The sequence below is a fragment of the Anomaloglossus baeobatrachus genome, chromosome 10, assembly GCF_048569485.1.
Source record: "Anomaloglossus baeobatrachus isolate aAnoBae1 chromosome 10, aAnoBae1.hap1, whole genome shotgun sequence".
NCBI classification, from domain to species: domain Eukaryota; kingdom Metazoa; phylum Chordata; class Amphibia; order Anura; family Aromobatidae; genus Anomaloglossus; species Anomaloglossus baeobatrachus.
The window spans coordinates 121,068,599-121,140,687 of NC_134362.1; the positions used below are offsets into that span (position 1 = coordinate 121,068,599).

Below are 72,089 nucleotides of genomic sequence, written 5' to 3' on the forward strand. Positions count from 1 at the left end.
CTCCCAATTTTTGGCTGCCCTGCCAAAGGGCTATACTATAATACACCCACTTCCTGACAATGGACACTTAATGTTTTGAGGCCCTCATGCACGTCTCTATCCAGGGACAACGTGGAGCCTCCCAATTTTTGGCTGCCCTGCCAAAGGGCTATACTACAAAAGACCCACTTCCTTCCAATGGGCACTTCAGGTTTACAGGCCCTCATGCACGTCTCTATCCAGGGACAACGTGGAGCCTCCCAATTTTTGGCTGCCCTGCCTAAGGGCTATACTATAATACACCCACTTCCTGACAATGGACACTTAATGTTTTGAGGCCCTCATGCATGTCTCTATCCAGGGACAACGTGGAGCCTCCCAATTTTTGGCTGCCCTGCCAAAGGGCTATACTACAAAAGACCCACTTCCTTCCAATGGGCACTTCAGGTTTACAGGCCCTCATGCACGTCTCTATCCAGGGACAACGTGGAGCCTCCCAATTTTTGGCTGCCCTGCCAAAGGGCTATACTACAAAAGACCCACTTCCTTCCAATGGGCACTTCAGGTTTACAGGCCCTCATGCACGTCTCTATCCAGGGACAACGTGGAGCCTCCCAATTTTTGGCTGCCCTGCCTAAGGGCTATACTATAATACACCCACTTCCTGACACTGGACACTTAATGTTTTGAGGCCCTCATGCACGTCTCTATCCAGGGACAACGTGGAGCCTCCCAATTTTTGGCTGCCCTGCCTAAGGGCTATACTACAATAGACCCACTTCCTTACAATGGGCACTTCAGGTTTACAGGCCATCATGCACGTCTGTATGCAGGGGCATTGGTGAACCTCACAATTTTGGACTGCCCTGGCAAAGGAAAATACTACAAAGACTCAGTTCCTCAAAATGGGCACATTAGACTCAGAGGCCTTTATGTACGTCTCTTCTCAGGGACATCGGAGTGCCACACAATGTTTTACGTAAAATCTTTCATGTATTGATCTCAAAAAGTAACATACATTAGCTCTATCTCACTATTGGGTATGTGCCCTTAACATTTCCGCTATGAAAAATCATTTTGGTGTCATTTTGGAAGGTTTTCTGGTGAGTCCGTAAAAATGGCGTAAAACGCGGACAAAATTATTAAAAGCTGTGACTTTTGAGTGATAAATGCTTCAAGGGGTCTTCCCCATGCTGTTGCCATGTCATTTGAGCACTCTTCGGAGACTTTTGTGCCATTTTTAGGGTTTCTACATGCTGCCGGTGGTCATTTCACAAAAATACTCGGGTCTCCCATAGGATAACATTGGGCTCGGTGCTCGGGCCGAGTACACGAGTATCTTGGGAGGCTCGGCCCGAGCTTCGAGCACCCGAGCTTTTTAGTACTCGCTCATCACTACTAATAAACCTAAAAAATAAAAATAAATTGAATAAAAATCATGAATGTTGTGTTATAACAGGAAATTCGGTGTAAGAATGAATATCCGGGATGAGAGTTCAGCGAATGAGTTATAGAAATTGTTACAAAAAGGAGTGTGTACGGTTTATGCGTAAATTTTCAGAATGCGTACATGAAAATTATATGTATGTGAGAATGTCCCCCATGCTTTGTAAAAAGTTATTTATGAAAATGTAAATAAAATATATAAAAATGCCTAATTATTTATAATTTATGAGAAAGATATATATGTATGGAAGAATGTTATAAGGTGTCCAAGAACCATAAAGAAAAAGGGTGCATATATAATGTTAGAGGTCTAGAGTTCCACCAGGCTATATCACCCCTAAAGAAATAGAAAGAAGACCTTACTACCTGTGTACCCCAAAAAAAGCTATATTTCTTAGCCAGGATTATGGTGGAGATATGCACAAGTGAAATAAGAATATAAAGTAATACAATAAGATTATAAAACCAATATGTGTGCATTCATGCACCACCCGGTACGCTACCCTTGCCAAATTGCTCACTCTAGATCCCCACACGATCCATGAAGCCGTTCCCCCGGTCACACCGCCTGCTGCCGGTTCCCACTCATCCCTGGGGGAGTTAGGCGAGTGGTATCGAGAGCTACATGTCGGCACTGATGATACCCCCATACACCACAAGGAAGGGGTATACCGGGTGGTACAGGAGTATGAGCGGGTTTTTAGCAAGCACCCTCTAGATTTTGGGCAGATTAAAGGGGTTCAACACCACATCCCTACCGGTACACACTCCCCTATTAAAGAGAGATACAGGCCTATTCCCCCTGCGCACTACCAATGCGCCAAAGACATATTGAGGAACATGAAGGAGGCAGGGGTTATTAGGGACAGCTGTAGTCCCTGGGCCGCTCCGTTGGTGCTGGTTAAGAAGAAGGATGGCACCATGCGGATGTGTGTGGATTACCGGAAGATTAACCAGATAACGCATAAGGATGCTTACCCTCTGCCCCGCATCAAAGAGTCCCTGGCCTCGCTGAGAACCGCTAACTACTTCTCCACCCTTGACCTCACCAGCGGGTACTGGCAGGTGGCCGTGGCACCGGAAGACCGAGAGAAGACTGCCTATGGGACCGTTTTGCTGTACTTGGATGATGTGATTGTGTACTCACAGACGTATGAAGCCCACCTGGAGCACCTAGCCGAGGTGTTCGCGTCCCTTGCCAAGTATGGGATGAAGTTGAAGCCCTCAAAGTGTCATCTGCTTAAACCCAGAGTGCAGTACCTAGGACATGTGGTTGGTGCGGAAGGTGTCGCCCCCAACCCCGAGAAGATCACCGCCATCCAAGACTGGCCGAGACCGACCACAGTGAGGGAAGTGAGGCAGTTTCTGGGCCTGGTGGGATATTACCGTCGCTTCATTAAGGGGTACACAAAGATGGCTGCCCCCATGCAAGACCTCCTCGTAGGACAGACCAAGGGTGGTAGATCCCTAGTAGCCCCATTGGTGTGGGAAGAAAAGCATGAGGAATCCTTCCGCCAGCTGAGAACAGCCCTGACCGGAGAGGAAATCCTAGCGTACCCTGACTACAGCCGCCCATTCATCCTCTACACCGACGCCAGCAATGTGGGCTTGGGGGCTGTTCTATCCCAGGTCTAAGACAGAAGGGAAAAGGTAATAGCTTATGCTAGCCGAAAACTCCGACCGACTGAGAGGAACCCTGAGAACTACATCTCCTTCAAGCTTGAGCTCTTGGCACTGGTGTGGGCTATCACCGAGCGGTTCCGCCATTACCTGGCAGCAGCCAAGTTCACCGCGTACACAGACAATAACCTGCTGACCCATCTAGATACGGCCAAGCTGGGCGCGTTGGAGCAGCGGTGGGTGACCAGGTTAGCCAACTACGATTTCACCATCAAGTACCGGGCCGGCCGTACCAACGTCAATGCCAATGCACTCTCCCGGATGCCCCACCTGTCGGAAGAGGGGCCAGAGGATGATGACCTCGAAGAGATCGAGTTGCCTGCATTTCACCGGCCATTCACTGAGAAGGTGCACGTCTACCAACAACGGGTGAACCTGGATCCGCTGCCCCGACAGGACTGGCAGGAAGCTCAGGACCAGGCACCTGCTGTCCGCCTGGTCAAGACTCTAGTGGAACAGGGTTCTGCTGGGATAGACCCTGCTGCCCCTGCCGAAGCCCAACGTCTGTGGCAAGAACGGACCCGGCTATACCTACACCAGGGGAAGTTGTATCGCGAGCTGATTAATCCAAAGACTCACGAGAAGATCCGCCAGCTGGTGATTCCCCAGGCTAACGTGCCCACCGTCCTGCAAGCATACCATGATGGTGCAGTGCACTTCGGGTGGAAGAAGCTAGAGATGTTGTTAAGAGAGCGGTTCTATTGGAGTGGAATGCGGGAATCTGTGGAGGCCTGGTGCCGAGAATGTGGCCCTTGCGCATTGAGAAGGAAGGACGAGGCCAGCCAGAAGGCACCCCTACACCCGATCATTACACACCAACCGCTGGAGCTGGTTGCCCTTGACCATGTAAAGCTCACCCCCAGCCGAAGTGGGTACACCTACGCTCTGACCATCGTAGACCACTACTCGAGGTTCCTGGTGGTTGTCCCAGTTAAGGACTTAACCGGCCGCACCGCTGCTAAGGCTTTCCAGGCTTATTTCTGTTGACCGCATTGGTACCCGGAGAGGGTGCTTACCGACCAGGGTCCGGCCTTTGAAGCAGAGGTATTCCAGGAATTCTGCCAGTTGTACGGCTGCAAGAAAATCCGGACCACGCCTTACCACGCCCAAACCAATGGCATTTGTGAAAAGATGAACCACTTGGTCCTGGGCCTCCTCAAGACGTTACCACTGGAAGAGCGGAACCTGTGGCTGGAGAAGCTACCTGACCTGGTCGATATGTACAACAACATCCCTTCCAGCTCTACGAAATGCACTCCAGCATACCTGATGAGAGCTCGTCCCGGCCGGCTACCAGTGGATCTGGAAATGGGCTTGGAAGCTTCAGAAGCACTCCTGTCGACAGCTGAATGGGACACTCGGCGGAGGACACAGTACCGACAGGTCCAGGAGTATGTTGAAAAGAACTTGTGCCAGAGTCGGGGACAACAGGAGCAGTGCTTCAACAAGAAGGCGCCTGCCGGTTTCTTCCAACCTGGGGATGTAGTGCTGAAGCGGAAAAGAAGGGCCCACAAGCTGGATGATCAATGGGAAAAAAACCCGTATGTAGTCCAGCCCACAGGATGGGAGAATGGGAAGGCCTACCAGATCAGCCGTGACCAGGGGGGGACTTTGGCCACGGTTTCCCGAGACCACCTGAAGAAGTGCCCACCAGCATTGAGAGTAGCGGATGAGGCTCCAGTTCCCAGTCCAGTGGAGAAGGAAAAAGAGGTAATCCACACCATGATGGGTGATTTTCCAGCAGACTGGCCTACACAGAACGGTGCGGTGATCCTTCCAGTGATACTGTTCCCACAACCCGTGGATGAAGAAATGATGGAAACGGTTAACCGCGAGCCAGTGCCCAGGGAGGTACCTGTACCCAGCTCCCCTACGCCTCCGCCTGCCCCACATGATAGCAGGGAGGAGGAACTGACTGTTCCCTCTGCCCCACTGCCTGTCACCACTGACACCGGACCCCGAAGGTCCACTCGCCCCAACCTAGGTAGACCCCCACTTAGGTACAGGGAAACTACTCTTTAAAAGGGGGGGGCTTTATGTGTTGAGTGTACCAGTTTGAAAGTTTTAAATGATAAGTAAAGATGATCAACCAAAGAAGTTTACCTGATTGAACCGTGATTAAACCGGCCGTTGCCGGCAACTGTTGTCCCCGTAGGGACTGTGCAACCATTGCGTAAGGAACTGCTTACGGACAAGCCTGAGAACTTGCAGGGCAACCACAAACTTAGTGCAATGTAAATAAAAATGTTTGTTGGCTTGACACCGTTACCGCCTCCGGAGAGGCTGATTTGGGAGGATGGGCCTGGAGGAAAGGGATGGCCTAGGCCCGCCACTACCGTAACCGGTGGCGATCCTCCGGGGGTTCAGGGGTCCCCTTGGACGTGGGCCCCCTGAAAGAGACAGAACCCGCTCGGGCAACTTGGTGCTGGACTGGGGTCAAGGGGTGCTGCCCGCTTCTTAGGGGCAGCATCAGGGCCAGGTTGTTTGGGTGGGAGAAGAGCGGAAGCTGTACCGTTGTAAAATGTTTATGATGCTTTTACATGTTTTACCGTTTTATTCTTTTTCAGTTGTGAAAATAAAACCGGTGATGGACGGGCAGCCCGCGGACGGTCTGCATTTTACTATAGGGGAATGTGGCGCCCTGGACAAGCCAGGTCGTCACAGGTACTACACCAACACACTCTACACTCCGGCTAGGCACACCGAAGCTAAACACAAATCCTAGTTGCCTTCCTCCAGGGGCTGATGTCCACACCAGGGGGTGGGCCAGGCGGTTGATCCCACCCACCGAGGAGTTCACAGTCCTGGAGGCGGGAAAAGGAGTCAGATTAGAGATCAGTTTTGGAGTTAGAGAAGTGAAGAGGAGAGGAGACTGACCGTGTCCGGGTGTGTGGCCCGGGCACTCAGCAAGGTTGGCAGACGGTGGTGACCTTCTGCAGGAGAGGCTGATTGGAGTGAACCGTACGGACCGGGGATGGGCGGTGGCCCGCCGGTACCAGATCGGGGAGTGAAGAGAAGCCAGCACCATCCGGCAGGGCCTACGGACCCCGACCAGGCTAGGAGTCGCCGTAAAACCGGTCAAATCCGTTAGCGACAGGAACCTCCAGGGTTTCCCAGCAGTCAAGACCCGATTGAAGGCAACAGCTCACACCGTAGAGGGAAGCACAGTCACCGCCAAGGCTACAGTTCCCAGGGCCAGAGCCTGCGGGCAAAAGGGGCTCCCTCAGCATCCATCCAAGCTGGGGAGCGGGTTACCGGTGGGAAGCCCGCTAGATTTTGGGGGAATAAAAGGGGTCCAACACCACATCCCCACAGGTGCACACCCACCCATCAAAGAGAGCTATAAGCCAATACCACCTTCACATTGCCAGTGTACCAAGGACATGTTGAGCAACATGAAGGCGGCTGGGGTTATCCGTGACAGTTGTAGCCTTTGGGCAGCTCTGTTGATCCTGTTAAAAAAGAAGGACGGCACCACTCCCCGTATTGAGGAATTGCTAGCTGCATTGAGAACTGCAAATTATTTTTCTACCCTTGATCTCACTAGTCACTATTGGCAAGTGTCCGTTGCTGAGGCAGACCGGGAGAAGACCGCCTTCGCCACCCCTATGGGTCTCTGCGAGTTCAAAAGCATGCCCTTCGAGCTGTGCAATGCGCCAGGAACCTTCCAGAGGCTGATGGAATGCTGCTTGGGACAAGATTTTAGGGTGTATAAAAAGGGAGATTAGATCCCGTGATCCCAACGTATTGTTACACCTCTATAAATCACTTGTAAGGCTACATCTGGAATATGGGAACCAGTTTTGGGCTCCACATTTTAAAAAGGACATTCAGAAGTTAGAGTCAGTTCAAAGGTGGGCAACTAGACTACTACAAGGAATGGAAGGCCTCCCATATGATGACAAGTTGAAAAAGTTATTAAGTGAATATTGGCTGCAATGGGGCTTTCTGGCTGGTGCCAGCCTCTCTTCTTAGCACACAGGAACCACAATCCCTACACCATGCTTCAATGGATTCTCTCATCCCAGCCCAGTAAAACTACATATTTTACACAGTCATAAGCAGCCAAAAGGGATCTATTCTATTCAATTGCAAATGATCTAGATAAGACTGAGAATAAGATACTGCACGGGACATAGCAGAGTTGGTCAAGTTGAGTGGAGATGAGTTTGCTATTTGGCACAGCTTTTTGCATCAATAAAGCAAGTAAAAGGTGTGAAAGATAAAAAAAAGGGTGAAAGTGTGAAAAGTGAATTGGCCAAATTGAGGTGCATATAAAGTTTTTGCTTTCTTTCAATTCACTAATGGGGCTCATTTGAATCAGGTGAATTGAGTTCTGCTTTTGGAAACTGGGTTAAGAAGGGGTGCACCGGTCCTGGAGGTACTGCAATACCAGGTCAATGCGTGGAGTGGACAGAGCAAGATTTTTTCCATCTCCTTGTTCTAAAAATCCATTTAATATATGGTCCCCAGAGAGGGGACGTATCAGATATTAAACTGATAAGAACAGATTTAATTTTTTTTTTTTTCTGTTTATCAGTAGGACTTCAAAATAACAAAGGTGATCGCCTCCCGTTGCCTGGGAACCGTCCAGGCACAAGAGGGCTATGTGTCACCAGAAGGCGCACACACTTCCTCAAGGCCGGCAGACGTGCAATCCCAGGCACCTTCCAGTACCGACCAAGGTAGCGTCCTCCGAAACTACACTTGATCTTAGCCAAAAGGCCGAGAAGCTATAACCCGAATTGGTTACGGCCTTGAGTGGCACCCTGGCCTATACCGGACACATCTTAGGGAGAGGGAGACAAACCCACGCCTACAGAAGACATTTTGTCACCCAAGCCAACCCTTGAAAAGGCTGTTTTGCAGAGCAAAAACAAGAAGAATGGTGCTTTTTGCAGCCGCCGCCCACTGCAATGAATCTGAATAACTCCTCCTTTTGGACACAAGCACCTCACCTCCCCCTTGCAGTCTTTCCAATTCATGATACAAAAAGACGGACGGACAGGACAGGACAGGACAGGCTGCCTGACTTTCCGTCACTGCCACCCTTTGCCATCCTTGCCCGTAGAAAGCCCTTTCATCATCCCCAAACCCTAATCTTTTCCATTCCCTTCCCAGATGCGTCTCACTCCCTTTCATTAGGAAGTGAGCGCAGCCTTTTCTCCGTTCTGCACATGCGCGACGTTAAACACAAATGCGCAGGCGTGCGTTCCATTACCCTCACTGCATTCCACTCCCATACAGGAAGTGGGCGCAGCTATTACTACGGTCGCACATAAAAGAACCCACGGCCACCACTGCACATAGCTGACTCCACCACAGGACACCCACTTCTACACCAACGCAGGTAAGACAGGATCGGCACCTCTATGCTCCCGTTACAATCAGGCTCAGTCACCATGTGATAACGCTCTCAACTCTTTAGTTGCAGGCTCCCCTTGCTTCACCTCCACTGGCTGTGCTGCCATTTCCTCTCCCACCTGGAAGGTATACTTTATTCCACTATTTTCCTGTTTCTCTCTTCCCCCTTTTCCCATAACCTACTTTTATCTGCATTTGTGGGGTATCTATATGCTATTTACATCATAGTTTTATTCATTAATATGGAAGGGAAGAGTGCCCATGAGAGTGTTGAACTGCGGAGAGCAAGAGATTAAGCTGCTCCGATTTGCCACCATTGATAAGCTGTTCTCAGTAGATACACATGCTATCCAAACAGCAGCATCCACCATTGCTTCAGCCCACCCATTCAGTGACAGCTCACCAAGTCAGCCATAGGAGTGGTGTAAGGAATTACACGTAGGCACTGACTCCACACCTTCACATCACAAGAAGGGGGTCTACAGGCTAGTGCAAGAATACGAGCAAGTCTTCAGCAAACATCCGCTAGACTTTTGAAGAATAAAAGGGGTCAAACACTACATCCCCACAAGTGCACACCCACCCATCAAAGAGAGATATAAGCCAAAACTACCTGCACATTACCAGTGTACCAAGGACATGTTGAGCAACATGAAGGAGGCTGGGGTTATCCGTGACAGTTGTAGCCTCTGGGCAGCTCCGTTGGTCCTGTTAAAGAAGAAGGACAGCACCACTCCCCTGTATTGAGGAATAGCTAGCTGCATTGAGAACTGCAAATTATTTTTCTACCCTTGATCTCACTAGTCGCTATTGGCAAGTGTCCGTTGCTGAGGCAGACCGGGAGAAGACCGCCTTTGCCACCCCGATGGGTCTCTGCGAGTTCAAAAGCATGCCCTTCGAGCTGTGCAATTTGCCAGGAACCTTCCAGAGGCTGATGGAATGCTGCTTGGGACACCGAAACTTTGAAACGGTACTGCTATACCTTTATGATGTTATTGTTTATTCTAAAGCAAACAAGATTTTAGGGTGTATAAAAAGGGAGATTAGATCCGGTGATCCCAACGTATTGTTACCCCTCTATAAATCACTTGTAAGGCCACATCTGGAATATGGGGTAAAGTCCTGAGCAGGTTGATAACCATTGGTTTGAGCATGGTAGGGTGTAGTGCGCATCTTCCTGCATCGGTAAAAGCTGCAGAAGTCCTTGAAGATTTCCGCTTCAAAGGCTGTGCCTTGATCTGTGAGGACTCTCTCTGAGTAGCCATGAGGTCTGCATAAGTGTGCTTGGAAGACCTTCGCTGCAGTATGGGCCATTAGATCTTTGACTTGTACCACAACCATAAATCTCGAGTAGTTGTCTACCATCGTAAGTGCATACGTGAGCTCGCCTCGATATTCTGCAACAAAACTCCCTTTTTCGATTTCAGTTTCAGCAAACACTCCTCTTCCTGTAGAAAATATTTATCATTACCTAAGACAGTCATTCTAATGCATGACAATATTAAGGCAATTTAGTTAAAACTTGTTTTAACTCACCTTTAAGGGGATTGATGTATTTCATGGTCAATCCAGGTTTGTCAGTGATGGCACTGACATAATGTATGGCGTCTTTTTCGGGCGTTATCCTTTGCCTTTTCATTGTGAAAATCCAGTTGCCTATATCAAAGCAAATTCTACTACTTGTAAAGTATGCAGAAAATGAAATGTAGAACATATAACATCAACTGCTTAGGAACGCATCATAGGTTAGTACTTAAAAGGATATTGTCATGTTTTAGTCATAATGCAAGCTGGACATTTTTCATGTTACCCTGTAATCGCCGGCCTGTTCTAATGCTCACAAGCCAAGATATAGGCTCAGCTGCTAAGGCTTCCCTCTGCCTTCTGAATGAAACTTGAATATGTCTGGGTCACTGTGTATATAGCAGGTGCTCAGAAAAAATAAGAGTCAATTCAATAAAAATAGCTCTGGCACACTATAGTGATCAATAACGTAAGAAAAGAACTCTTGAAATGCTGAAAATTCTTTATTTGTGCAAAAGGATAATTCATCCAACGTTTCGACCTTGTTTTTAGGTCTTTATCAAGGATAAAGTTATCTAAGATCATAAAGGGTTACAAAACCATATAAACACGTAATTAGTACATAGTACAACATAACAGTACAATATATTGCTACTTGAGAGTACAATGGGTCAAATGACCATGATGCACATACAAAAAATTTTTCCAAAGCCATAGTGAAAACATTTGTACTGAGGAAAGAAAATTTCCACATGACCTATCTGGAGAAACATTCTGGATCAAACAACCAAAAATAGTCAAGCAGGTAAATACACACCTATATGGATAACAGGATGATATGTGTTCAATTGTATAGCGTCATTGCCATTAAGGTACAAATGGAAAACTTGCAATCCTATATAGTGAAGGAAATGAACACATATCATATCAAAGAACACAGGAACATGGGTGTGAGAAAAACCTCAATGTTTATACTTTGTTCTTTATAATGGTGTGAACATGTATATGTCTCAGTACCTTATGCACTTGAGAATTCTAGTGAGTAGATCATGAAAGCCTATTTCAGAACTGGAATCAGTAAATAATTGTAGGTGGAATCTAAATGAAAAGATGGTACAAGTGTTATCATGACACGTGGGCTATAACACAATGGACCGTGTGACAAAGAAGAAAGGAGAGAAAGAAGAGGAAGAAAATGCAACTACCTGTAACATTACGTGATAGTCACTGGTAAGTATCACTTGACAATTCAAGTGAAAAAGGATTCCTTTATTAAAGGGTTCTCAGGCGCCTCAGGATCATGAAATACTAGGGTAAATGATATGAGAATGGGTAAGAAGCACCACTAAAGGAAATATGAGATGCAGGACATATATCTATAAACCCCTGAACTACATGATAGAAATAAAAAGAAGAAAAAAGAAAAAAAAGAAGAAAGAAGAAGAACACATAGAATGCGGAAAGAGAATGGGTACAACTACCTGAGTTACTGCAGGGAGGCCCCTGGTTGGTATTCTGAGGGTTAGTGGAATTCCTTCACTGAAGGGTTCTCAGTTGCCTCAGGTTCGTGAAAAATGCTATAGACAAATAATGCCCGGAGAAAAGGGGTTCATATACAGCGAATAATGGTAATACAAGGTACATGTGTCACATGTAATAGTATATATATATATATTGTACTAAGCTCTACACCAGAAATAGAAAGTAGTCCCTCTGCCTTCTGTCTAGGTGCCCTGAGTTATGTCCTGTAAACTGTCACAGGGACCCAGACACACATGTGTAGTAGGGGAATATCCCTGCTGAGATGCCAGTGCTAGAGCACTCGTTTGCTGTGGAGTTGAACGCTATGTGAGCAATTCTTACCTTCAATGAGCAGAAGTCTCTTTTTTCAGATTTCAATATCTCTGTGGGTATCTGGCAGAAATATGGAATACTCTTTACTGCTAAGACCCTGTACACCACTCCCACTAAAGGGGGCTTTACACGCTGCGACATCGCTAATGCGGAGTCGTTGGGGTCACGGAATTTGTGACGCACATCCGGCCGCATTAGCGATGTTGCTGCGTGTGACACCGATGAGCGATTTTGCATCGCTGCAAAAACGTGCAAAATCGCTCATCGGTGACATGGGTCTCCATTCTCGATTATCGTTACTGCAGCAGAAACGATGTAGTTCGTCGCTCCTGCGGCAGCACACATCGCTCCGTGTGACACCGCAGAAACGAGGAACCTCTCCTTACCTGCCTCCCAGCCGCTATGAGGAAGGAAGGAGGTGGGCGGGATGTTCCGGCCACTCATCTCCGCCCCTCCGCTGCTATTGGGCGGTCGCTCAGTGACGTCGCTGTGACGCCGCACGGACCGCCCCCTTAGAAAGGAGGCGGTTCGCCGGTCACAGCGACGTCGCCGGGCAGGTAAGTATGTGTGACGGGTCTGGTCGGTGTTGTGCAGCATGGGCAGCGATTTGCCCGTGTCGCGCAACAGATGGGGGCGGGTATCCACACTAGCGATATCGGGACCGATATCGCAGTGTGTAAAGTAGCCTTTAATAAACTGTGTAAAGGATTTTAAGTAAAAATCCACAATAAACCAGCGCTAGATGGGTTTTTATAATTTTATTAATAGACCACAAATAAAAAAATTTTTGCTATCCTTGTTTCAAGACAGAGTATTTGATAATATACAATACACTGATTATTACTAAAACCAAGGACCACATAAAACAAGGACCACATAAAATAAAAAATGAAAGTAATGAGAATAAAATTCTTTTGTATAACCAATTAACTTCGAGGTGATACAATATTCACATTGATTTAGTTTTACCAGTCTAATGTAATGCCCCGGCCGGTGGCATATATTTTGTTTGGTTAATAATTTAGACTTATACAATGAAAGATGTACTATACCACCCCTGGCTAACTTACAAGTTTTAAGTTGTACAATATAAGTTTGCGACGTTATATTCATATATAGGAAGGCAAACAATATTGGCAATTTAGTGGCACCCACCATACGTAATCTTACAGCACCTAATAAGGGAGGATTATTTGGCCTGAAAGGTTTTTTTCCATGCAAAAGCTGTATAGTATGTAAGAATACAAAAAATATTTCACGGAAATCCTTCTTACAGGGGCAGTCAGAAGTCATGATTAGAGAATTTATTACATGTCAATCAAAGGGAGTAGTATATTGCATTCAATGTCCCTGTCAGAAAAAATACATTGGGAGAACTATTAGACCCCTATGGAAAAGGGTGGGTGAGCACATTAGAAGTGTTAAAAATAAATGTACTAAGCACCCCCTATCCAGACATTATGTGTTAAAACATGGAGGGTCCTTTAAAGGATCCCAAGTATGGGGCGTACAAAAAATAACTAAGGATTGGAGAGGTGGCGATTTCATTAAAAAAATGTCACGAGCAGAAAGCCAATGGATTTTTGAATTGAACACCTTGAAACCATATGGACTCAATAATGATATAGAACTGTTTGCTTTTAATTAATTTATATTTTTATAGGTAGAGGAGTAATAGGTACTGATAATAATACGGAGAGAAGGAAAAAAAAAAAAAAAAAAAAAAAAAAAAAGCGATTGTCATGGAGATATATGTGTATATATGCATAATATATATTAAAATTGGTGCTTCACTTGCCCAAGGTTGATGTAGATATAAGGGGCTTTTCATATTATAGCAAATTTATATTACACCTTTATGATGTCCTTTTGTTAAATTTATTGTTGAAAAAAAGCATATGCATATATACACATTGTCTTCCCAGTATATGATGATACAAGCAAGGCTATATATAGGTCTTTTTAGAAAAACCTTTAGAAAAACCTTTGCACATAATTATATTATATGGCTATTATGAACGGTCTTTCACAAATTGATATATGTAGTGGTCATTGAATGTTGGTTGAATTTAAACATTGTTTAATTTTATGCAAATTATAACCAATTAAATATATGCATAAATAGTGCTCTAGGCAACAGCTGAGTTATCCTTGAGGAAGGGGGCCGTTACACGCCCCCGAAACGCGCGTCGGATCAGGACTCTGTTTTTGCCTACCTCACCTGTGCGGTGATAACCTGCCAAGTAATCTCTCCCTCGTGTGGAATCAACCGGCTTCCACTGGACACGGTACGGATTGCCTGCTGGAGAGGTTGAGAGGTTACCGCTGACATTTCCTTTGTCTGCAACCAGGATACATTGGTACCTCCAGCGGTTCTGCATTGCTCGTTTGGAAGCGGATCGGAGCCTTGTGTGGTGCTAACCTGCCAAGCAACTTCCTCCTGTGTGGAATCAGTCAGCTGACACTGGATACGGTCTGGACTGCCCGCTGGAGAGGCTGAGTAGTTACCGCTGATCTTATTGTTGTCCGCAGCCAACATCTTGGTGCTTTCAGTGGCTTCGTACTGCTTGATTTCGAAAGTACATTTGGGAGAATACGGGACCGGCTGGTTTGTGGCCTTGTGAAGTGTTATAAAGGCTCTGTAAAGAGGGATGTCGGTAACCATACATCTCCCCCAGAGCCAGCACTAGTCGTGGCCACTGGCCTCAAAACGTCCGCTCTGGAAGTCTAACAGGTCAATCCTGTACATAGCGGTTCCAGCCTAATCAACGGAGAAATCCGGGGTGTTTTTTGCGGTCAAGTTGTTGTGAGGTTTATTCCCCCAGGCCCTGGGGGCGAATATAACGTCGCAAACTTATATTGTACAACTTAAAACTTGTAAGTTAGCCAGGGGTGGTATAGTACATCTTTCATTGTATAAGTCTAAATTATTAACCAAACAAAATATATGCCACCGGCCGGGGCATTACATTAGACTGGTAAAACTAAATCAATGTGAATATTGTATCACCTCGAAGTTAATTGGTTATACAAAAGAATTTTATTCTCATTACTTTCATTTTTTATTTTATGTGGTCCTTGTTTTATGTGGTCCTTGGTTTTAGTAATAATCAGTGTATTGTATATTATCAAATACTCTGTCTTGAAACAAGGATAGCAAAAATTTTTTTATTTGTGGTCTATTAATAAAATTATAAAAACCCATCTAGCGCTGGTTTATTGTGGATTTTTACTTAAAATCCTTTACACAGTTTATTAAAGGCTACTTTACACACTGCGATATCGGTCCCGATATCGCTAGTGTGGATACCCGCCCCCATCTGTTGCGCGACACGGGCAAATCGCTGCCCATGCCGCACAACACCGACCAGACCCGTCACACATACTTACCTGCCCGGCGACGTCGCTGTGTCCGGCGAACCGCCTCCTTTCTAAGGGGGCGGTCCGTGCGGCGTCACAGCGACGTCACTGAGCGACCGCCCAATAGCAGCGGAGGGGCGGAGATGAGTGGCCGGAACATCCCGCCCACCTCCTTCCTTCCTCATAGCGGCTGGGAGGCAGGTAAGGAGAGGTTCCTCGTTTCTGCGGTGTCACACGGAGCGATGTGTGCTGCCGCAGGAGCGACGAACTACATCGTTACTGCTGCAGTAACGATAATCGAGAATGGAGACCCATGTCACCGATGAGCGATTTTGCACGTTTTTGCAGCGATGCAAAATCGCTCATCGGTGTCACACGCAGCAACATCGCTAATGCGGCCGGATGTGCGTCACAAATTCCGTGACCCCAACGACTCCGCATTAGCGATGTCGCAGCGTGTAAAGCCCCCTTTAGTGGGAGTGGTGTACAGGGTCTTAGCAGTAAAGAGTATTCCATATTTCTGCCAGATACCCACAGAGATATTGAAATCTGAAAAAAGAGATTTCTGCTCATTGAAGGTAAGAACTGCTCACATAGCGTTCAACTCCACAGCAAACGAGTGCTCTAGCACTGGCATCTCAGCAGGGATATTCCCCTACTACACATGTGTGTCTGGGTCCCTGTGACAGTTTACAGGACATAACTCAGGGCACCTAGACAGAAGGCAGAGGGACTACTTTCTATTTCTGGTGTAGAGCTTAGTACAATATATATATATATACTATTACATGTGACACATGTACCTTGTATTACCATTATTCGCTGTATATGAACCCCTTTTCTCCGGGCATTATTTGTCTATAGCATTTTTCACGAACCTGAGGCAACTGAGAACCCTTCAGTGAAGGAATTCCACTAACCCTCACAATACCAACCAGGGGCCTCCCTGCAGTAACTCAGGTAGTTGTACCCATTCTCTTTCCGCATTCTATGTGTTCTTCTTCTTTCTTCTTTTTTTTCTTTTTTCTTCTTTTTATTTCTATCATGTAGTTCAGGGGTTTATAGATATATGTCCTGCATCTCATATTTCCTTTAGTGGTGCTTCTTACCCATTCTCATATCATTTACCCTAGTATTTCATGATCCTGAGGCGACTGAGAACCCTTTAATAAAGGAATCCTTTTTCACTTGAATTGTCAAGTGATACTTACCAGTGACTATCACGTAATGTTACAGGTAGTTGCATTTTCTTCCTCTTCTTTCTCTCCTTTCTTCTTTGTCACACGGTCCATTGTGTTATAGCCCACGTGTCATGATAACACTTGTACCATCTTTTCATTTAGATTCCACCTACAATTATTTACCGATTCCAGTTCTGAAATAGGCTTTCATGATCTACTCACTAGAATTCTCAAGTGCATAAGGTACTGAGACATATACATGTTCACACCATTATAAAGAACAAAGTATAAACATTGAGGTTTTTCTCACACCCATGTTCCTGTGTTCTTTGATATGATATGTGTTCATTTCCTTCACTATATAGGATTGCAAGTTTTCCATTTGTACCTTAATGGCAATGACGCTATACAATTGAACACATATCATCCTGTTATCCATATAGGTGTGTATTTACCTGCTTGACTATTTTTGGTTGTTTGATCCAGAATGTTTCTCCAGATAGGTCATGTGGAAATTTTCTTTCCTCAGTACAAATGTTTTCACTATGGCTTTGGAAAAATTTTTTGTATGTGCATCATGGTCATTTGACCCATTGTACTCTCAAGTAGCAATATATTGTACTGTTATGTTGTACTATGTACTAATTACGTGTTTATATGGTTTTGTAACCCTTTATGATCTTAGATAACTTTATCCTTGATAAAGACCTAAAAACAAGGTCGAATTGTTGGATGAATTATCCTTTTGCACAAATAAAGAATTTTCAGCATTCCAAGAGTTCTTTTCTTACGTTATTGATCACTATAGTGTGCCAGAGCTATTTCTATTGAATTGACTCTTATTTTTTCTGAGCACCTGCTATATACACAGTGACCCAGACATATTCAAGTTTCATTCAGAAGGCAGAGGGAAGCCTTAGCAGCTGAGCCTATATCTTGGCTTGTGAGCATTAGAACAGGCCGGCGATTACAGGGTAACATGAAAAATGTCCAGCTTGCATTATGACTAGAACATGACAATATCCTTTTAAGTACTAACCTATGATGCGTTCCTAAGCAGTTGATGTTATATGTTCTACATTTCATTTTCTGCATACTTTACAAGTAGTAGAATTTGCTTTGATATAGGCAACTGGATTTTCACAATGAAAAGGCAAAGGATAACGCCCGAAAAAGACGCCATACATTATGTCAGTGCCATCACTGACAAACCTGGATTGACCATGAAATACATCAATCCCCTTAAAGGTGAGTTAAAACAAGTTTTAACTAAATTGCCTTAATATTGTCATGCATTAGAATGACTGTCTTAGGTAATGATAAATATTTTCTACAGGAAGAGGAGTGTTTGCTGAAACTGAAATCGAAAAAGGGAGTTTTGTTGCAGAATATCGAGGCGAGCTCACGTATGCACTTACGATGGTAGACAACTACTCGAGATTTATGGTTGTGGTACAAGTCAAAGATCTAATGGCCCATACTGCAGCGAAGGTCTTCCAAGCACACTTATGCAGACCTCATGGCTACTCAGAGAGAGTCCTCACAGATCAAGGCACAGCCTTTGAAGCGGAAATCTTCAAGGACTTCTGCAGCTTTTACCGATGCAGGAAGATGCGCACTACACCCTACCATGCTCAAACCAATGGTTATCAACCTGCTCAGGACTTTACCCCATATTCCAGATGTGGCCTTACAAGTGATTTATAGAGGGGTAACAATACGTTGGGATCACCGGATCTAATCTCCCTTTTTATACACCCTAAAATCTTGTTTGCTTTAGAATAAACAATAACATCATAAAGGTATAGCAGTACCGTTTCAAAGTTTCGGTGTCCCAAGCAGCATTCCATCAGCCTCTGGAAGGTTCCTGGCAAATTGCACAGCTCGAAGGGCATGCTTTTGAACTCGCAGAGACCCATCGGGGTGGCAAAGGCGGTCTTCTCCCGGTCTGCCTCAGCAACGGACACTTGCCAATAGCGACTAGTGAGATCAAGGGTAGAAAAATAATTTGCAGTTCTCAATGCAGCTAGCTATTCCTCAATACAGGGGAGTGGTGCTGTCCTTCTTCTTTAACAGGACCAACAGAGCTGCCCAGAGGCTACAACTGTCACGGATAACCCCAGCCTCCTTCATGTTGCTCAACATGTCCTTGGTACACTGGTAATGTGCAGGTAGTTTTGGCTTATATCTCTCTTTGATGGGTGGGTGTGCACTTGTGGGGATGTAGTGTTTGACCCCTTTTATTCTTCAAAAGTCTAGCGGATGTTTGCTGAAGACTTGCTCGTATTCTTGCACTAGCCTGTAGACCCCCTTCTTGTGATGTGAAGGTGTGGAGTCAGTGCCTACGTGTAATTCCTTAAACCACTCCTCTGGCTGACTTGGTGAGCTGTCACTGAATGGGTGGGCTGAAGCAATGGTGGATGCTGCTGTTTGGATAGCATGTGTATCTACTGAGAACAGCTTATCAATGGTGGCAAATCGGAGCAGCTTAATCTCTTGCTCTCCGCAGTTCAACACTCTCATGGGCACTCTTCCCTTCCATATTAATGAATAAAACTATGATGTAAATAGCATATAGATACCCCACAAATGCAGATAAAAGTAGGTTATGGGAAAAGGGGGAAGAGAGAAACAGGAAAATAGTGGAATAAAGTATACCTTCCAGGTGGGAGAGGAAATGGCAGCACAGCCAGTGGAGGTGAAGCAAGGGGAGCCTGCAACTAAAGAGTTGAGAGCGTTATCACATGGTGACTGAGCCTGATTGTAACGGGAGCATAGAGGTGCCGATCCTGTCTTACCTGCATTGGTGTAGAAGTGGGTGTCCTGTGGTGGAGTCAGCTATGTGCAGTGGTGGCCGTGGGTTCTTTTATGTGCGACCGTAGTAATAGCTGCGCCCACTTCCTGTATGGGAGTGGAATGCAGTGAGGGTAATGGAACGCACGCCTGCGCATTTGTGTTTAACGTCGCGCATGTGCAGAACGGAGAAAAGGCTGCGCTCACTTCCTAATGAAAGGGAGTGAGACGCATCTGGGAAGGGAAGGGAAAAGATTAGGGTTTGGGGATGATGAAAGGGCTTTCTACGGGCAAGGATGGCAAAGGGTGGCAGTGACGGAAAGTCAGGCAGCCTGTCCTGTCCTGTCCTGTCCGTCCGTCTTTTTGTATCATGAATTGGAAAGACTGCAAGGGGGAGGGGAGGTGCTTGTGTCCAAAAGGAGGAGTTATTCAGATTCATTGCAGTGGGCGGCGGCTGCAAAAAGCACCATTCTTCTTGTTTTTGCTCTGCAAAACAGCCTTTTCAAGGGTTGGCTTGGGTGACAAAATGTCTTCTGTAGGCGTGGGTTTGTCTCCCTCTCCCTAAGATGTGTCCGGTATAGGCCAGGGTGCCACTCAAGGCCGTAACCAATTCGGGTTATAGCTTCTCGGCCTTTTGGCTAAGATCAAGTGTAGTTTCGGAGGACGCTACCTTGGTCGGTACTGGAAGGTGCCTGGGATTGCACGTCTGCCGGCCTTGAGGAAGTGTGTGCGCCTTCTGGTGACACATAGCCCTCTTGTGCCTGGACGGTTCCCAGGCAACGGGAGGCGATCACCTTTGTTATTTTGAAGTCCTACTGATAAACAGAAAAAAAAAAAATTAAATCTGTTCTTATCAGTTTAATATCTGATACGTCCCCTCTCTGGGGACCATATATTAAATGGATTTTTAGAACAAGGAGATGGAAAAAATCTTGCTCTGTCCACTCCACGCATTGACCTGGTATTGCAGTACCTCCAGGACTGGTGCACCCCTTCTTAACCCAGTTTCCAAAAGCAGAACTCAATTCACCTGATTCAAATGAGCCCCATTAGTGAATTGAAAGAAAGCAAAAACTTTATATGCACCTCAATTTGGCCAATTCACTTTTCACACTTTCACCCTTTTTTTATCTTTCACACCTTTTACTTGCTTTATTGATGCAAAAAGCTGTGCCAAATAGCAAACTCATCTCCACTCAACTTGACCAACTCTGCTATGTCCCGTGCAGTATCTTATTCTCAGTCTTATCTAGATCATTTGCAATTGAATAGAATAGATCCCTTTTGGCTGCTTATGATTGTGTAAAATATGTAGTTTTACTGGGCTGGGATGAGAGAATCCATTGAAGCATGGTGTAGGGATTGTGGTTCCTGTGTGCTAAGAAGAGAGGCTGGCACAAGCCAGAAAGCCCCATTGCAGCCAATAATCACTTAATAACTTTTTCAACTTGTCATCATATGGGAGGCCTTCCATTCCTTGTAGTAGTCTAGTTGCCCACCTTTGAACTGACTCTAACTTCTGAATGTCCTTTTTAAAATGTGGAGCCCAAAACTGGTTCCCATATTCCAGATGTAGCCTTACAAGTGATTTATAGAGGTGTAACAATACGTTGGGATCACGGGATCTAATCTCCCTTTTTATACACCCTAAAATCTTGTCCCAAGCAGCATTCCATCAGCCTCTGGAAGGTTCCTGGCGCATTGCACAGCTCGAAGGGCATGCTTTTGAACTCGCAGAGACCCATAGGGGTGGCGAAGGCGGTCTTCTCCCGGTCTGCCTCAGCAACGGACACTTGCCAATAGTGACTAGTGAGATCAAGGGTAGAAAAATAATTTGCAGTTCTCAATGCAGCTAGCGATTCCTCAATACGGGGAGTGGTGCCGTCCTTCTTTTTTAACAGGATCAACAGAGCTGCCCAAAGGCTACAACTGTCACGGATAACCCCAGCCGCCTTCATGTTGCTCAACATGTCCTTGGTACACTGGCAATGTGAAGGTGGTATTGGCTTATAGCTCTCTTTGATGGGTGGGTGTGCACCTGTGGGGATGTGGTGTTGGACCCCTTTTATTCCCCCAAAATCTAGCGGGCTCCCCACCGGTAACCCGCTCCCCAGCTTGGATGGATGCTGAGGGAGCCCCTTTTGCCCGCAGGCTCTGGCCCTGGGAACTGTAGCCTTGGCGGTGACTGTGCTTCCCTCTACGGTGTGAGCTGTTGCCTTCAATCGGGTCTTGACTGCTGGGAAACCCTGGAGGTTCCTGTCGCTAACGGATTTGACCGGTTTTACGGCGACTCCTAGCCTGGTCGGGGTCCGTAGGCCCTGCCGGATGGTGCTGGCTTCTCTTCACTCCCCGATCTGGTACCGGCGGGCCACCGCCCATCCCCGGTCTGTACGGTTCACTCCAATCAGCCTCTCCTGCAGAAGGTCACCACCGTCTGCCAACCTTGCTGAGTGCCCGGGCCACACACCCGGACACGGTCAGTCTCCTCTCCTCTTCACTTCTCTAACTCCAAAACTGATCTCTAATCTGACTCCTTTTCCCGCCTCCAGGACTGTGAACTCCTCGGTGGGTGGGATCAACCGCCTGGCCCACCCCCTGGTGTGGACATCAGCCCCTGGAGGAAGGCAACTAGGATTTGTGTTTAGCTTCGGTGTGCCTAGCCGGAGTGTAGAGTGTGTTGGTGTAGTACCTGTGACGACCTGGCTTGTCCAGGGTGCCACATTCCCCTATAGTAAAATGCAGACCGTCCGCGGGCTGCCCGTCCATCACCGGTTTTATTTTCACAACTGAAAAAGAATAAAACGGTAAAACATGTAAAAGCATCATAAACATTTTACAACGGTACAGCTTCCGCTCTTCTCCCACCCAAACAACCTGGCCCTGATGCTGCCCCTAAGAAGCGGGCAGCACCCCTTGACCCCAGTCCAGCACCAAGTTGCCCGAGCGGGTTCTGTCTCTTTCAGGGGGCCCACGTCCAAGGGGACCCCTGAACCCCCGGAGGATCGCCACCGGTTACGATAGTGGCGGGCCTAGGCCATCCCTTTCCTCCAGGCCCATCCTCCCAAATCAGCCTCTCCGGAGGCGGTAACGGTGTCAAGCCAACAAACATTTTTATTTACATTGCACTAAGTTTGTGGTTGCCCTGCAAGTTCTCGGGCTTGTCCGTAAGCAGTTCCTTACGCAATGGTTGCACAGTCCCTACGGGGACAACAGTTGCCGGCAACGGCCGGTTTAATCACGGTTCAATCAGGTAAACTTCTTTGGTTGATCATCTTTACTTATCATTTAAAACTTTCAAACTGGTACACTCAACACATAAAGCCCCCCCCTTTTAAAGAGTAGTTTCCCTGTACCTAAGTGGGGGTCTACCTAGGTTGGGGCGAGTGGACCTTCGGGGTCCGGTGTCAGTGGTGACAGGCAGTGGGGCAGAGGGAACAGTCAGTTCCTCCTCCCTGCTATCATGTGGGGCAGGCGGAGGCGTAGGGGAGCTGGGTACAGGTACATCCCTGGGCACTGGCTCGCGGTTAACCGTTTCCATCATTTCTTCATCCACGGGTTGTGGGAACAGTATCACTGGAAGGATCACCGCACCGTTCTGTGTAGGCCAGTCTGCTGGAAAATCACCCATCATGGTGTGGATTACCTCTTTTTCCTTCTCCACTGGACTGGGAACTGGAGCCTCATCCGCTACTCTCAATGCTGGTGGGCACTTCTTCAGGTGGTCTCGGGAAACCGTGGCCAAAGTCCCCCCCTGGTCACGGCTGATCTGGTAGGCCTTCCCATTCTCCCATCCTGTGGGCTGGACTACATACGGGGTTTTTTCCCATTGATCATCCAGCTTGTGGGCCCTTCTTTTCCGCTTCAGCACTACATCCCCAGGTTGGAAGGAACCGGCAGGCGCCTTCTTGTTGAAGCACTGCTCCTGTTGTCCCCGACTCCGGCACAGGTTCTTTTCAACATACTCCTGGACCTGTCGGTACTGTGTCCTCCGCCGAGTGTCCCATTCAGCTGTCGACAGGAGTGCTTCTGAAGCTTCCAAGCCCATTTCCAGATCCACTGGTAGCCGGCCGGGACGAGCTCTCATCAGGTATGCTGGAGTGCATTTCGTAGAGCTGGAAGGGATGTTGTTGTACATATCGACCAGGTCAGGTAGCTTCTCCAGCCACAGGTTCCGCTCTTCCAGTGGTAACGTCTTGAGGAGGCCCAGGACCAAGTGGTTCATCTTTTCACAAATGCCATTGGTTTGGGCGTGGTAAGGCGTGGTCCGGATTTTCTTGCAGCCGTACAACTGGCAGAATTCCTGGAATACCTCTGCTTCAAAGGCCGGACCCTGGTCGGTAAGCACCCTCTCCGGGTACCAATGCGGTCAACAGAAATAAGCCTGGAAAGCCTTAGCAGCGGTGCGGCCGGTTAAGTCCTTAACTGGGACAACCACCAGGAACCTCGAGTAGTGGTCTACGATGGTCAGAGCGTAGGTGTACCCACTTCGGCTGGGGGTGAGCTTTACATGGTCAAGGGCAACCAGCTCCAGCGGTTGGTGTGTAATGATCGGGTGTAGGGGTGCCTTCTGGCTGGCCTCGTCCTTCCTTCTCAATGCGCAAGGGCCACATTCTCGGCACCAGTCCTCCACAGATTCCCGCATTCCACTCCAATAGAACCGCTCTCTTAACAACATCTCTAGCTTCTTCCACCCGAAGTGCACTGCACCATCATGGTATGCTTGCAGGACGGTGGGCACGTTAGCCTGGGGAATCACCAGCTGGCGGATCTTCTCGTGAGTCTTTGGATTAATCAGCTCGCGATACAACTTCCCCTGGTGTAGGTATAGCCGGGTCCGTTCTTGCCACAGACGTTGGGCTTCGGCAGGGGCAGCAGGGTCTATCCCAGCAGAACCCTGTTCCACTAGAGTCTTGACCAGGCGGACAGCAGGTGCCTGGTCCTGAGCTTCCTGCCAGTCCTGTCGGGGCAGCGGATCCAGGTTCACCCGTTGTTGGTAGACGTGCACCTTCTCAGTGAATGGCCGGTGAAATGCAGGCAACTCGATCTCTTCGAGGTCATCATCCTCTGGCCCCTCTTCCGACAGGTGGGGCATCCGGGAGAGTGCATTGGCATTGACGTTGGTACGGCCGGCCCGGTACTTGATGGTGAAATCGTAGTTGGCTAACCTGGTCACCCACCGCTGCTCCAACGCGCCCAGCTTGGCCGTATCTAGATGGGTCAGCAGGTTATTGTCTGTGTACGCGGTGAACTTGGCTGCTGCCAGGTAATGGCGGAACCGCTCGGTGATAGCCCACACCAGTGCCAAGAGCTCAAGCTTGAAGGAGATGTAGTTCTCAGGGTTCCTCTCAGTCGGTCGGAGTTTTCGGCTAGCATAAGCTATTACCTTTTCCCTTCTGTCTTGGACCTGGGATAGAACAGCCCCCAAGCCCACATTGCTGGCGTCGGTGTAGAGGATGAATGGGCGGCTGTAGTCAGGGTACGCTAGGATTTCCTCTCCGGTCAGGGCTGTTCTCAGCTGGCGGAAGGATTCCTCATGCTTTTCTTCCCACACCAATGGGGCTACTAGGGATCTACCACCCTTGGTCTGTCCTACGAGGAGGTCTTGCATGGGGGCAGCCATCTTTGTGTACCCCTTAATGAAGCGACGGTAATATCCCACCAGGCCCAGAAACTGCCTCACTTCCCTCACTGTGGTCGGTCTCGGCCAGTCTTGGATGGCGGTGATCTTCTCGGGGTTGGGGGCGACACCTTCCGCACCAACCACATGTCCTAGGTACTGCACTCTGGGTTTCAGTAGATGACACTTTGAGGGCTTCAACTTCATCCCATACTTGGCAAGGGACGCGAACACCTCGGCTAGGTGCTCCAGGTGGGCTTCATACGTCTGTGAGTACACAATCACATCATCCAAGTACAGCAAAACGGTCCCATAGGCAGTCTTCTCTCGGTCTTCCGGTGCCACGGCCACCTGCCAGTACCCGCTGGTGAGGTCAAGGGTGGAGAAGTAGTTAGCGGTTCTCAGCGAGGCCAGGGACTCTTTGATGCGGGGCAGAGGGTAAGCATCCTTATGCGTTATCTGGTTAATCTTCCGGTAATCCACACACATCCGCATGGTGCCATCCTTCTTCTTAACCAGCACCAACGGAGCGGCCCAGGGACTACAGCTGTCCCTAATAACCCCTGCCTCCTTCATGTTCCTCAACATGTCTTTGGCGCATTGGTAGTGCGCAGGGGGAATAGGCCTGTATCTCTCTTTAATAGGGGAGTGTGTACCGGTAGGGATGTGGTGTTGAACCCCTTTAATCTGCCCAAAATCTAGAGGGTGCTTGCTAAAAACCCGCTCATACTCCTGTACCACCCGGTATACCCCTTCCTTGTGGTGTATGGGGGTATCATCAGTGCCGACATGTAGCTCTCGATACCACTCGCCTAACTCCCCCAGGGATGAGTGGGAACCGGCAGCAGGCGGTGTGACCGGGGGAACGGCTTCATGGATCGTGTGGGGATCTAGAGTGAGCAATTTGGCAAGGGTAGCGTACCGGGTGGTGCATGAATGCACACATATTGGTTTTATAATCTTATTGTATTACTTTATATTCTTATTTCACTTGTGCATATCTCCACCATAATCCTGGCTAAGAAATATAGCTTTTTTTGGGGTACACAGGTAGTAAGGTCTTCTTTCTATTTCTTTAGGGGTGATATAGCCTGGTGGAACTCTAGACCTCTAACATTATATATGCACCCTTTTTCTTTATGGTTCTTGGACACCTTATAACATTCTTCCATACATATATATCTTTCTCATAAATTATAAATAATTAGGCATTTTTATATATTTTATTTACATTTTCATAAATAACTTTTTACAAAGCATGGGGGACATTCTCACATACATATAATTTTCATGTACGCATTCTGAAAATTTACGCATAAACCGTACACACTCCTTTTTGTAACAATTTCTATAACTCATTCGCTGAACTCTCATCCCGGATATTCATTCTTACACCGAATTTCCTGTTATAACACAACATTCATGATTTTTATTCAATTTATTTTTATTTTTTAGGTTTATTAGTAGTGATGAGCGAGTACTAAAAAGCTCGGGTGCTCGAAGCTCGGGCCGAGCCTCCCAAGATACTCGTGTACTCGGCCCGAGCACCGAGCCCAATGTTATCCTATGGGAGACCCGAGTATTTTTGTGAAATGACCACCGGCAGCATGTAGAAACCCTAAAAATGGCACAAAAGTCTCCGAAGAGTGCTCAAATGACATGGCAACAGCATGGGGAAGACCCCTTGAAGCATTTATCACTCAAAAGTCACAGCTGTGAATAATTTTGTCCGCGTTTTACGCCATTTTTACGGACTCACCAGAAAACCTTCCAAAATGACACCAAAATGATTTTTCATAGCGGAAATGTTAAGGGCACATACCCAATAGTGAGATAGAGCTAATGTATGTTACTTTTTGAGATCAATACATGAAAGATTTTACGTAAAACATTGTGTGGCACTCCGATGTCCCTGAGAAGAGACGTACATAAAGGCCTCTGAGTCTAATGTGCCCATTTTGAGGAACTGAGTCTTTGTAGTATTTTCCTTTGCCAGGGCAGTCCAAAATTGTGAGGTTCACCAATGCCCCTGCATACAGACGTGCATGATGGCCTGTAAACCTGAAGTGCCCATTGTAAGGAAGTGGGTCTATTGTAGTATAGCCCTTAGGCAGGGCAGCCAAAAATTGGGAGGCTCCACGTTGTCCCTGGATAGAGACGTGCATGAGGGCCTCAAAACATTAAGTGTCCAGTGTCAGGAAGTGGGTGTATTATAGTATAGCCCTTAGGCAGGGCAGCCAAAAATTGGGAGGCTCCACGTTGTCCCTGGATAGAGACGTGCATGAGGGCCTGTAAACCTGAAGTGCCCATTGGAAGGAAGTGGGTCTTTTGTAGTATAGCCCTTTGGCAGGGCAGCCAAAAATTGGGAGGCTCCACGTTGTCCCTGGATAGAGACGTGCATGAGGGCCTGTAAACCTGAAGTGCCCATTGGAAGGAAGTGGGTCTTTTGTAGTATAGCCCTTTGGCAGGGCAGCCAAAAATTGGGAGGCTCCACGTTGTCCCTGGATAGAGACATGCATGAGGGCCTCAAAACATTAAGTGTCCATTGTCAGGAAGTGGGTGTATTATAGTATAGCCCTTAGGCAGGGCAGCCAAAAATTGGGAGGCTCCACGTTGTCCCTGGATAGAGACGTGTATGAGGGCCTGTAAACCTGAAGTGCCCATTGGAAGGAAGTGGGTCTTTTGTAGTATAGCCCTTTGGCAGGGCAGCCAAAAATTGGGAGGCTCCACGTTGTCCCTGGATAGAGACGTGCATGAGGGCCTCAAAACATTAAGTGTCCATTGTCAGGAAGTGGGTGTATTATAGTATAGCCCTTAGGCAGGGCAGCCAAAAATTGGGAGGCTCCACGTTGTCCCTGGATAGAGACGTGCATGAGGGCCTCAAAACATTAAGTGTCCATTGTCAGGAAGTGGGTCTTTTGTAGTATAGCCCTTTGGCAGGGCAGCCAAAAATTGGGAGGCTCCACGTTGTCCCTGGATAGAGACGTGCATGAGGGCCTCAAAACAGTAAGTGTCCATTGTCAGGAAGTGGGTGTATTATAGTATAGCCCTTTGGCAGGGCAGCCAAAAATTGGGAGGCTCCACGTTGTCCCTGCATAGAGACGTGCATGAGGGCCTCAAAACATTGTTCCCATTGCAAAGGAGCGGGTCTCCTGTCGTTGTAATGTCCATTCTGCAAAGAATGGGCGAAAAAATTTACCACTGGGGGTATACCTGAAACAAAGGCCTAACTCTTGTAACGGTCATCATGGTGGCGCATGAGGAGAAGGAGGAGCAGTCCAGCGATTATCCAAAGTCCAGAAGTGTGTACCCATGGGTGACTGGAGGTACATGGCAAATTCCCGTTACAAACTTTAAATTCCGCTCTCATTTGCTGGTGGTGTGGTGAAGTCTGGCCCAATCCAACCCTTGTTCATCTTGATCAGAGTCAGCCTGTCAGCATTTTCAGTTGACAGGCGGGTGCGTTTATCTGTAATGATTCCACCTGCGGCACTAAAAACACGCTCTGACAAAACGCTAGCGGCAGGGCAGGCCAGGACTTCCAAGGCGTAGAGAGCCAATTCATGCCACGTGTCCACCTTGGATACCCAATAATTGTAAGGCACAGAGGAATGTCGGAGTACAGTTGTTCGATCTGCAAGGTACTCCTTGAGCATCTGGGCAAACTTAGGATTTCTTGTGGCACTACCCCGCACCTCAGGGGCTGTGGTACGTGAGGGGCTGAGAAAACTGTCCCACATCTTAAAGACTGTTCCCCTACCTCTGGCGGATTGGACTTGTGCCTCTCTCGGCTGTACGCCTTGGTTGTCCACTGATTCCTGACCTATGCCGCTAGCGTTTTGTGAGGGGAATGCTTTGCCTACTTCCGTGACTATGGCCTTCCGGAACTGCTGCATTTTGGTTGACCTCTCCGCCTCGGGAATAAGAGACATAAAGTTCTCCTTGTAGCGTGGGTCTAACAGTGTTACCAACCAGTAATGATTGTCGGCCAAGATGTTCTTAACGCGAGGGTCACGAGACAGGCAGCTTACCATAAAGTCAGCCATGTGCGCCAGACTCTTAACAGCCAGGACTTCAGTAGCCTGACCAACACGTTGACTGAACATGCTGTCCTCCTCCTCCTCCTCCTCCTCCTCCTCATCTACCCTGTCCTCTGGCCAGCCACGCTGAACCGAGGATATGACTGGTGTGCATGTCATATCCTCAATTTGGCCGGAGATTTGCTCCATGTCTTCATCCTCCTCCTCGTCATAGTCCTCCACTGCACGTTGTGATGAGACGAGGCTGGGCTGTGTGTTATCACCCACACCCACTACTGTTTCTTGCTGCAACTCATCGCGCTCCGCCTGCAATGCATCATGTTTGGTTTTGAGCAGAGACCGTTTTAGAAGGCAGAGTAGCGGTATGGTGACGCTAATAATGGCGTCATCACCACTCACCATCTTGGTGGAGTCCTCAAAGTTTTGGAGGATGGTACATAGGTCGGACATCCATCTCCACTCCTCAGGTGTTATGTGTGGAGTTTGACCCATTTCCCGACGGCTTAGGTGATGCAGGTACTCAACAACTGCCCTCTTCTGCTCACATATCCTGACCAACATGTGCAGAGTTGAATTCCAACGCGTGGGGACATCACACACCAGTCTGTGAGCCGGAAGATGCAAACTGCGCTGAAAGCCGGCAAGGCCGGCTGAAGCAGTAGGTGACTTTCGAAAATGTGCAGACAGGCGGCAAACTTTTACCAGCAGATCAGACAGCTCTGGGTATGACTTTAGAAACCGCTGAACCACGAGGTTGAGCACATGGGCCACGCATGGAACATGTGTCAGCTGGCCTCACCTCAAAGCCGCCACCAGGTTCCGGCCATTGTCACACACGACCTTTCCTGGCTTTAGGTTCAGAGGTGTGAGCCAGTGATCTGCCTGCTGTTTCAGAGCTGTCCACAGCTCTTCTGCATTGTGGGGTTTGTCACCTATGCAGATTAGCTTCAGCACAGCCTGTTGCCGCTTCGCCGAGGCAGTGCTGCAGTGCTTCCAGCTTGGGACTGGTGTGGAGGGTACAGTGGATGAGGATGCGCAGGAGGAGGAGGAGGCTGAAGAGCATGACATTCCGGAACTGTAGAGTGTGGGTGAAACACTGACTGAGGTAGGGCCTGCAAACCTTGGTGTGGGAAGGACGTGTTCCGTCCCTCGCTCAGACTGGGTCCCAGCTTCCACAATATTAACCCAGTGTGCCGTCAACGAGATGTAGCGGCCTTGCCCACAAGCACTTGTCCACGTGTCTGTGGTTAGGTGGACTTTGGGTGAAACAGCGTTGTTCAGGGCACGTGTGATGTTTTGTGACACGTGGTTATGCAACGCGGGGACGGCACACCGGGAGAAATAGTGGCGGCTGGGGACCGAGTAACGTGGGACAGCTGCCGCCATCAGGTCGCGGAATGCTTCTGTCTCCACCAGCCTAAAAGGCAACATTTCCAGCGCAAGCAGTCGCGAAATGTTAGCATTTAGAACTGTGGCATGTGGGGTGTTGGCAGTGTATTTGCGCCTGCGTTCAAAGGTTTGCTGAATGGATAACTAAACGCTGCGCTGGGACAAGGACGTGCTTGATGATGGTGTTATTTCTGAGTAGGCAACTGCAGGTGCAGGACCGGAGGAGGCTTGTTCGCAGGCAGCATGGACAGGGGATTGGCTCGCATGCACAACCAGCGAAGACGTAGCAGTGACATTAGCAAGCACTGCTCCTCGACTCTGTTGTACTTCCCACAAAGTCGGGTGCTTGGCTGACATGTGCCTGATCATGCTGGTGGTGGTCAGGCTGCTAGTTTTGGTACCCCTGCTGATGCTGGCACGGCAGGTGTTGCAAATGGCCTTTTTAGAATCATCTGGATCCAACTTAAAAAACTGCCAGACTCGGGAAGACCTAACATTTGTACAGGCACCTTGTGTCGTGTTGTTGTTCCGGGGAACGGTTGCCTGACTTCTGCCTGGAGCCACCACCCTGCTTCTTACTGCCTGTTGGGATGCTACGCCTCCCTCCCCCTGTGCACTGCTGTCCTCGCTCTGCATATCCTCCTGCCAGGTTGGGTCAGTTACTGGATCATCCACCACGTCGTCTTCCTCTTCCGCACCCTGCTCCTCCTCCTGACTTCCTGACAATTGTGTCTCATCATCGTCCACCCCTTGTTGAGACACGTTGCCAACTTCGTGAGAACGTGGCTGCTCAAATATTTGGCCATCTGTACATACGATCTCCTCATGACCCACTTCAACATGAGCTGGCGAGAGGCCAGAATGTGCGAATGGAAACGTGAACAGCTCTTCCGAGTGTCCAAGTGTGGGATCATTAATGTCCGAGGACGTGTACTCAGCCTTGTGGTAGGAAGGAGGATCAGGTTCTGAAATGTGCGGTGCAGTATCACGGCTACTGACACTTGACCGTGTGGAAGACAGAGTGTTTGTGGTGGTGCCAATCTGACTGGAAGCATTATCCGCTATCCAACTAACAACCTGTTGACACTGGTCTTGGTTCAAGAGCGGTGTACTGCTGCGGTCCCCAAGAATTTGGGACAGGACGTGCGAGCGACTAGATGTGGCCCTTTGTTGTGGCAAAATTAGAGCTTGCCCACGACCTCGGCCTCTGCCTGCAGCACCATCACGTCCACTTCCTTGTTCCTTGCCAACGCCCTTGCGCATTTTGCAATGCTGTGCTGACGTGTATTCACTAGACTTGGGCGTTATATCAAAGTTTGTGCAAATTGTGCACCTGTACGCTGCCACCGACAGGCACACACGTGCGGTTTTTAAATGCAAGCACGGACGCACTAAGAACCTAACAGGTTTTAGGAGCAAAAATTAGTGATGAGAACTCTGACACTATCAGCCACTGCTGACTGACGTGTATTATACACTACACTTGTGCGTTATATAATAGTTTGGTAAAAACGCACACAAGTGCACCTGTACGCTGCCACCGACAGGCACACACGTGCGGTTTTTAAATGCAAGCACGGACGCACTAAGAACCTAACAGGTTTTAGGAGCAAAAATTAATGACGAGAACTCTGACACTATGAGCCACTGCTGACTGACGTGTATTATACACTACACTTGTGCGTTATATAATAGTTTGGTAAAAACGCACACAAGTGCACCTGTACGCTGCCACCGACAGGCACACACGTGCGGTTTTTAAATGCAAGCACGGACGCACTAAGAACCTAACACAGGTTTTAGGAGCAAAAATTAATGACGAGAACTCTGACACTATCAGCCACTGCTGACTGACGTGTATTATACACTACACTTGTGCGTTATATAATAGTTTGGTAAAAACGCACACAAGTGCACCTGTACGCTGCCACCGACAGGCACACACGTGCGGTTTTTAAATGCAAGCACGGACGCACTAAGAACCTAACACAGGTTTTAGGAGCAAAAATTAATGACGAGAACTCTGACACTATCAGCCACTGCTGACTGACGTGTATTATACACTACACTTGTGCGTTATATAATAGTTTGGTAAAAACGCACACAAGTGCATCTGTACGCTGCCACCGACAGGCACACACGTGCGGTTTTTAAATGCAAGCACGGACGCACTAAGAACCTAACACAGGTTTTAGGAGCAAAAATTAATGACGAGAACTCTGACACTATCAGCCACTGCTGACTGACGTGTATTATACACTACACTTGTGCGTTATATAATAGTTTGGTAAAAACGCACACAAGTGCACCTGTACGCTGCCACCGACAGGCACACACGTGCGGTTTTTAAATGCAAGCACGGACGCACTAAGAACCTAACAGGTTTTAGGAGCGACAATTGCTGAGAAGTCTGACACTATCAGGACTGTTTTAGACTGTGTACACCAGCCCCAGATATGATGAAGGCTGGTATACGGTCACCACTAGGAATGGCTATATACCCTGCCTGCCTGCCTGCCTGCCTGCCTGTATACTGCTACAATAGTCCTGACAAGGACTCTTTTGGTCACTAGCCTGTATTCCAACCTGGCTATACCCTGCCTGTATACAGCAACAATAGTCCTGAGAAGGACTCTGCTACTGTACTCCGACCTGGCTATACCCTGCCTGCCTGTATACAACTAGAATAGTCCTGAGAAGGACTTTTGGTCACACTGTTTGCAGCCCTGCTACGGAAATAGCTATAAAGGGCCGCAAACCTTTCCCTGAAGCAGCGACCCTCTCCCTGCACTGACTGTCTGGATAGCTGTGAGCAGAGCACAGCGCGCCCGCCGGTATAAAGGCTCGGTCACGCTGTGCAGGCCGGCCAATCACTGCAATTCCACAACTAACAGGGCTGTGGCATTGCAGTGGTCTGCCAGCCAATCCCTGCATGAGGGCTGGCTCTCAAAAGAGCGCCAACATGCAGGGATGAAGACCACGAGTACTGCACGAGTATCGCGAGATTACTCTGTCCCCGTCGAGTAGACCGAGTACAGTGATACTCGTGCGAGTACCGAGTAGTAACAAGCATGCTCGCTCATCACTATTTATTAGTAAAATGGCTTACACTCCCCTTTTTTCCACTTTTTTCTTCACTACTTTTATAAAGAAATTTTTCCTTTCTTTATTCTTAATGCAATTTTATATAGCAACACCACCATTTTTTGCCACGAACATAATTTTTCTTGTCCGTCATCCCGTTCACCCTTACAGGGTTGTGGACAGATGCACTTGTCACTACACTTCTAAGACTCAATACAGGGTCTGGAGCTCAATGCTCCCTTTTTGTTTTTTTTTTCTTCTTTTTTTTCTTTTTTTCATTTTGTCCTTCTTCTTCTTTTTCTGATTTTTGTCTCAAAAAGCTGATGAAATTTGAAACACTATACCCCAGTGATTTTATAAATGTTTCTCAATATATCACTTGAGAACTTTTATGGCCGGTATTGTAACAGTTGACCATCCCGGCAGTATTTGAAATACAGCAGTCAGTCCTCTGACGTAGCTCCATATGTGTATATATAGAGGTTCTTCCTCCTTTGATTGCATACTGTTCTTTTTTTGCCCTGATGAAGGAGACAGTGATTACTGAAACACATTGACCGGAAAAAAGAATAAAGAGATGAAATAATTAACATCAGTTTCCTTTGGTGACAGCGCGGCACGCACCCGATTTTCCTCCTATACGTTATTGCTCTTCTACTAGGGGCTGCGGCTGTCGCCATTTGTAACGTGCATTTAGGGGTTGTGACTGGCACAACCTTAATAGGTGAGTGCAACTACTATTAATTATTTGTTACCTTACCAGGTAAGACCCTAATTTGTGCGTCTGCTCCAGAGTTATTTCCCTGATTATTAATATCTGACAGGCAGTGATTGATCCTGCATTCTCACCTTCCTCTCTGTTGCACATTCTTATTGTTCCTATATGCTCTCTATTTCCATCAGACTTTTTTTGTCCTTCGGTGGGGCTCTAACATATGTGCACCATTTATTATTTATTTTTATGGATTCCTTTCTTTTTTCATGCTAGCGTTCATTATGCAGTAGTCATTCATGATATATCTTATATTTGTGAATCCATTAGGGCTCTATATGTCTGGTGCATCACATTGGGTCTTTTCAGTGCACAATAGGCACCTTTTTCTGTTATGCTCTGCTGCCACCTTATGGACATCCTATCAGTGATGCCAGAAAAAAATGGACATGTCTCCGTGCAGCAATCACGGACACGCGGGTACGCCGCACGGAGACACGTGCAGTGAAAAATCACTGATGTGTGAGCAGACCCATTCATTATAATGGATCTGCGTATCTCAGTGATTCTGTTATGTTTAAAAAAAAGCACAAACGTACCAGAATCACTGACGTGTGAAACAGGCCTTATAGTGTTTTGATTTATGTATGTATTATACAACTTCTGTGGATCTTGTATGAGTGACTTTTCTTCATTTTATTGGATTGTTTTAAAATATTGAAATAAAGTCACGCTTCCTATGCATCCTTTTGTATTCTGATTGGCTACTATAATACAGTTTTTAGGCACTGAGATCGATACCAGAGGCATGGTCTTCCGCTTACCAGAGGATAAGCTCAAAAGGCTAAGGGACATAATAGAAGGGTTTAGTGCTGTTAATAAGGTGGCATTAAGATAAATGAAATATATCTTCTCGGTCTTCTCGTTTTCTTGCTGAGTTGTGCCAATGGACAGAGTTTTTTCTAGACATTTGCTATTGGAAACTCAGGGAACCAAAGCTCCTGGATAGAGTTGAGCGCGGTTCGTGGTTCGTGGTTCTCCAGTTCTAGGCTCGAGTGATTTTGGGGCATGTTCTAGATCGAACTAGAACTCGAGCTTTTTGCAAAAGCTCGATAGTTCTAGAAACGTTCGAGAACGGTTCTAGCAGCCAAAAAACAGCTAAATCATAGCTTGGTTTCTGCTGTAATAGTGTAAGTCACTCTGTAAATCAAACTATTATCACATTTCAGTGTATAGTGTGCGTGAACAGCGCCTTCAGATCACTGCTGTTTCTATAATGGCGATCGCCATTTTTTTTTTTTTTTCTTGTCTTCCTTCCCTAAGTGCGCGCGTCTTGTGGGGCGGGCCAGCATGTCAGCCAATCACAGACACACACACAGCTAAGTTGACTTTGAGCCAGAGAAGCAACGGCATGTGTGATAGGATCTGCATGTCACATGTCCCTGCATTATAAAACCGGACATTTTCTTCACGGACGCCATTATCTGCCTTCTGCGTCTTTGGTGTCAGACATCACTGTCGCAGCTCCGTCCTCCTGAGTCCTATAGCCGATACAGCTGTATGCGCTGCATACACAGCGTTAGACAGCATAGGGAGAGCACTTTATAGCAGTCCTTTTAAGGGCTCAAACCGGCAGGGTCAGAGAGCCATAGGTGACAGGTCCTGCAAACAGCAACAGCATCTGTGTAGCCAAGGTCATGGATTTCCTCCCTGCATTTCACCATTAGGAGGGAATAGAAAGGCAGGCTTCCATTCCTCTACCCAGAGCACCACAATCCTGCCACTGTACCCTCCTGTCCTCTGCACACTCCAACTCATTATAACTAAGCCATTATACTAGCAAACACTCAGTGTACCTAGTGGCATCCTATCTGTGGCTATTGGACTTTGCTATAGTCCCACTAGTGCAAAGACATTTGCAGAGCACGTCTGCCTGCATTGCACACTCCAACTTTTTTAAACTAAGCAATTTTACTAGCAAACACTCAGTGTACCTAGTGGCATCCTATACGTGGCTATTGGACTTTGCTATAGTCCCACTAGTGCCAAGACATTTGCAGAGCGCATCTGCCTGCGTTGCACACTCCAACTAATTTTAACTTAGCCATTATACTAGCAAACACTCAGTGTACCTAGTGGCATCCTATACGTGGCTATTGGACTTTGCTATAGTCCCACTAGTGCCAAGACATTTGCAGAGCGCATCTGCCTGCATTGCACACTCCAACTAATTATAAGTAAGCCATTATACTAGCAAACACTCAGTGTACCTAGTGGCATCCTATCTGTGGCTATTGGACTTTGCTATAGTCCCTCTAGTGCAAAGACATTTGCAGAGCACGTCTGCCTGCATTGCACACTCCAACTTTTTTAAACTAAGCAATTTTACTAGCAAACACTCAGTGTACCTAGTGGCATCCTATACGTGGCTATTGGACTTTGCTATAGTCCCACTAGTGCCAAGACATTTGCAGAGCGCATCTGCCTGCGTTGCACACTCCAACTAATTATAAGTAAGCCATTATACTAACAAACACTCAGTGTACCTAGTGGCATCCTATCTGTGGCTATTGGACTTTGCTATAGTCCCACTAGTGCAAAGACATTTGCAGAGCACGTCTGCCTGCATTGCACACTCCAACTTTTTTAAACTAAGCAATTTTACTAGCAAACACTCAGTGTACCTAGTGGCATCCTATACGTGGCTATTGGACTTTGCTATAGTCCCACTAGTGCCAAGACATTTGCAGAGCGCATCTGCCTGCGTTGCACACTCCAACTAATTATAAGTAAGCCATTATACTAGCAAACACTCAGTGTACCTAGTGGCATCCTATCTGTGGCCATTGGACTTTGCTATAGTCCCACTAGTGCCAAGACATTTGCAGAGCGCATCTGCCTGCGTTGCACACTCCAACTAATTATAAGTAAGCCATTATACTAGCAAACACTCAGTGTACCTAGTGGCATCCTATACGTGGCTATTGGACCTTGCTATAGTCCCACTAGTGCCAAGACATTTGCAGAGCGCATCTGCCTGCGTTGCACACTCCAACTAATTATAAGTAAGCCATTATACTAGCAAACACTCAGTGTACCTAGTGGCATCCTATACGTGGCTATTGGACCTTGCTATAGTCCCACTAGTGCCAAGACATTTGCAGAGCGCATCTGCCTGCGTTGCACACTCCAACTAATTATAAGTAAGCCATTATACTAGCAAACACTCAGTGTACCTAGTGGCATCCTATCTGTGGCTATTGGACTTTGCTATAGTCCCACTAGTGCCAAGACATTTGCAGAGCGCATCTGCCTGCGTTGCACACTCCAAATAATTATAAGTAAGCCATTATACTAGCAAACACTCAGTGTACCTAGTGGCATCCTATACGTGGCTATTGGACCTTGCTATAGTCCCACTAGTGCCAAGACATTTGCAGAGCGCATCTGCCTGCGTTGCACACTCCAACTAATTATAAGTAAGCCATTATACTAGCAAACACTCAGTGTACCTAGTGGCATCCTATACGTGGCTATTGGACCTTGCTATAGTCCCACTAGTGCCAAGACATTTGCAGAGCGCATCTGCCTGCGTTGCACACTCCAACTAATTATAAGTAAGCCATTATACTAGCAAAAACTCAGTGTACCTAGTGGCATCCTATCTGTGGCTATTGGACTTTGCTATAGTCCCACTAGTGCAAAGACATTTGCAGAGCACGTCTGCCTGCATTGCACACTCCAACTTTTTTAAACTAAGCAATTTTACTAGCAAACACTCAGTGTACCTAGTGGCATCCTATACGTGGCTATTGGACTTTGCTATAGTCCCACTAGTGCCAAGACATTTGCAGAGCGCATCTGCCTGCGTTGCATACTCCAACTAATTTTAACTTAGCCATTATACTAGCAAACACTCAGTGTACCTAGTGGCATCCTATACGTGGCTATTGGACTTTGCTATAGTCCCACTAGTGCCAAGACATTTGCAGAGCGCATCTGCCTGCGTTGCACACTCCAACTAATTATAAGTAAGCCATTATACTAGCAAACACTCAGTGTACCTAGTGGCATCCTATACGTGGCTATTGGACCTTGCTATAGTCCCACTAGTGCCAAGACATTTGCAGAGCGCATCTGCCTGCGTTGCACACTCCAACTAATTATAAGTAAGCCATTATACTAGCAAACACTCAGTGTACCTAGTGGCATCCTATACGTGGCTATTGGACTTTGCTATAGTCCCACTAGTGCCAAGACATTTGCAGAGCGCATCTGCCTGCGTTGCACACTCCAACTAATTATAAGTAAGCCATTATACTAGCAAACACTCAGTGTACCTAGTGGCGTCCTATACGTGGCTATTGGACTTTGCTATAGTCCCACTAGTGCCAAGACATTTGCAGAGCGCATCTGCCTGCGTTGCACACTCCAACTCATTATAACTAAGTTGCATTGTCAGGGATATTTATTCTTTATTATTCTGCTGTTAATAAAGCTAGACCACCACTGCAATCTTCACCACCTCTCAATTTTTACTACCACATTTTCAGTCCACAATCTTGTCGCAATCAACATGAGTGGCAAAATGACAGATGCTGGTGGAAAGGGGAAGAGGCGTGGTGGAAAAGGCAAAAAAGGTTTTGTCTGTGGGGAAAGTGGCAAAGCTCCATTATCATCTGCTGAAGATAGACCATCTACCAGCAAAAGTAAGATGTCTACTACTTACCGTGGACAATCCGATGTGCTCCCTTTTTTACGGACACGAGCAACAGGAAGAAAGGTAGATGATGGGCAAAAAAGGAAAATGCTTGAATGGATCTCAAGTGGTCCAACAAGTGCCCTCTCAGCCACTTCAAGTACCGCATCCAAAAAACACCAGTCCTCTGAGTTGTCATCCCAATCACACTTGATTTCTCCCAGCTCTGAAGTCTCCATCAGCCCTGCACAGTATGGTGGAACTGAGATGGCTGAGTCTGCAGAGCTGTTCAGTCACACTATAGCCTGGGAATCAGAGGTCTGCTCCCAAGCTACAGTGAGTACAGAACAGGAAATGGTCTGCAGTGATGCCCAGAACCTTTGTGACTCTGATTCAGGCCGTGAGGACCAAGTTTCTGAGCATAATGTTGACCCTTTGTCACAAACTGTAACACCTGTGGTTATAGACAATGAGGAACATACTGATGAAGATGAGACGCAGATACCCGATTGGGATGACAACTTAAATATTCGGTCAGGGCAAGAAGAGGCTCGGTCTGAGGGGGAGGGGAGTGCAAACACAACAATTCATGATGAAGTTCTAGATCCCACCTACTGTCAACCCCCAGTCAGGCACTCGAGGAGGTCAACAGAGGCGGTGGAGGAGGATGCAACCGACGACGAAGTTACCTTGCGCCTTCCTGGACAGAGTCGGAGCACTGGTAGCACGTCTACAACTGCATCCTCAGCCACCACTCTGCCTATGAGCATTATTCGGGGTGGATCAACAGGTCGCATGGCCTCTAAGCCTTGCCTAGCCTGGTCCTTTTTTGACATAGAAAAAGATCGCCCAAATCATGTGATATGTAAAATTTGTCATGATTCTCTTAGTAGAGGTCAAAACCTCAGCAGTTTGACAACTTCTTCCATGAATCGTCACATGAATAAATATCATAGGTCCCGGTGGGAAGCTCACTGTGCTGCAATGCTGCAAGAGCGAACCATCCACCGCCCGCCCCTTCCAGTGCATCCGCGCGCTCTTCATCTTCTAGGACTGTGGGGACAGCTGTCACACCTGTTTTTCCACGCCAAACTTCCACCACTGTAACCGCAACAGGCAGTTTGCTTGTAAGGTCGTCAGTTGGTTTGGAAGGGGAAACAAGTGAGTGTGTACAGCTCTCTCAGACATCGATAGCACCAACGTTGGATGAAGGCAACATCATGTCTCCGCCTGCACTTTCCTCACAAACCTGCATTTTTCCAGGGACACCCTACTCAACACCGTCTACACACAGCAGCCAGATCTCTGTCCCTCAGATGTGGTCAAATAAAAGGCCACTTCCTCCGACCCATGACAAAGCTAAGAGGTTGACTCTATCCCTCTGTAAGCTGTTGGCTACCGAAATGCTGCCTTTCCGCCTAGTGGACACACAGGATTTTAGAGACCTTATGTCTGTCGCTGTGCCCCAGTACCAGATGCCTAGTCGCCACTACTTCTCTAAGAAAGGTGTGCCCGCGCTACACCAGCATGTCGCACACAACATCACCGCTTCCTTGAGAAACTCTGTGTGTGAACGGGTGCATTTCACCACCGATACTTGGACCAGTAAGCATGGACAGGGACGTTACATGTCGCTGACTGGGCACTGGGTAACTATGGTGATAGATGGTGAAGGGTCTGCTGCACAAGTCTTGCCGTCCCCACGACTTGTGTGTCAATCCTCTGTCTGTCCAAGTTCCGCCACAGCTTCTGCATCCTCCACCTCATCTGGGTCCTCCACCTCCGCCCCAAGCCTGCCTGGTCAGGCCACCAGCGTTCTCACTGCGCAGAAGGAATCACGCACGCCTCATTACTATGCTGGCAGCAGAGCGCAACGGCATCAGGCGGTCTTTAGCTTGACATGTCTTGGGAATAAGAGTCACACAGCTGAGGATTTGTGGTCAGCTCTGCGGTCCGAGTTTAATAAATGGTTGTCTCCACTCAACCTGCAGCCTGGTAAGGCCGTGTGCGACAATGCTGCAAACCTGGGTGCGGCACTTCGCCTGGGCATTGTGACACACGTACCTTGTATGGCTCACGTGTTGAACCTTGTCGTCCAGCAATTTTTAACACACTATCCCGGCCTAGATGGCCTTCTGAACAGGGCACGAAAACTGTCAGCTCACTTCCGCCGTTCAAGCGCCGCAGCAGAGCGACTTGCATCGCTCCAGAAGTCTTTCGGCCTGCCGGTTCATCGCCTGAAATGCGATGTGGCGACACGCTGGAATTCAACTCTCCACATGTTACAGCGACTGTGGCAGCACCGCAGAGCCCTGGTGCAATACGTCATGACGTATAGCCTGGGCCAACGAGATGCAGAGGTGGGGCAGATCACCCTGATGGAGTGGTCTCAGATCAAGGACCTATGCACCCTTCTGCACAGTTTCGACATGGCGACGAATATGTTTAGCTCTGACAATGCCATTATCAGCATGACGATTCCAGTCATTTACATGCTGGAGCACACGCTAAACACTATTCGGAGTCAGGGGGTGGGACAACATGAAGGGGAGGAACTACAGGAGGATTCATATGCGCAAGGGACAACAACATCACCAAGGTCCACACGTTCATCATCACCAACGCAGCAGGCATGGGACCATGGGGAACAGGGATCGACAAGGGCGCATAGTAGCAGGCGAAATGTTGAGCAAGGTGCAGGAGAACATGAAGAAATGGAGGACGAACTGTCCATGGACATGGAAGACTCAGCGGATGAGGGAGACCTTGGTCAAATTTCAGTTGAAAGAGGTTGGGGGGAGATGTCAGAGGAAGAAAGAACGGGTAGCACCTCTATGCCACAAACACAGCGTGGACTTGGTCCGCATGGCTGCGCAAGACACATGAGTGCCTTTTTGTTGCACTACCTCCAACATGACAGTCGTATTGTCAAAATTAGAAGTGATGATGACTACTGGATTGCCACACTATTAGATCCCCGGTACAAGTCCAAATTTTGTGACATAATTCCAGCCATAGAAAGGGACGCACGTATGCAGGAGTATCAGCAGAAGCTGTTACTCGATCTTAGCTCGGCTTTTCCACCAAACAACCGTGCAGGTGCAGGGAGGGAATCTCCCAGTTGTAACTTGACAAACATGGGACGGTCTCGTCATCTTCAACAGTCTACCCGTACCAGTAGGACCGTATCTGGTGCCGGTAACAGCAATTTTATGGAATCTTTTCATAATTTTTTTAGACCCTCTTTTGCAAGGCCACCAGAGACAACAAGTCTGACACATACTCAACGGCTGGAGAGGATGATACAGGAGTATCTCCAAATGAACATCGATGCCATGACTGTGCAACTGGAGCCTTGCTCCTTTTGGGCTTCAAACCTAGAAAAATGGCCAGAGCTCTCCAGTTACGCCTTGGAGATTTTGTCGTGTCCAGCTGCCAGCGTTGTCTCTGAACGTGTATTCAGTGCTGCTGGGTGTGTGCTGACAGATAAGCGCACGCGTCTGTCCAGTGACAATGTGGACAGACTGACGTTCATCAAAATGAACAAGTCATGGATCCAGAAGGAATTTACTACCCCTGTGTCATCCTGGGGAGAGTAAATGCTTGTTGATTTGGAATGTGCTTGATGCAAATCAAAACATCCTGTTTGCAACTAGGGCCCAAGTGCTGCCACTGATGGGGTGGGTGTCTGTGTGGCCCAATTTTTGGAAAAAAGGGAGACTCCGCTTGGAGTAACCCTTGCTTGCTGTGTTTTTAAAAGAAGCCAAGATGAACAGAGCTGGGATCAGGAAAGACTTTGCTACCTACCCCGGTGTCATCCTGGGGACGGTTAAGAATAGCGTATTTTTGAATGTGCTTGATGAAAATGTAGCTGTGAAGTGTACAACTGGGGCACAACTGCTGCCACTGAAGGGGTGGGTGTGTGTGGGGCCCAATTTTTGGAAAAAAGGGAGACTCCGCTTGGAGTAACCCTTGCTTGTTGTGTTTTTAAAAGAAGCCAAGATGAACAGAGCTGGGATCAGGAAAGACTTTGCTACCTACCCCGGTGTCATCCTGGGGACGGTTAATTATGGCGTATTTTTGAATGTGCTTGATGCAAATCAAAACATCCTGTTTGCAACTAGGGCCCAAGTGCTGCCACTGATGGGGTGGGTGTCTGTGTGGCCCAATTTTTGGAAAAAAGGGAGACTCCGCTTGGAGTAACCCTTGCTTGCTGTGTTTTTAAAAGAAGCCAAGATGAACAGAGCTGGGATCAGGAAAGACTTTGCTACCTACCCCGGTGTCATCCTGGGGACGGTTAATTATGGCGTATTTTTGAATGTGCTTGATGCAAATCAAAACATCCTGTTTGCAACTAGGGCCCAAGTGCTGCCATTGATGGGGTGGGTGTCTGTGTGGCCCAATTTTTGGAAAAAAGGGAGACTCCGCTTGGAGTAACCCTTGCTTGCTGTGTTTTTAAAAGAAGCCAAGATGAACAGAGCTGGGATCAGGAAAGACTTTGCTACCTACCCCGGTGTCATCCTGGGGACGGTTAAGAATAGCGTATTTTTGAATGTGCTTGATGCAAATGTAGCTGTGAAGTGTACAACTGGGGCACAACTGCTGCCACTGAAGGGGTGGGTGTGTGTGGGGCCCAATTTTTGGAAAAAAGGGAGACTCCGCTTGGAGTAACCCTTGCTTGCTGTGTTTTTAAAAGAAGCCAAGATGAACAGAGCTGGAATCAGGAAAGACTTTGCTACCTACCCCGGTGTCATCCTGGGGACGGTTAATTATGGCGTATTTTTGAATGTGCTTGATGCAAATCAAAACATCCTGTTTGCAACTAGGGCCCAAGTGCTGCCACTGATGGGGTGGGTGTCTGTGTGGCCCAATTTTTGGAAAAAAGGGAGACTCCGCTTGGAGTAACCCTTGCTTGCTGTGTTTTTAAAAGAAGCCAAGATGAACAGAGCTGGGATCAGGAAAGACTTTGCTACCTACCCCGGTGTCATCCTGGGGACGGTTAAGAATAGCGTATTTTTGAATGTGCTTGATGCAAATGTAGCTGTGAAGTGTACAACTGGGGCACAACTGCTGCCACTGAAGGGGTGGGTGTGTGTGGGGCCCAATTTTTGGAAAAAAGGGAGACTCCGCTTGGAGTAACCCTTGCTTGCTGTGTTTTTAAAAGAAGCCAAGATGAACAGAGCTGGGATCAGGAAAGACTTTGCTACCTACCCCGGTGTCATCCTGGGGACGGTTAATTATGGCGTATTTTTGAATGTGCTTGATGCAAATCAAAACATCCTGTTTGCAACTAGGGCCCAAGTGCTGCCACTGATGGGGTGGGTGTCTGTGTGGCCCAATTTTTGGAAAAAAGGGAGACTCCGCTTGGAGTAACCCTTGCTTGGTTTGTTTTTAAAAGAAGCCAAGATGAACAGAGCTGGGATCAGGAAAGACTTTGCTACCTACCCCGGTGTCATCCTGGGGACGGTTAATTATGGCGTATTTTTGAATGTGCTTGATGCAAATCAAAACATCCTGTTTGCAACTAGGGCCCAAGTGCTGCCACTGATGGGGTGGGTGTCTGTGTGGCCCAATTTTTGGAAAAAAGGGAGACTCCGCTTGGAGTAACCCTTGCTTGCTGTGTTTTTAAAAGAAGCCAAGATGAACAAGTCATGGGTCAGCAAAGACTTTATCTACCTACCCCGGTGTCATCCTGGGGACGGATAAGAATGGCGTATTTTTGAATGTGCTTGATGCAAATCAAAACATCCTGTTTGCAACTAGGGCCCAAGTGCTGCCACTGATGGGGTGGGTGTCTGTGTGGCCCAATTTTTGGAAAAAAGGGAGACTCCGCTTGGAGTAACCCTTGCTTGCTGTGTTTTTAAAAGAAGCCAAGATGAACAGAGCTGGGATCAGGAAAGACTTTGCTACCTACCCCGGTGTCATCCTGGGGACGGTTAATTATGGCGTATTTTTGAATGTGCTTGATGCAAATCAAAACATCCTGTTTGCAACTAGGGCCCAAGTGCTGCCACTGATGGGGTGGGTGTCTGTGTGGCCCAATTTTTGGAAAAAAGGGAGACTCCGCTTGGAGTAACCCTTGCTTGCTGTGTTTTTAAAAGAAGCCAAGATGAACAGAGCTGGGATCAGGAAAGACTTTGCTACCTACCCCGGTGTCATCCTGGGGACGGTTAATTATGGCGTATTTTTGAATGTGCTTGATGCAAATCAAAACATCCTGTTTGCAACTAGGGCCCAAGTGCTGCCACTGATGGGGTGGGTGTCTGTGTGGCCCAATTTTTGGAAAAAAGGGAGACTCCGCTTGGAGTAACCCTTGCTTGCTGTGTTTTTAAAAGAAGCCAAGATGAACAAGTCATGGGTCAGCAAAGACTTTATCTACCTACCCCGGTGTCATCCTGGGGACGGATAAGAATGGCGTATTTTTGAATGTGCTTGATGCAAATCAAAACATCCTGTTTGCAACTAGGACCCAAGTCCTGCCACTGATGGGGTGGGTGTCTGTGTGGCCCAATTTTTGGAAAAAAGGGAGACTCCGCTTGGAGTAACCCTTGCTTGCTGTGTTTTTAAAAGAAGCCAAGATGAACAGAGCTGGGATCAGGAAAGACTTTGCTACCTACCCCGGTGTCATCCTGGGGACGGTTAATTATGGCGTATTTTTGAATTTGCTTGATGCAAATCAAAACATCCTGTTTGCAACTAGGGCCCAAGTGCTGCCACTGATGGGGTGGGTGTCTGTGTGGCCCAATTTTTGGAAAAAAGGGAGACTCCGCTTGGAGTAACCCTTGCTTGCTGTGTTTTTAAAAGAAGCCAAGATGAACAGAGCTGGGATCAGGAAAGACTTTGCTACCTACCCCGGTGTCATCCTGGGGACGGTTAATTATGGCGTATTTTTGAATGTGCTTGATGCAAATCAAAACATCCTGTTTGCAACTAGGGCCCAAGTGCTGCCACTGATGGGGTGGGTGTCTGTGTGGCCCAATTTTTGGAAAAAAGGGAGACTCTGCTTGGAGTAACCCTTGCTTGCTGTGTTTTTAAAAGAAGCCAAGATGAACAAGTCATGGGTCAGCAAAGACTTTATCTACCTACCCCGGTGTCATCCTGGGGACGGATAAGAATGGCGTATTTTTGAATGTGCTTGATGCAAATCAAAACATCCTGTTTGCAACTAGGGCCCAAGTCCTGCCACTGATGGGGTGGGTGTCTGTGTGGCCCAATTTTTGGAAAAAAGGGAGACTCCGCTTGGAGTAACCCTTGCTTGCTGTGTTTTTAAAAGAAGCCAAGATGAACAGAGCTGGGATCAGGAAAGACTTTGCTACCTACCCCGGTGTCATCTTGGGGACGGTTAATTATGGCGTATTTTTGAATTTGCTTGATGCAAATCAAAACATCCTGTTTGCAACTAGGGCCCAAGTGCTGCCACTGATGGGGTGGGTGTCTGTGTGGCCCAATTTTTGGAAAAAAGGGAGACTCCGCTTGGAGTAACCCTTGCTTGCTGTGTTTTTAAAAGAAGCCAAGATGAACAGAGCTGGGATCAGGAAAGACTTTGCTACCTACCCCGGTGTCATCCTGGGGACGGTTAAGAATAGCGTATTTTTGAATGTGCTTGATGCAAATGTAGCTGTGAAGTGTACAACTGGGGCACAACTGCTGCCACTGAAGGGGTGGGTGTGTGTGGGGCCCAATTTTTGGAAAAAAGGGAGACTCCGCTTGGAGTCACCTTGCGGTGTTTTACATGATTTTAGAATGGCGTGCCATGCCTATATCTGTGTGTCCTCCTCTTTTTCCTTGTCCAGCTGTTTTGTTTTCGCATGAGTATATGTCCTTGTCACTTTCCCATGTGTTTGTGTTGTGTTGTGAGTTGTTTGTCACCTTTTGGACACCTTTGAGGGTGTTTTCTAGGTGTTTTACTGTATTTGTGATTGCCTGCCATTGTTTCCTATTGGCTCGAGTTCGGTTCGTCGAACGTTCGACGAGCCGAACTCGAACGGGAGCTCCGTTCGGCGAACCGACCTCGAGCCGAACCGGGACCGGTTTGCTCATCTCTACTCCTGGACATAGCATTCGAATTACCAGGTCCCTGAAGGCTGAAATGCGTAGTGGCCGGAAATCATGAACAATTACAATGGGCGTATGTGCTGTAGATCCTGCGTCAGTTGTAGCTTGGAACTTTGTCTTTTCACGGATTTGCCCGTCTCTCATGGTGTTGGGCTATTTTCGGATCAAAATGGTGTGTCCCTCCTTGGCCCGTATCATGGGTTATTTCAGGGGCAAATTTAACTCTCTTAGCACTTTTCTCCTTAATTGTGGCCGTTGAATTGTGGGGTCAAGGTCTATCCAACCAGCATATTTGTTGTTTTTCAGACAATTTAGGGCTCGTGCATAGTAATAATAACACAGGTTTCCAAGGGTAAAAATTTTTGAAAGATGTGATTTTTTTCATACTTTCGATCATTGGACTCAGTAAAAATATTGAAAAAATATCATCACGTACAGTTTTTTCACAAACACTGATTCTATAGGTGTTAGGGCCAGGTGGACGGGCAGACCCAGGAGGTGGATCCACTGGGCCGAACACCTTAATGAAGGCAAGGGGTCCGGTAGCCGGAGCACTACGGGTAGCAGGACAGTCCGTGCAAAAGAGTGGAATGGAGAAGTCACTGGGACCACGGAGTCACTGATGGTAGTCCGGGTGACGGAGCTCAGGTTCGGAGGCCGAGATGTCAGGCAGAGTCCGGAACCGATGGAGCGAGAGGACGGGTCACCACAGGGATCAGAGATGGTACGGACTGACGGGATGGCAGATAGTCAGCGTTCGGGGTTCGGGAATCGGCAGGACCGGATGGCGAGGCAGGAGCGGCTCTAGAAGAGAGATAGGTAAGTATATCACAGAGACACAAGGAGACCTGACTCCTAGCTTAGGAAACACGAAGAACAGGCCCCGCCCACTTGGACATTAAACCCCTTTATACCCTGTACCTGTGTGTTCAATTTCCTGTCAGTGGACGCTGGCCCTTTAAGAGAGGGTCAATGACCGCGCGCGCGCCCTAATGCGCATGCGCGAGGCCCGGGTGCCAGAAGCCAGGGCAGGGAGCGGTGTATAGGAAGCAGGGGAGCCGGCCTGGAGCAGGGCTGCCGACGGGCGCCGGGAGCGGGGACCGGGCCGCCTGGGGACCGCAGGTGGTGGAGGCTGGAGACCGTGGAGCGGGGGATGTCTGCCAGAGGAGCCGGGGAGCGAAGCAGGGAAGCCGGGGAGCGTGGCAGGTGAGCCGGGGGGCAGAGCAGGGGACCCGGAGAGCGTGACAATAGGTTTCCAAAAGGTTAGAATTCTGAAAAGATTCCCTCCATACTTTTCTGAAGATGGTGCTCTAGTGTATTCAAGCGATGTTCCTGTGCTGATGGAAAATGTAACATTAAGTACAATGTGAGCGAGTGGAGACACGTCATTGTTTCATCCAAAAAGTCTGAAAGCTGTGCTACTGCTCAATGGCAGTAAGTATTCTTCAGTGTGTGTAGGGCATGTGTCGCGGGCAGAGGGGCCACGCACGCTACGCTCGGGTTCGGGGACTTCTGCTGCTGCTGCTGCTCGGTGGCTCGAGCGGAGGGCCAGATCCGGGGACTCGAGCAGCGCTCCTCGCCCACGAGTGAAAAGGGGGTGGTTTGTTTGGGGAGATAGTTAGTGACGTCACCCACAGGTCGTGGTGATAATGGGCACCACCACTGCTTGTGACGGGGATCCCGGGAGCGATGGCAGGGAGCAGCTAGGATGTTGGTTCCCCCTCCGTGGGTAGGGGTTGGTGATCCCCGGGCCCGGTGGCGGTACGGGGAGGCTGGATGGCTGGGGTGTACGTACCGAGGGAGCCCGTTTGCCCGCAGGCGCTGGCCCTTGGATCTCTAGCCTATGGCGGTGGCTTTTTATCCTCACGGTGTGGACGGTTGCCTTCTGTCGGGTCTTGGGTGTTAGGGAACCCCTGGGATTCCGGTCACTCTCGGATTTGACCATTGTCGGCGGCTCCTAGCCTGGTCAGGGTCCAATGGCCCTGCCTTTGTGCTTGGTACAGATCCGCTCACCGGTTCAGTTCCCCTCGGGTCACCGCCCATCCCCGGTCCTACGGTTCAGCTGACTTGTACCACCTCCTGCAGACGGCCACCACCGTCTGCCGACCTTGCTGACAGTGCCTGGGCTCCTACCCAGACACTAACAGTTTCTGTCCTCTCACTTTCCACTACAAAACTAAACTAACTGCTTTTTCCCGCCTCCAGGCCTGTGAACTCCTCGGTGGGTGGGGCCAACCGCCTGGCTCCGCCCCACCTGGTGTGGACATCAGACCCTGGAGGAGGCAACAAGGATTTTGTGTGACTGATGTAGACTATCCAGGGGAGGGGGTGTGTGTGATTTTGTGTTTGTGACTACCTGGCTAGTCCAGGGCGTCACACATGCTATGCACTTGGAAGAAAGCTGTGAGAATTTAGACTTTATTCTCAAGAAACTTAACTACAAGGAGCATGGATGGTCAATATGTGGTGGTCTAAAAATGTTCTCATTGCTTCTTGGGCAGCAAGGAGGATATATTAAATACCCATGCTGTTCTGCCTCATGGCAGCCTGCTAATAGTCATTCATTGAAATTTCTGTTACAACCCCTAGAGGTCATTGTTATTCTTTTGAATTGCTGAGTTTCCCTTTAAGCTAAATGTATTCTGGGTAAGGAATGCCTCCCTGAGCTGAGAAGAAGCCTGCAGCCATTTTCTCTTTGGATTTGTCAGGAAAGGACATGCCGACTTACCTCTCTGTACATTCACCCCTGCCTAGTGTAATCCGGTGAGCAAAGCAAATTACATGTGTTAGTGATAGAATCCTAGATGGAAGAGTGTAGTAAATGCATTGTACATTGTACTTCTACACCTTTAGTGTCATCCCTGTCTTGTTTGTCTAGATAAGATTTCTATGTATTGCAGATGCAGTGACCTTTCACCTACATTCTCGTAAGAACTGCATCTCATGTACTGTTATGCTATGTTAACTCTGTATTAACACTGTACTGACTGTAATCATTTTCTTGTTATAGTTTTTACCCGTATAAAACAGTATCTTGGATATACCGTATTCTGTCTTCAACTGCATCTTGGATATTCCTATATTCACTGTATATTCCATGTATACTGCAATCAAGTTCACGTTACCAGCTAATAAATCAAGGCTATTGAACTCCACAGTCTGTTTATTTGAAATGTGAACTAGGGTTTAGCTGTATGCTAGAGATTCACAGCATTACGTAAAAGAAGGCAGAACACATGCTTTTTGTGTGAATTGGAAAGCCAGGTTAGGACTCTTCACTGGAGCAAAAAAAATTGGCCAACAAGAACATCTTTGTAACCGGGACTCAAGAACATTGTTGCATAAAGCTTAGTTGATCCCACCTAAAATTCTCTTGCCACCACTCCACTGTAAGCTTGGACTGATGTAGCTGTTTGTGAAAGCGCTACTGAAAGAAGGAGAGATGTTTAAGTACCTGTGTACCAAGTTTCAGGGACTGTCAGAATCAAGTCTGAAGGAAGGTGTGATGCCCTGGCAAAACCAGGAAGTTACAGATAGGCCCCAGCACAACACCTTTCCTCACTTAGGAAACACACAGCCGACCTGAAACCCTAGTCACCTAGGACCCTGAAGCCAGGACCGAAACCAGCGGCCTAGCTAATTAAATGATTGAGGGCAGGATTATAGGTCCTATCCCACCTAAAGTCCCTCAAAGAAGACAACAGCCCACTGATAGGGATAAGGCCACCGCCAGGGCCCTTAGATCCCACGGGCCAGCGCCTGCGGGCACGGCTCCTTAGGCCATATCCAGCCGGGAGCGGACTCCTGAGTTCCAGACCAGGCAGTCCACCATACACAAAAACAAGTGCAGAGTAAAGGACAGCGACCACCAGCCTGGGTGGGGGACCTGAATGCAACCGGCCGGGGCGGCAGGCCACCAGCACCTTTGGTTTACCGAAAGACTCGTGTGATTCATTTACTGTGAGTAACCAAACATCCCCCTGCTTGCTCAGGCGCGCCGGCCCTTGCCATCACCATACCCTGCACAAAGACACTGGGCCCCGGGGCAATCATCCCTACACACGGAGGGGTTAACATCCAGCTGCCACTACATCTCTCCCGGGTATCCCATAACGGCAGCGGTGGCGTCCCACCTCACCACACACCGTTGGTGGCGTCACAAACTTAATACGGCCTAGCCCATACATCTACATTCCTCCTTTTATTCGACATGTCCGCGAGACCCCCGGGTCGAGCCACTCTCTTAGAAGGTCTGGATCCGACCAACGGCGGCTGCTGGCACAGGGGCAGCACAAAAGCATTTTTGTGGGTTCGGATATTCAGAAACCCATGAATGAAGGATGACGTGTTTTAAACAATAATGAAAACTGTTGAAAAAAGGGCTTGGGACTCTTTGAAAGAAGCAATAAATACGTTTCTAGGTAACAACAAAGAATCAAAATTTAAGTCCATCGTGGAGAACATGCTGAAACGTTTCAAAGCCTTGGGTTGTCTAATGAATTTGAAGTTACATTTTTTACATTCCTATTTGGACTACTTGTCTGAAAACCTTGGTGCTGGTGGGAAGAGGAAGAAGGTTTTCATCGGAATATCAAGGAGATGGAACGACGATACCAAAGTAAATGAAACGTGAACATGATTGCCGGATGCTTCACAGAGAAGATCCACAGGCCTTCTATAAGAGAAAAGGGGGATCTAGAGAAAAGGAAAAAGTGCAAGAATAAATTTCTAATAAAGTTGCAGAATGACTGTACAATAAATAAATGTATTTTATATATAAAATTGTGAATATTTTTGGTTACAATAAGTATTTTTCTTGTTCATGTCACTTGTATGTAACTTCACACATGGATTGTACAAAATCAATATTTGATGGTTAAAAAAAAATATTTTTTTTTTTTTTTAAATCAGGACATTAGAAAACATAATAATCAGTCACTGGATTTGAAGTTTCATAAACCAAAATTTTACATAGCTGTGTAATTTGTCGGGCACCCACCGACAATAGAATAGCGCCAGATTTAGGAAGCTGGCTGAGGTCTGCAAAGTCTGTAGCCAGGTGACAAAATTGTCCAACCTGGGTTTCTTCCTTAAGTAGTCTCTGGTATGATGATATGGTATAATCCTGGCAGCCGGAGTCGAAGTCCCTAGATTGCGGTTATGATCTCCAATCGGAATTGGAGCCCCTAGATTGAAGCCATGTAGCCAAGTGATCCTCTAGTTGAAGCCAAAGTCCCTAGACCGAGTCCACAAGGCATCCTGGTTCTGATCCCCTAGCCAGCTCCTAAGAGCTTAGACTAGATCATGCAACATCCATCAACAACCTGGTGACTCCAAGAAGTCCCCTTTTATAGCCATAACCTTCCCTTAGGATATACTGTGCCCTTATCAGATTGGTTGTACAAGGTTGCTTCTCTTATTGGATGAATTTCAAGCTGCATGGATAATGTTCATTTAAATGATGTGGATAGAAAGACTGAAGATATCTACATGTAGTCTGAAATCCATCATGAATCAATACTATTTTACACAGTCATAAGCAGCCCATGGGCATTCACCTGCATTCAAACCAATAACAGCTCATAGACCAGACAATCCATCTACCACTGGACCAAAGACAGGAAGTTAAATCCACTGCCTGCGGTAACCAACTTAATCCTATAGGCTACTCACACAACAAACCCAACAGAAAGGAAAAAAACATGGCTTCGATTATCCATCCAATGAAAACGCATAACCATTGTGAGCCATTGGACAATGCAATTGGACACTTGGTGACATGGTGCACGGCCCAATGAATCAAGTCTTTACTTCATATTCACGGTTTAAGCCCTTGGGTTCTAATGTGCCCAGAGTACATATCCAGAAAGATTCTCTTTCTTTGAGCTAACAATACATTGTAAGCAGATTCTATTACCAGTCCCACACCATTTTGTGACGCATAATCACACAGTGATCCAATTAAGATTCCAAGTCATCGAACATGTCCAAGCCATACGCAGAGGAGGCAATAGAATTAGGAAGCTCAAAGAAAGGGAATCTTTCTGGATATATACTCTGGGCACATTGGAACCCAAAGGCTTAAACCATGAATATGAAGTACAGACTTGATTCATTGGGCCATGCATGGACATAATGGACATAATTCTAATAGGCAGGACAGGTAATAAGGAGCACAAGTTATATGCTAAAATGTGTTGTGTGACAAGACAGACACAGGAAAGGACATGATAACAGGTGTAGGGACCAACAAGGTGAGACAAGGGGTATCAGGATAGGGTCAAGTAGGTATGAATGTAGTAATGGGGCAGGCATAGAGAATTGTATGTGAATGTGAATTACAATAAATCACTAAGGAAAGGAATATGTGAGTGTGTGCCTAATGTAAACTAATATTGTACTGGCAAAATTATAGATGGAAAGGGAGAAGGGGAGGGGGGAGAGAGGAGGCTGTAATTGACTACAAGGGTATGAGTTATGAGTGATCATAGGGATAGTGTTACATAAGTGGAAATACCTATGGAGGACCGGATGTGTAAGCGCATACCTTATACAAACCTATAGAGTGCTGATGGGTGAGAGTGTGATGTTAGATATAAGACATCCTATAGTGAATAGTGAGCCGTAATCAAGTGCAACAGGGATATTTCACGTGACTATGGGAACCTGGAAGGTAAAGAAAGGGGAGAAAAAACTGTTAGACAAGGTAATCAGACATAATGTAACCAGTTGATCAGACATGATCACCTGGTTTGAGACCCCCTGCCTTACACTATATAGATATCATGTTCATTCCCCATCTATCTTGCTCAGGAGAGCATCTCCCTCCCCCGGCACCAAGAGCAGCTCATACTGAATTGTTACATTGACTAGTAACACTGCACACAGAAATGCACCTTAATATTCCACTGTTAACCCTTTCCTCCCAGCAGTAACACACAACTCCTCACCTTGATATCATGGTGATTTATGGTCAGAATGACTTCAATGCGATCAGTGATTTCTATTCTAGCTCTGCTCACATAGATTTTATATCCACACTCAACTATAGGCCGTTCTTCATATTTTGGGGGCTTTTAGTCAGATATACTAGTTTGTGCCTGTATAGTATTGGTGTAGATGGGAGTGTAGGGCATGGGTTACATGGCACTGTGGTGGAATACTGATGGGAGGTATTGGTGCTGTGTTTGATGCTTCTACTGGGTATTTTCCTACAAATACTGGAACAGCTCACTGCTTAGAATGATCCTTCCCAGCTCTATAATATATTATATATACCCCACAATGCAGGCTCACACACACATTTGTCTCAAGTGTGTTGTAGGGACACAGATACAGTCTTGGTCATGTGACTAAAGGCTACTTTACACACTGCGATATCGGTCCCGATATCGCTAGTGTGGGTACCCGCCCCCATCTGTTGCGCGACACGGGCAAATCGCTGCCCATGCCGCACAACACCGACCAGACCCGTCACACATACTTACCTGCCCGGCGACGTCGCTGTGTCCGGCGAACCGCCTCCTTTCTAAGGGGGCGGTCCGTGCGGCATCACAGCGACGTCACTGAGCGACCGCCCAATAGCAGCGGAGGGGCGGAGATGAGTGGCCGGAACATCCCGCCCACCTCCTTCCTTCCTCATAGCGGCTGGGAGGCAGGTAAGGAGAGGTTCCTCGTTTCTGCGGTGTCACACGGAGCGATGTGTGCTACCGCAGGAGCGACGAACTACATCGTTACTGCTGCAGTAACGATAATCGAGAATGGAGACCCATGTCACCGATGAGCGATTTTGCACGTTTTTGCAACGATGCAAAATCGCTCATCGGTATCACACGCAGCAACATCGCTAATGCGGCCGGATGTGCGTCACAAATTCCGTGACCCCAACGACTCCGCATTAGCGATGTCGCAGCGTGTAAAGCCCCCTTTAGTGGGAGTGGTGTACAGGGTCTTAGCAGTAAAGAGTATTCCATATTTCTGCCAGATACCCACAGAGATATTGAAATCTGAAAAAAGAGACTTCTGCTCATTGAAGGTAAGAACTGCTCACATAGCGTTCAACTCCACAGCAAACGAGTGCTCTAGCACTGGCATCTCAGCAGGGATATTCCCCTACTACACATGTGTGTCTAGGTCACTGTGACAGTTTACAGGACATAACTCAGGGCACCTAGACAGAAGGCAGAGGGACTACTTTCTATTTCTGGTGTAGAGCTTAGTACAATATATATATATTTATACTATTACATGGGACACATGTACCTTGTATTACCATTATTCGCTGTATATGAACCCCTTTTCTCCGGGCATTATTTGTCTATAGCATTTTTCACAAACCTGAGGCAACTGAGAACCCTTCAGTGAAGGAATTCCACTAACCCTCACAATACCTACCAGGGGCCTCCCTGCAGTAACTCAGGTAGTTGTACCCATTCTCTTTCCGCATTCTATGTGTTCTTCTTCTTTCTTCTTTTTTTTTCTTTTTTCTTCTTTTTATTTCTATCATGTAGTTCAGGGGTTTATAGATATATGTCCTGCATCTCATATTTCCTTTAGTGGTGCTTCTTACCCATTCTCATATCATTTACCCTAGTATTTCATGATCCTGAGGCGACTGAGAAGTAGTAGAATTTGCTTTGATATAGGCAACTGGATTTTCACAATGAAAAGGCAAAGGATAACGCCCGAAAAAGACGCCATACATTATGTCAGTGCCATCACTGACAAACCTGGATTGACCATGAAATACATCAATCCCCTTAAAGGTGAGTTAAAACAAGTTTTAACTAAATTGCCTTAATATTGTCATGCATTAGAATGACTGTCTTAGGTAATGATAAATATTTTCTACAGGAAGAGGAGTGTTTGCTGAAACTGAAATCGAAAAAGGGAGTTTTGTTGCAGAATATCGAGGTGAGCTCACGTATGCACTTACGATGGTAGACAACTACTCGAGATTTATGGTTGTGGTACAAGTCAAAGATCTAATGGCCCATACTGCAGCGAAGGTCTTCCAAGCACACTTATGCAGACCTCATGGCTACTCAGAGAGAGTCCTCACAGATCAAGGGACTGCCTTTGAAGCGGAAATCTTCAAGGACTTCTGCAGCTTTTACCGATGCAGGAAGATGCGTACTACACCCTACCATGCTCAAACCAATGGTTATCAACCTGCTCAGGACTTTACCCCATATTCCAGATGTGGCCTTACAAGTGATTTATAGAGGGGTAACAATACGTTGGGATCATCGGATCTAATCTCCCTTTTTATACACCCTAAAATCTTGTTTGCGTTAGAATAAACAATAACATCATAAAGGTATAGCAGTACCGTTTCAAAGTTTCGGTGTCCCAAGCAGCATTCCATCAGCCTCTGGAAGGTTCCTGGCAAATTGCACAGCTCGAAGGGCATGCTTTTGAACTCGCAGAGACCCATCGGGGTGGCAAAGGCGGTCTTCTCCTGGTCTGCCTCAGCAACGGACACTTGCCAATAGTGACTAGTGAGATCAAGGGTAGAAAAATAATTTGCAGTTGTCAATGCAGCTAGCTATTCCTCAATACAGGGGAGTGGTGCTGTCCTTCTTCTTTAACAGGACCAACGGAGCTGCCCAGAGGCTACAACTGTCACGGATAACCCCAGCCTCCTTCATGTTGCTCAACATGTCCTTGGTACACTGGTAATGTGCAGGTAGATTTGGCTTATATCTCTCTTTGATGGGTGGGTGTGCACTTGTGGGGATGTAGTGTTTGACCCCTTTTATTTTTCAAAAGTCTAGCGGATGTTTGCTGAAGACTTGCTCGTATTCTTGCACTAGCCTGTAGACCCCCTTCTTGTGATGTGAAGGTGTGGAGTCAGTGCCTACGTGTAATTCCTTACACCACTCCTCTGGCTGACTTGGTGAGCTGTCACTGAATGGGTGGGCTGAAGCAATGGTGGATGCTGCTGTTTGGATAGCATGTGTATCCACTGAGAACAGCTTATCAATGGTGGCAAATCGGAGCAGCTTAATCTTTTGCTCTCCGCAGTTCAACACTCTCATGGGCACTCTTCCCTTCCATATTAATGAATAAAACTATGATGTAAATAGCATATAGATACCCCACAAATGCAGATAAAAGTAGGTTATGGGAAAAGGGGGAAGAGAGAAACAGGAAAATAGTGGAATAAAGTATACCTTCCAGGTGGGAGAGGAAATGGCAGCACAGCCAGTGGAGTTGAAGCAAGGGGAGCCTGCAACTAAAGAGTTGAGAGCGTTATCACATGGTGACTGAGCCTGATTGTAACGGGAGCATAGAGGTGCCGATCCTGTCTTACCTGCGTTGGTGTAGAAGTGGGTGTCCTGTGGTGGAGTCAGCTATGTGCAGTGGTGGCCGTGGGTTCTTTTATGTGCGACCGTAGTAATAGCTGTGCCCACTTCCTGTATGGGAGTGGAATGCAGTGAGGCTAATGGAACGCACGCCTGCGCATTTGTGTTTAACGTCGCGCATGTGCAGAACGGAGAAAAGGCTGCGCTCACTTCCTAATGAAAGGGAGTGAGACGCAGCTGGGAAGGGAAGGGAAAAGATTAGGGTTTGGGGATGATGAAAGGGCTTTCTACGGGCAAGGATGGCAAAGGGTGGCAGTGACGGAAAGTCAGGCAGATGGTCCTGTCCTGTCCTGTCCGTCCGTCTTTTTGTATCATGAATTGGAAAGACTGCAAGGGGGAGGGGAGGTGCTTGTGCCCAAAAGGAGGAGTTATTCAGATTCATTGCAGTGGGCGGCGGCTGCAAAAAGCACCATTCTCCTTGTTTTTGCTCTGCAAAACAGCCTTTTCAAGGGTTTGGCTTGGGTGACAAAATGTCTTCTGTAGGCGTGGGTTTGTCTCCCTCTCCCTAAGATGTGTCCGGTATAGGCCAGGGTGCCACTCAAGGCCGTAACCAATTCGGGTTATAGCTTCTCGGCCTTTTGGCTAAGATCAAGTGTAGTTTCGGAGGACGCTACCTTGGTCGGTACTGGAAGGTGCCTGGGATTGCACGTCTGCCGGCCTTGAGGGAGTGTGTGCGCCTTCTGGTGACACATAGCCCTCTTGTGCCTGGACGGTTCCCAGGCAACGGGAGGTGATCAGCTTTGTTATTTTGAAGTCCTACTGATAAACAGAAAAAAAATGAAAATCCAGTTGCCTATATCAAAGCAAATTCTACTACTTGTAAAGTATGCAGAAAATGAAATGTAGAACATATAACATCAACTGCTTAGGAACGCATCATAGGTTAGTACTTAAAAGGATATTGTCATGTTCTAGTCATAATGCAAGCTGGACATTTTTCATGTTACCCTGTAATCGCCGGCCTGTTCTAATGCTCACAAGCCAAGATATAGGCTCAGCTGCTAAGGCTTCCCTCTGCCTTCTGAATGAAAATTGAATATGTCTGGCTCACTGTGTATATAGCAGGTGCTCAGAAAAAATAAGAGTCAATTCAATAGAAATAGCTCTGGCACACTATAGTGATCAATAACGTAAGAAAAGAACTCTTAGAATGCTGAAAATTCTTTATTTGTGCAAAAGGATAATTCATCCAACGTTTCGAGCTTGTTTTTAGGTCTTTATCAAGGATAAAGTTATCTAAGATCATAAAGGGTTACAAAACCATATAAACACGTAATTAGTACATAGTACAACATAACAGTACAATATATTGCTACTTGAGAGTACAATGGGTCAAATGACCATGATGCACATACAAAAAAATTTTCCAAAGCCATAGTGAAAACATTTGTACTGAGTAAAGAAAATTTCCACATGACCTATCTGGAGAAACATTCTGGATCAAACAACCAAAAATAGTCAAGCAGGTAAATACACACCTATATGGATAACAGGATGATATGTGTTCAATTGTATAGCGTCATTGCCATTAAGGTACAAATGGAAAACTTGCAATCCTATATAGTGAAGGAAATGAACACATATCATATCAAAGAACACAGGAACATGGGTGTGAGAAAAACCTCAATGTTTATACTTTGTTCTTTATAATGGTGTGAACATGTATATGTCTCAGTACCTTATGCACTTGAGAATTCTAGTGAGTAGATGATGAAAGCCTATTCCAGAACTGGAATCGGTAAATAATTGTAGGTGGAATCTAAATGAAAAGATGGTACAAGTGTTATCATGACACGTGGGCTATAACACAATGGACCGTGTGACAAAGAAGAAAGGAGAGAAAGAAGAGGAAGAAAATGGAACTACCTGTAACATTACGTGATAGTCACTGGTAAGTATCACTTGACAATTCAGGTGAAAAAGGATTCCTTTATTAAAGGGTTCTCAGTCGCCTCAGGATCATGAAATACTAGGGTAAATGATATGAGAATGGGTAAGAAGCACCACTAAAGGAAATATGAGATGCAGGACATATATCTATAAACCCCTGAACTACATGATAGAAATAAAAAGAAGAAAAAAGAAAAAAAAGAAGAAAGAAGAAGAACACATAGAATGCGGAAAGAGAATGGGTACAACTACCTGAGTTACTGCAGGGAGGCCCCTGGTAGGTATTGTGAGGGTTAGTGGAATTCCTTCACTGAAGGGTTCTCAGTTGCCTCAGGTTCGTGAAAAATGCTATAGACAAATAATGCCCGGAGAAAAGGGGTTCATATACAGCGAATAATGGTAATACAAGGTACATGTGTCCCATGTAATAGTATAAATATATATATATATTGTACTAAGCTCTACACCAGAAATAGAAAGTAGTCCCTCTGCCTTCTGTCTAGGTGCCCTGAGTTATGTCCTGTAAACTGTCACAGTGACCTAGACACACATGTGTAGTAGGGGAATATCCCTGCTGAGATGCCAGTGCTAGAGCACTCGTTTGCTGTGGAGTTGAACGCTATGTGAGCAGTTCTTACCTTCAATGAGCAGAAGTCTCTTTTTTCAGATTTCAATATCTCTGTGGGTATCTGGCAGAAATATGGAATACTCTTTACTGCTAAGACCCTGTACACCACTCCCACTAAAGGGGGCTTTACACGCTGCGACATCCCAATTTTTGGCTGCCCTGCCAAAGGGCTATACTACAAAAGACCCACTTCCTTCCAATGGGCACTTCAGGTTTACAGGCCCTCATGCACGTCTCTATCCAGGGACAACGTGGAGCCTCCCAATTTTTGGCTGCCCTGCCTAAGGGCTATACTATAATACACCCACTTCCTGACACTGGACACTTAATGTTTTGAGGCCCTCATGCACGTCTCTATCCAGGGACAACGTGGAGCCTCCCAATTTTTGGCTGCCCTGCCTAAGGGCTATACTACAATAGACCCACTTCCTTACAATGGGCACTTCAGGTTTACAGGCCATCATGCACGTCTGTATGCAGGGGCATTGGTGAACCTCACAATTTTGGACTGCCCTGGCAAAGGAAAATACTACAAAGACTCAGTTCCTCAAAATGGGCACATTAGACTCAGAGGCCTTTATGTACGTCTCTTCTCAGGGACATCGGAGTGCCACACAATGTTTTACGTAAAATCTTTCATGTATTGATCTCAAAAAGTAACATACATTAGCTCTATCTCACTATTGGGTATGTGCCCTTAACATTTCCGCTATGAAAAATCATTTTGGTGTCATTTTGGAAGGTTTTCTGGTGAGTCCGTAAAAATGGCGTAAAACGCGGACAAAATTATTCAAAGCTGTGACTTTTGAGTGATAAATGCTTCAAGGGGTCTTCCCCATCCTGTTGCCATGTCATTTGAGCACTCTTCGGAGACTTTTGTGCCATTTTTAGGGTTTCTACATGCTGCCGGTGGTCATTTCACAAAAATACTCGGGTCTCCCATAGGATAACATTGGGCTCGGTGCTCGGGCCGAGTACACGAGTATCTTGGGAGGCTCGGCCCGAGCTTCGAGCACCCGAGCTTTTTAGTACTCGCTCATCACTACTAATAAACCTAAAAAATAAAAATAAATTGAATAAAAATCATGAATGTTGTGTTATAACAGGAAATTCGGTGTAAGAATGAATATCCGGGATGAGAGTTCAGCGAATGAGTTATAGAAATTGTTACAAAAAGGAGTGTGTACGGTTTATGCGTAAATTTTCAGAATGCGTACATGAAAATTATATGTATGTGAGAATGTCCCCCATGCTTTATAAAAAGTTATTTATGAAAATGTAAATAAAATATATAAAAATGCCTAATTATTTATAATTTATGAGAAAGATATATATGTATGGAAGAATGTTATAAGGTGTCCAAGAACCATAAAGAAAAAGGGTGCATATATAATGTTAGAGGTCTAGAGTTCCACCAGGCTATATCACCCCTAAAGAAATAGAAAGAAGACCTTACTACCTGTGTACCCCAAAAAAAGCTATATTTCTTAGCCAGGATTATGGTGGAGATATGCACAAGTGAAATAAGAATATAAAGTAATACAATAAGATTATAAAATATTAAAACAGGAATCTGAACACATTCGCGCAAAAATAAAATGACCACAATTTTCTCCAAAACTATAACAGATGCAAACTTGTCCTGTGTGGTGGAGATGAGATTTGATAAAGTAAGTGGAAATCCAGTACAAGTTTCATTTGGCTACTTTGCACTTTCGAGATAATCGTCACCATGTGCCAAATGCAATAAAAAAGGAATCTGAACACATTCGCGCAAAAATGAAATGACCACAATTTTCTCCAAAACTATAACAGATGCAAACTTGTCCTGTGTGGTGGAGATGAGATTTGATAAAGTAAGTGGAAGTCCAGTAAAAGTTTCATTTGGCTACTTTGCACTCTCGAGATAATCGTCACCATGTGCCAAATGCAATAAAAAAGGAATCTGAACACATTCGCGCAAAAATGAAATGACCACAATTTTCTCCAAAACTATAACAGATGCAAACTTGTCCTGTGTGGTGGAGATGAGATTTGATAAAGTAAGTGGAAATCCAGTAAAAGTTTCATTTGGCTACTTTGCACTCTCGAGATAATCGTCACCATGTGCCAAATGCAATATTAAAACAGGAATCTGAACACATTCGCGCAAAAATGAAATGATTACAATTTTCTCCAAAACTATAACAGATGCAAACTTGTCCTGTGTGGTGGAGATGAGATTTGATAAAGTAAGTGGAAATCCAGTAAAAGTTTCATTTGGCTACTTTGCACTCTCGAGATAATCGTCACTATGTGCCAAATGCAATAAAAAAGGAATCTGAACACATTCGCGCAAAAATGAAATGACCACAATTTTCTCCAAAACTATAACAGATGCAAACTTGTCCTGTGTGGTGGAGATGAGATTTGATAAAGTAAGTGGAAATCCAGTAAAAGTTTCATTTGGCTACTTTGCACTCTCGAGATAATCGTCACCATTTGCCAAATGCAATATTAAAACAGTAATCTGAACACATTCGCGCAAAAATGAAATGACCACAATTTTCTCCAAAACTATAACAGATGCAAACTTGTCCTGTGTGGTGGAGATGAGATTTGATAAAGTAAGTGGAAATCCAGTAAAAGTTTCATTTGGCTACTTTGCACTCTCGAGATAATCGTCACCATGTGCCAAATGCAATATTAAAACAGTAATCTGAACACATTCGCGCAAAAATGAAATGACCACAATTTTCTCCAAAACTATAACAGATGCAAACTTGTCCTATGTGGTGGAGATGAGATTTGATAAAGTAAGTGGAAATCCAGTAAAAGTTTCATTTGGCTACTTTGCACTCTCGAGATAATCGTCACCATGTGCCAAATGCAATAAAAAAGGAATCTGAACACATTCGCGCAAAAATGAAATGACCACAATTTTCTCCAAAACTATAACAGATGCAAACTTGTCCTGTGTGGTGGAGATGAGATTTGATAAAGTAAGTGGAAATCCAGTAAAAGTTTCATATGGCTACTTTGCACTCTCGAGATAATCGTCACCATGTGCCAAATGCAATAAAAAAGGAATCTGAACACATTCGCGCAAAAATGAAATGACCACAATTTTCTCCAAAACTATAACAGATGCAAACTTGTCCTGTGTGGTGGAGATGAGATTTGATAAAGTAAGTGGAAATCCAGTAAAAGTTTCATTTGGCTACTTTGCACTCTCGAGATAATCGTCACCATGTGCCAAATGCAATAAAAAAGGAATCTGAACACATTCGCGCAAAAATGAAATGACCACAATTTTCTCCAAAACTATAACAGATGCAAACTTGTCCTGTGTGGTGGAGATGAGATTTGATAAAGTAAGTGGAAATCCAGTAAAAGTTTCATTTGGCTACTTTGCACTCTCGAGATAATCGTCACCATGTGCCAAATGCAATATTAAAACAGTAATCTGAACACATTCGCGCAAAAATGAAATGACCACAATTTTCTCCAAAACTATAACAGATGCAAACTTGTCCTGTGTGGTGGAGATGAGATTTGATAAAGTAAGTGGAAATCCAGTAAAAGTTTCATTTGGCTACTTTGCACTCTCGAGATAATCGTCACCATGTGCCAAATGCAATAAAAAAGGAATCTGAACACATTCGCGCAAAAATGAAATGACCACAATTTTCTCCAAAACTATAACAGATGCAAACTTGTCCTGTGTGGTGGAGATGAGATTTGATAAAGTAAGTGGAAATCCAGTAAAAGTTTCATTTGGCTACTTTGCACTCTCGAGATAATCGTCACCATGTGCCAAATGCAATATTAAAACAGGAATCTGAACACATTCGCGCAAAAATGAAATGACCACAATTTTCTCCAAAACTATAACAGATGCAAACTTGTCCTGTGTGGTGGAGATGAGATTTGATAAAGTAAGTGGAAATCCAGTAAAAGTTTCATTTGGCTACTTTGCACTCTCGAGATAATCGTCACCATGTGCCAAATGCAATAAAAAAGGAATCTGAACACATTCGCGCAAAAATGAAATGACCACAATTTTCTCCAAAACTATAACAGATGCAAACTTGTCCTGTGTGGTGGAGATGAGATTTGATAAAGTAAGTGGAAATCCAGTAAAAGTTTCATTTGGCTACTTTGCACTCTCGAGATAATCGTCACCATGTGCCAAATGCAATATTAAAACAGTAATCTGAACACATTCGCGCAAAAATGAAATGACCACAATTTTCTCCAAAACTATAACAGATGCAAACTTGTCCTGTGTGGTGGAGATGAGATTTGATAAAGTAAGTGGAAATCCAGTAAAAGTTTCATTTGGCTACTTTGCACTCTCGAGATAATCGTCACCATGTGCCAAATGCAATAAAAAAGGAATCTGAACACATTCGCGCAAAAATGAAATGACCACAATTTTCTCCAAAACTATAACAGATGCAAACTTGTCCTGTGTGGTGGAGATGAGATTTGATAAAGTAAGTGGAAATCCAGTAAAAGTTTCATTTGGCTACTTTGCACTCTCGAGATAATCGTCACCATGTGCCAAATGCAATAAAAAAGGAATCTGAACACATTCGCGCAAAAATGAAATGACCACAATTTTCTCCAAAACTATAACAGATGCAAACTTGTCCTGTGTGGTGGAGATGAGATTTGATAAAGTAAGTGGAAATCCAGTAAAAGTTTCATTTGGCTACTTTGCACTCTCGAGATAATCGTCACCATGTGCCAAATGCAATATTAAAACAGTAATCTGAACACATTCGCGCAAAAATGAAATGACCACAATTTTCTCCAAAACTATAACAGATGCAAACTTGTCCTGTGTGGTGGAGATGAGATTTGATAAAGTAAGTGGAAATCCAGTAAAAGTTTCATTTGGCTACTTTGCACTCTCGAGATAATCGTCACCATGTGCCAAATGCAATATTAAAACAGTAATCTGAACACATTCGCGCAAAAATGAAATGACCACAATTTTCTCCAAAACTATAACAGATGCAAACTTGTCCTGTGTGGTGGAGATGAGATTTGATAAAGTAAGTGAAAATCCAGTAAAAGTTTCATTTGGCTACTTTGCACTCTCGAGATAATCGTCACCATGTGCCAAATGCAATATTAAAACAGGAATCTGAACACATTCGCGCAAAAATGAAATGACCACAATTTTCTCCAAAACTATAACAGATGCAAACTTGTCCTGTGTGGTGGAGATGAGATTTGATAAAGTAAGTGGAAATCCAGTAAAAGTTTCATTTGGCTACTTTGCACTCTCGAGATAATCGTCACCATGTGCCAAATGCAATAAAAAAGGAATCTGAACACATTCGCGCAAAAATGAAATGACCACAATTTTCTCCAAAACTATAACAGATGCAAACTTGTCCTGTGTGGTGGAGATGAGATTTGATAAAGTAAGTGGAAATCCAGTAAAAGTTTCATTTGGCTACTTTGCACTCTCGAGATAATCGTCACCATGTGCCAAATGCAATAAAAAAAGGAATCTGAACACATTCGCGCAAAAATGAAATGACCACAATTTTCTCCAAAACTATAACAGATGCAAACTTGTCCTGTGTGGTGGAGATGAGATTTGATAAAGTAAGTGGAAATCCAGTAAAAGTTTCATTTGGCTACTTTGCACTCTCGAGATAATCGTCACCATGTGCCAAATGCAATATTAAAACAGGAATCTGAACACATTCGCGCAAAAATGAAATGACCACAATTTTCTCCAAAACTATAACAGATGCAAACTTGTCCTGTGTGGTGGAGATGAGATTTGATAAAGTAAGTGGAAATCCAGTAAAAGTTTCATTTGGCTACTTTGCACTCTCGAGATAATCGTCACCATGTGCCAAATGCAATAAAAAAGGAATCTGAACACATTCGCGCAAAAATGAAATGACCACAATTTTCTCCAAAACTATAACAGATGCAAACTTGTCCTGTGTGGTGGAGATGAGATTTGATAAAGTAAGTGGAAATCCAGTAAAAGTTTCATTTGGCTACTTTGCACTCTCGAGATAATCGTCACCATGTGCCAAATGCAATAAAAAAGGAATCTGAACACATTCGCGCAAAAATGAAATGACCACAATTTTCTCCAAAACTATAACAGATGCAAACTTGTCCTGTGTGGTGGAGATGAGATTTGATAAAGTAAGTGGAAATCCAGTAAAAGTTTCATTTGGCTACTTTGCACTCTCGAGATAATCGTCACCATGTGCCAAATGCAATAAAAAAGGAATCTGAACACATTCGCGCAAAAATGAAATGACCACAATTTTCTCCAAAACTATAACAGATGCAAACTTGTCCTGTGTGGTGGAGATGAGATTTGATAAAGTAAGTGGAAATCCAGTAAAAGTTTCATTTGGCTACTTTGCACTCTCGAGATAATCGTCACCATGTGCCAAATGCAATATTAAAACAGTAATCTGAACACATTCGCGCAAAAATGAAATGACCACAATTTTCTCCAAAACTATAACAGATGCAAACTTGTCCTGTGTGGTGGAGATGAGATTTGATAAAGTAAGTGGAAATCCAGTAAAAGTTTCATTTGGCTACTTTGCACTCTCGAGATAATCGTCACCATGTGCCAAATGCAATAAAAAAGGAATCTGAACACATTCGCGCAAAAATGAAATGACCACAATTTTCTCCAAAACTATAACAGATGCAAACTTGTCCTGTGTGGTGGAGATGAGATTTGATAAAGTAAGTGGAAATCCAGTAAAAGTTTCATTTGGCTACTTTGCACTCTCGAGATAATCGTCACCATGTGCCAAATGCAATAAAAAAGGAATCTGAACACATTCGCGCAAAAATGAAATGACCACAATTTTCTCCAAAACTATAACAGATGCAAACTTGTCCTGTGTGGTGGAGATGAGATTTGATAAAGTAAGTGGAAATCCAGTAAAAGTTTCATTTGGCTACTTTGCACTCTCGAGATAATCGTCACCATGTGCCAAATGCAATAAAAAAGGAATCTGAACACATTCGCGCAAAAATGAAATGACCACAATTTTCTCCAAAACTATAACAGATGCAAACTTGTCCTGTGTGGTGGAGATGAGATTTGATAAAGTAAGTGGAAATCCAGTAAAAGTTTCATTTGGCTACTTTGCACTCTCGAGATAATCGTCACCATGTGCCAAATGCAATATTAAAACAGTAATCTGAACACATTCGCGCAAAAATGAAATGACCACAATTTTCTCCAAAACTATAACAGATGCAAACTTGTCCTGTGTGGTGGAGATGAGATTTGATAAAGTAAGTGGAAATCCAGTAAAAGTTTCATTTGGCTACTTTGCACTCTCGAGATAATCGTCACCATGTGCCAAATGCAATAAAAAAGGAATCTGAACACATTCGCGCAAAAATGAAATGACCACAATTTTCTCCAAAACTATAACAGATGCAAACTTGTCCTGTGTGGTGGAGATGAGATTTGATAAAGTAAGTGGAAATCCAGTAAAAGTTTCATTTGGCTACTTTGCACTCTCGAGATAATCGTCACCATGTGCCAAATGCAATATTAAAACAGGAATCTGAACACATTCGCGCAAAAATGAAATGACCACAATTTTCTCCAAAACTATAACAGATGCAAACTTGTCCTGTGTGGTGGAGATGAGATTTGATAAAGTAAGTGGAAATCCAGTAAAAGTTTCATTTGGCTACTTTGCACTCTCGAGATAATCGTCACCATGTGCCAAATGCAATAAAAAAGGAATCTGAACACATTCGCGCAAAAATGAAATGACCACAATTTTCTCCAAAACTATAACAGATGCAAACTTGTCCTGTGTGGTGGAGATGAGATTTGATAAAGTAAGTGGAAATCCAGTAAAAGTTTCATTTGGCTACTTTGCACTCTCGAGATAATCGTCACCATGTGCCAAATGCAATAAAAAAGGAATCTGAACACATTCGCGCAAAAATGAAATGACCACAATTTTCTCCAAAACTATAACAGATGCAAACTTGTCCTGTGTGGTGGAGATGAGATTTGATAAAGTAAGTGGAAATCCAGTAAAAGTTTCATTTGGCTACTTTGCACTCTCGAGATAATCGTCACCATGTGCCAAATGCAATAAAAAAGGAATCTGAACACATTCGCGCAAAAATGAAATGACCACAATTTTCTCCAAAACTATAACAGATGCAAACTTGTCCTGTGTGGTGGAGATGAGATTTGATAAAGTAAGTGGAAATCCAGTAAAAGTTTCATTTGGCTACTTTGCACTCTCGAGATAATCGTCACCATGTGCCAAATGCAATATTAAAACAGTAATCTGAACACATTCGCGCAAAAATGAAATGACCACAATTTTCTCCAAAACTATAACAGATGCAAACTTGTCCTGTGTGGTGGAGATGAGATTTGATAAAGTAAGTGGAAATCCAGTAAAAGTTTCATTTGGCTACTTTGCACTCTCGAGATAATCGTCACCATGTGCCAAATGCAATAAAAAAGGAATCTGAACACATTCGCGCAAAAATGAAATGACCACAATTTTCTCCAAAACTATAACAGATGCAAACTTGTCCTGTGTGGTGGAGATGAGATTTGATAAAGTAAGTGGAAATCCAGTAAAAGTTTCATTTGGCTACTTTGCACTCTCGAGATAATCGTCACCATGTGCCAAATGCAATAAAAAAGGAATCTGAACACATTCGCGCAAAAATGAAATGACCACAATTTTCTCCAAAACTATAACAGATGCAAACTTGTCCTGTGTGGTGGAGATGAGATTTGATAAAGTAAGTGGAAATCCAGTAAAAGTTTCATTTGGCTACTTTGCACTCTCGAGATAATCGTCACCATGTGCCAAATGCAATAAAAAAGGAATCTGAACACATTCGCGCAAAAATGAAATGACCACAATTTTCTCCAAAACTATAACAGATGCAAACTTGTCCTGTGTGGTGGAGATGAGATTTGATAAAGTAAGTGGAAATCCAGTAAAAGTTTCATTTGGCTACTTTGCACTCTCGAGATAATCGTCACCATGTGCCAAATGCAATATTAAAACAGTAATCTGAACACATTCGCGCAAAAATGAAATGACCACAATTTTCTCCAAAACTATAACAGATGCAAACTTGTCCTGTGTGGTGGAGATGAGATTTGATAAAGTAAGTGGAAATCCAGTAAAAGTTTCATTTGGCTACTTTGCACTCTCGAGATAATTGTCACCATGTGCCAAATGCAATAAAAAAGGAATCTGAACACATTCGCGCAAAAATGAAATGACCACAATTTTCTCCAAAACTATAACAGATGCAAACTTGTCCTGTGTGGTGGAGATGAGATTTGATAAAGTAAGTGGAAATCCAGTAAAAGTTTCATTTGGCTACTTTGCACTCTCGAGATAATCGTCACCATGTGCCAAATGCAATATTAAAACAGGAATCTGAACACATTCGCGCAAAAATGAAATGACCACAATTTTCTCCAAAACTATAACAGATGCAAACTTGTCCTGTGTGGTGGAGATGAGATTTGATAAAGTAAGTGGAAATCCAGTAAAAGTTTCATTTGGCTACTTTGCACTCTCGAGATAATCGTCACCATGTGCCAAATGCAATAAAAAAGGAATCTGAACACATTCGCGCAAAAATGAAATGACCACAATTTTCTCCAAAACTATAACAGATGCAAACTTGTCCTGTGTGGTGGAGATGAGATTTGATAAAGTAAGTGGAAATCCAGTAAAAGTTTCATTTGGCTACTTTGCACTCTCGAGATAATCGTCACCATGTGCCAAATGCAATATTAAAACAGTAATCTGAACACATTCGCGCAAAAATGAAATGACCACAATTTTCTCCAAAACTATAACAGATGCAAACTTGTCCTGTGTGGTGGAGATGAGATTTGATAAAGTAAGTGGAAATCCAGTAAAAGTTTCATTTGGCTACTTTGCACTCTCGAGATAATCGTCACCATGTGCCAAATGCAATAAAAAAGGAATCTGAACACATTCGCGCAAAAATGAAATGACCACAATTTTCTCCAAAACTATAACAGATGCAAACTTGTCCTGTGTGGTGGAGATGAGATTTGATAAAGTAAGTGGAAATCCAGTAAAAGTTTCATTTGGCTACTTTGCACTCTCGAGATAATCGTCACCATGTGCCAAATGCAATAAAAAAGGAATCTGAACACATTCGCGCAAAAATGAAATGACCACAATTTTCTCCAAAACTATAACAGATGCAAACTTGTCCTGTGTGGTGGAGATGAGATTTGATAAAGTAAGTGGAAATCCAGTAAAAGTTTCATTTGGCTACTTTGCACTCTCGAGATAATCGTCACCATGTGCCAAATGCAATATTAAAACAGTAATCTGAACACATTCGCGCAAAAATGAAATGACCACAATTTTCTCCAAAACTATAACAGATGCAAACTTGTCCTGTGTGGTGGAGATGAGATTTGATAAAGTAAGTGGAAATCCAGTAAAAGTTTCATTTGGCTACTTTGCACTCTCGAGATAATCGTCACCATGTGCCAAATGCAATATTAAAACAGTAATCTGAACACATTCGCGCAAAAATGAAATGACCACAATTTTCTCCAAAACTATAACAGATGCAAACTTGTCCTGTGTGGTGGAGATGAGATTTGATAAAGTAAGTGGAAATCCAGTAAAAGTTTCATTTGGCTACTTTGCACTCTCGAGATAATCGTCACCATGTGCCAAATGCAATAAAAAAGGAATCTGAACACATTCGCGCAAAAATGAAATGACCACAATTTTCTCCAAAACTATAACAGATGCAAACTTGTCCTGTGTGGTGGAGATGAGATTTGATAAAGTAAGTGGAAATCCAGTAAAAGTTTCATTTGGCTACTTTGCACTCTCGAGATAATCGTCACCATGTGCCAAATGCAATATTAAAACAGTAATCTGAACACATTCGCGCAAAAATGAAATGACCACAATTTTCTCCAAAACTATAACAGATGCAAACTTGTCCTGTGTGGTGGAGATGAGATTTGATAAAGTAAGTGGAAATCCAGTAAAAGTTTCATTTGGCTACTTTGCACTCTCGAGATAATCGTCACCATGTGCCAAATGCAATAAAAAAAGGAATCTGAACACATTCGCGCAAAAATGAAATGACCACAATTTTCTCCAAAACTATAACAGATGCAAACTTGTCCTGTGTGGTGGAGATGAGATTTGATAAAGTAAGTGGAAATCCAGTAAAAGTTTCATTTGGCTACTTTGCACTCTCGAGATAATCGTCACCATGTGCCAAATGCAATATTAAAACAGGAATCTGAACACATTCGCGCAAAAATGAAATGACCACAATTTTCTCCAAAACTATAACAGATGCAAACTTGTCCTGTGTGGTGGAGATGAGATTTGATAAAGTAAGTGGAAATCCAGTAAAAGTTTCATTTGGCTACTTTGCACTCTCGAGATAATCGTCACCATGTGCCAAATGCAATAAAAAAGGAATCTGAACACATTCGCGCAAAAATGAAATGACCACAATTTTCTCCAAAACTATAACAGATGCAAACTTGTCCTGTGTGGTGGAGATGAGATTTGATAAAGTAAGTGGAAATCCAGTAAAAGTTTCATTTGGCTACTTTGCACTCTCGAGATAATCGTCACCATGTGCCAAATGCAATAAAAAAGGAATCTGAACACATTCGCGCAAAAATGAAATGACCACAATTTTCTCCAAAACTATAACAGATGCAAACTTGTCCTGTGTGGTGGAGATGAGATTTGATAAAGTGGAAATCCAGTAAAAGTTTCATTTGGCTACTTTGCACTCTCGAGATAATCGTCACCATGTGCCAAATGCAATAAAAAAGGAATCTGAACACATTCGCGCAAAAATGAAATGACCACAATTTTCTCCAAAACTATAACAGATGCAAACTTGTCCTGTGTGGTGGAGATGAGATTTGATAAAGTAAGTGGAAATCCAGTAAAAGTTTCATTTGGCTACTTTGCACTCTCGAGATAATCGTCACCATGTGCCAAATGCAATAAAAAAGGAATCTGAACACATTCGCGCAAAAATGAAATGACCACAATTTTCTCCAAAACTATAACAGATGCAAACTTGTCCTGTGTGGTTGAGATGAGATTTGATAAAGTAAGTGGAAATCCAGTAAAAGTTTCATTTGGCTACTTTGCACTCTCGAGATAATCGTCACCATGTGCCAAATGCAATAAAAAAGGAATCTGAACACATTCGCGCAAAAATGAAATGACCACAATTTTCTCCAAAACTATAACAGATGCAAACTTGTCCTGTGTGGTGGAGATGAGATTTGATAAAGTAAGTGGAAATCCAGTAAAAGTTTCATTTGGCTACTTTGCACTCTCGAGATAATCGTCACCATGTGCCAAATGCAATATTAAAACAGTAATCT

The 72,089-nt window shown here is 45.4% G+C and overlaps 2 pseudogenes; one reads left to right on the forward strand and one right to left on the reverse strand.

The window, feature by feature from the left end:
• Window positions 1-7,464: 7,464 nt before the first annotated feature.
• LOC142255547 (U2 spliceosomal RNA) lies at window positions 7,465-7,671 on the reverse strand (annotated as a pseudogene).
• A 12,299-nt stretch (window positions 7,672-19,970) lies between these two features.
• On the forward strand, window positions 19,971-20,176 carry LOC142255471 (U2 spliceosomal RNA; annotated as a pseudogene).
• The last annotated feature ends 51,913 nt before the right edge of the window (window positions 20,177-72,089 follow it).